This window comes from Spinacia oleracea, chromosome 4 (genome assembly GCF_020520425.1).
Source record: "Spinacia oleracea cultivar Varoflay chromosome 4, BTI_SOV_V1, whole genome shotgun sequence".
NCBI lineage: Eukaryota > Viridiplantae > Streptophyta > Magnoliopsida > Caryophyllales > Amaranthaceae > Spinacia > Spinacia oleracea.
Window position 1 is genome coordinate 17,009,256 of NC_079490.1, and position 70,704 is coordinate 17,079,959.

Here is a 70,704-nt window from a genome sequence, read left to right on the forward strand (position 1 = left end):
GGCCTGGCTTCGTGCTGGGCCTTCGTTTAGCGAGCCTCGTCCGATGCTAATTCGTACGATACGCTTTCGATTAAATTCCCGATTCCGGAATTTATTTCCGATACGAACAATATTTAATATTTCCGATTCCGGAATTAATTTCCGTTTCGAACAAATATTTAATATTTCCGTTTCCGGAATTATTTTCCGATTCCGATAATATTTCCGTTTCTGACAATATTTCCGTTTCCGGCAATATTTCCGATTCCGGCAATATTTCCATTTCCGATAATATTTTCCGATACGTACCATGTTTCCGTTTCCGGCAACATCTACGACTTGGATAATATTTATATTTCCGATACGATCCATATTTCCGTTTCCGGCAATATCATCGTTTCCGGAGTATTCATTTCTTGCCTGTGACGATCTCAGCTCCCACTGAAACCAAGATCCGTCGATTCCGAATATCCATAGATGGAGTATTTAATGCCATTAAATACTTGATCCGTTTACGTACTATTTGTGTGACCCTACGGGTTCAGTCATGAGTAAGCCGTGGATTAATATCATTAATTCCACTTGAACTGAAGCGGCCTCTAGCTAGGCATTCAGCTCACTTGATCTCACTGAATTATTAACTTGTTAATTAATACTGAACCGCATTTATTAGACTTAACATTGAATGCATACTTGGACCAAGGGCATTATTTCCTTCAGGTTGTTAGAGGAGTAAATGTGATTTTGTGGATTGTCTTAAGGTTTGTGTTATTTTTATATTTCTTTAATGAAATTTGAGCGGGTTTAGTTTAGGGTCTGGGTAGGGTATGGATCTTAAGGTCTATGGGTAAGGTCTGGGTAGGGTCTGGGTAGGGTAAGGGTCTGAAAAAGTTGTTCCATTACCCTACTCTATTCGATACATCATATATACCCTACCCTTACCCTATAGAGTCTAGAAAATTAAGACCATACCCTAATTTTAGGGTAGGGTCTGACAGGGTCAGGGTAGGGTCCTGGACCCGTTGCCATCTCTATGCCTCATCTTTGGTTCTTAAAAGATACACTTTGTTATATCTAGAATGGTCATCTACAAAAGTGATATACTACCGTTTGCTACCTCTACTTTCGGTATTCTTAAAGTCAACTAAGTATGAGTGAATTAACTCAAGAAATTCAGCTTGTCTAGAAGTAACTGCTCTAAAGTGGGTTCTAGAATGCTTAGCCTCAACACAAATTTCACATTTACTTTGACCATTATTATTCATATTAGGAATTAAGGACATAGTTTGCAAACATTTCAATGAGCCATAATTGACATGTCCTAATCTACCATGCCAAAGATCAACAGACTCAAGCAAGTAAGCAGAAGCAGAAGTCTTATTCATAAAATCAGCAACAGATACAATTTCTAAGATAAATAAACCACCAGACAAATACCCCTTCCCCACAAATTTCCCATTACGAGATAAAACAAGCTTATCACCCTCAAAACAAGTTTCCCACCATCTTTGTTAAGGAGGGTGCCAGAAATTAAGTTCGTGCGAAAAGAAGGGACATACAATACATTTTGCAATGATAAAGACTTTCTAGAATTTAGCATGGGAAGAATTTTTTTTCCTTTGCCAAGGACCTCTGAACTATTAGAGTTTCCCATAAAGACTTGTTCACCTCTTGTAGCTTCTTTGAATTCTTCAAACAGTTCCTTATCCAAACAGAAGTGCTTAGTTTCACCTATATCAACAATCCATTCAGTTTTATTATCAACTAAATTAATTTCAGAAATTATAACAGTAATAATTTCATTAGAGTCTTCAGCAATATGAGTCTGATTCTTGGTTTGATCCGATTTCTGGCCATTGCTTAGAACATTTTTCCGGTTGTAGCATTGCCAAGCCTTATGGCTCAACCTACCACAAACATAGCAACCACCAGATCCTTTCTCAGACTTCCCATTTTTCTTGAAGTCTCCAACTTTCTTTCCTTGAACACCAAATTGTTTGGTATTCTGGTCCTTCTTCTTGAAATTTCCAGCATTTTTGTTTTGTTTATTAAACCTGTCAGATATTAGGAAAGAAGATTACACTATGTTAGCTTTAACAGAAAGTTCATAAGGAGAAGAATCCTTATCCTTCAATCTGTTGGCTTCTTCGATCTTCATGTGGCTGACCAATTCTTCAAGTGACATATCCTTTTTCTTGTGCTTCAAATGATTGCGGCAATTGGACCATGAATCAGGGGAAGCTTCTTGATCAAGACATTGACTTGCAGCACCTCACACATCTTCATACCTTCTTCTAGGATATCAGCAACCAGATTTCCGTGCTCATGGACTTGATCCATGATTGGCTTGTCATCAACGATCTTGAACTGTAGCCACTTTCCCGTAGCATACTTTTTCTTGCCAGCATCATCCGTACCCTATTTCTTTTCCAAGGTCTCCCAAACAGATTTAGCAGATTTGTTATTGATGAAGATATCAAAAAGAGAGTTACCCATGTGACTGAGAATATGACCTCCAACGAACTTGTTGTGCTTCGCATACTTGGCAATCTATTCGGTGAGGTTTGGTGTGGCATCAGCATCATTGGATGTCTCGGAGATTGGACGTTGAGGACAATCTTGAACAAGAACGTATCAACCTCTGATTTCTCAAAAAAGATTAACAATTTCTGAACCCATTGCTTGTAATTGGTACCATCGAGCGGTTCCAATTTGGAGAGATAAGGAAGTGTTTTGATAAGAGATGAATCCATAATCATATTTCACAGTTGAAATTTTGCTTCTAAATTATTGTAGGAATTAGGACTGTAAAATCCGAAAATGATTAGAATATGTGGGCTGAATATTTGATGTATGTAAAGATGCGACGTGTTATAAAACACTATCTTAGAAGCAAAATTCGCCCCGACTATGGTGCAATCGGAAATGGCGATGCCCCCCAAGATTTAACACAACATTCCTCCGAAATGTGCACTCAGCTAAGGAAGAATTTTGAATTCATAGTAATGCTCAAAATGTAGGTGAAGAGAAGAGAGGAGAGAGTTATACTTTTGGTGTGTGAGAATCTGAACTCCCAAAACATATTATAAAGCAAAAATGATTTTGTAACCAAAAATCAGATTAGAATGAGGCAATAAAAGCGTTTGTAACCGAAAATCATAATTCAATTGGGCAATAAAAAATGGAGAGGAAAAATAAAGAACTGTTTTTGTAAATCATGCGATAGTTACAAAATTTATTAGGAACGTGGAATGAGCTTCGTAACTGAACGGTCTCATAATAACTAGATCGTCGGTTTACGACTCGGCCCAAAAAGGAGGCCCCACTCCACCGTGCACGTGTCACGAACATGAATTCAAGATTTAGGGCATAATTATCTTACTTTATTCAAAAAAAATTAGAAAAATATTAATAATTTTCTGAAAATTTTAATTTAATTATGAGGCTGCTCTATTGAATTTTATTAACAAATAAAATCAGAACTTTTAATTCTTATCCTTAAATTTTATTATTAATCAAATTAAACATAAAAATTAACCAAATTCAATATTTAATATACAAAAACCCAGAATTAGTGAAAAAGTCACCAAAAAAATTGGCTATTGAATAGAAATTAGGGGATGATCAGTAGATTTATTTAAAAAACTAAAAAATAAATCTTTAATGTTAACAATTTATTATAATGATTAATCTAATTAACCAATAAATAATTTAAAATCTAGCGAATTTAATTGTAAAAAATCCAATTTTTTTGTGAAATTAAATGTTAATTTCAGCCTTATATTAAAAAATTCGGAATTTTGTAAATTTATTTTGAGCATAAATGAAATAAATTACGATTTTATAATTTTCAATTAATTAATATCATATATCAATTATGCAAATTCAAGACATAAATAAAATGGTCCATTAATTGAATCAAATTAATAAGGTTGCATATAATAATGATCATAAAATATTATGCAAGAGGCTAAAACTGATACCATTGTAGGATAATATAGATGCATAAAGCGGAATTTCAGAAAATAATTTCCTAATATCTATCATATGATCACATGCATAATAATAATATGAATCATTAATAACCTTTGTAGAGGGCCTCGAGGCTTGCAACATTTATCACCATTGCGTGCTCCGTGCTCGTATCAACAGAGAAAAAAGGGATTGGGTCTGACTTCGGAGGGCTTTGGACTATAGGAGTGAGTAGGGGTTTGGGGTTTGGACATTTGGTGCATTGTGTGTGTCTTTTGTGTACACATACAAATAAAAATAAATGGATAATGTGTTTTTCTGGAGTCATGTGATATCCACTAAGAGCATCAATTGTGGCTTACTCTTAGCCCACTTTTAAAGAGAGAGTTACCTCTTAAAAAATAAGAGCTAACTCTTAACTACCTCTTATTTAGAGGTTGATTGTGACTTCCTCTAAATAAGAGGTAACTCTTAAAAATAAGAGTGGGGTGGGGTGGAAGAATTTGATGTATTTTGGTTGCTTTTTATATTAAAAATAAAAATAAAAATATTAAAAAACAATATAAGAGGTAGTGTTTAAGAGATAGTCTATTTTTTGGTGTTTTTGGTAGCTAACTCTTGTTAAGAGGGGGTGATGATGTGTATAAGGAGAGAGACTAAGAGGGGGCAAATTAAGAGTGAGCCTACAATTGATGCTCTAATGTCCCACAGTTCAGAGTCCCATAAATCTATTGTTTGGGGGAATACCTAATTGGTAGGCAGTTAGGCACAATGCCACAATCACAAACTCCAACACCCCAATACATGCAAACCGCCTTTTCTTGGATTCACATGCATCTTCTTTTGCAAAAACATGTGAAATACCTATTCTTAACAATTGCCAATCTCTCATTCAAGATTATACTTTCACCTTAGACTTTGCTGATTGCCAAGAGTTTAAATAGTTTGACAATTTAAATTCAAGATTATACTTTCACCTTAGACTTTGCTAATTGCCAAGAGTTTAAATAATTTGACAATTTACCTTTTATATTCAAGGAGTATAGACGGATCGGATAGCATCATATTTCCTCCTTTCTAAAATTGTTTGACTAAAAACACAGATTTTAAGAAAAATAGAAAATAATACTTCCTCCGTTCCAGATATATCGCACCATGGTTGACTTTTACTCATTTAACCATTATTTTGACTCTTAATATATCAAATTGTATGCAAGTAAAAAATATAAAAAACTATTATTTAGAAAATATATATCGATGCGAATCTAACAAGACTCCACATGACTAAAATTTCCTTACGTACGAGTCACAAAAAATTGCCAAAGTCGTAGTGTGAATAGTTTAAAAAATAAATGGTGCGATATTTCCGGAACGGAGGAAGTATATAGAAAATTGATTGTGTACTACTCCGTATATTATAACCGACAAATGTGTGGGAAAAGGAAAACATAGTACATGGAGATATTTTCAATGCTTTTTTTATGGTCCGAAACGAGGTTAATATAAAAAGTATTTTATATTCAAATAAGAAAACATGACTATAATTATAGGACGCACGATTTGAAATACAAGACTATAATTTTGAGACGGAAAGAGCAACACATTTGTTTCGCGCTTTTTACACGGCTTATTTTCACTACACTTTAATCATTTTGGATACTCCGACCTAGCGACCAGCAATTAACTAACTATTGACTCCAAACTCTACCATAGAGTCAAAATAATACAAAATATAACTAATGTTGATTGCTACATCTCTTTAACCAATAAAACAAGGTTTTGAATCTTCTAAATCTAAAGTTCTAAAACAATATGCTCCTTTAATAATCCAACTAACAAATGTTGTTGCTTTCACAGATATATTCTAAGGCTAAGCTTGATTAAATACTAGCAATCATTGATACTCCACACCATGAATTACATAAAGGAATTAAACTACATTTATCAACATTATATATGCACAAAAAGGTTACAATTAAGTTTAGCATTTAAAAGCCACAAATAATTAGCACCTTTTGTCACTATCATTTTGCCTAAACATTCTTCACTAAATCCCCTCCCACATCAAACAAAACCCAACAACCAACAAACATAGTAATAATTCCTATATAACTAAGTCATTTTGATCGTGTAATTTGATCATTTGACAATTAATTAAGCAAAACAAGAACCACAAGACAAAGACATGAGCAATACAGCAGCTTGCTCCACCTCCCCCAAACTTCTCTTACTATTGATGGTGATACTACTCTCTTCACTGCTACTTCTCTGTTTCTTCAACTGTGAAGACGAAGACGAAGAAGACGACAAAGATGATCGTTGAGCAAATATCCTGTTTCCCATATTACTATAACCCCTTTTCAAGACCTGATCATTCACTCGATTTTCATCATAATCACCACTTCTGCTGCTTGATTGTTTCTCTCTCCTGGTTTCTGAACTGGGTTGTCTTTGTTGTTGGTGTTGGTGTTGTTCGTCATCAGCCATCTTCTTCTTCCTGTATTTGATTCCACAAGCATTACAGAGTGACTGCACACACAAAAAAAAAATGAAATTTACCCAGAAATTCAATTCAATTAGAATAACTAATTCAAATTTGTTTAAATTAAAGGTAATCAAAGAAAAGATCTGGTTCTGATTTAATACCCTAGGACCATGAGGACCACTTCTCCACAGTGGAGTTCTTGTGGTTTTGCAATCAGCACAGATTTTCTTGAACTCATTCATTTTATTTCAGTTTCCACTTTAATTCTTCAATTATGATCAAAATTAGGTGGGTTTTTCAATGAGGAATTGATGAACCCTAAATCTTGCCTAAATATTTTTAGGGGGAATTTTGAATAAAGGGTTGAAGAGGTGGGATTAAATGAGGATTATAAGGTGGAATTTGGAGGGAGAGATGAAAACCGACCTAAGCGGCTCGGTGATGGTGAAGCTTAAAGGCGCGAAGTTCTAGACATTTCAGGATATTGGACCCACATTATTTCTAAACATTTAATTTTTGTGGATGAAAATTTTGGGGATGAGGTAAAAAAGTGCAGAACCATAAAAACAGAAATTTTGGACACCCGCCAAAATCAGGGTGGAGGGAAAGTGAAGGCGGGAGATTACGTGGCGATATTTGAGGACTGTGGTTTTCTCTTGTATCTTTAAAGGGGTTTCTCACTACTATCTCTATGTCACTTTTTTACTCCTTCGCATCACTTTTTTTACTTAATAATTTTTTTTACAAGTATTTGGTATATTAAGTATTATAATAGGGATATTTTATGAATTTCTGAAAATCAAGGGGCATTTATTGAATTTCGCAAAAATTCAAGGGTATTTCATGAAAAATCCGTAAAAACTATCATTATGTTTATAAATATTGTCATTGCTTTTATAAATAATGTTAATGGTATTTGGAAGTTACTTTTGTTGACTTGGCAACAAAAACACGCAAAATAACTAAATTGCCCTGAATATGAGGTTAAAAACCTGCTGATTACCGGCGGTGTATCAGGCCTCTTATCTTTTCTACATTTCTATTAAAATATACGGATCAATTTAACGCTTTTGCATTCTTATGGAGGGAATATTATTGTTTGATCCATTTTCTTAAGCCCATAAGAGTTGGACTCACATAAAATCCAAGCCTATGACAATAGCACGGTAAGTTAAGATGTTGATTTTCTCAAATTTGGTACTTTGTCCCCTGGCCCATTGTGCTACTTGGCTACCTAAACAAATTAAATCATTGATAAAAAGTCATACGACATCTACATAGAGATTTAAATCTAACAAATACATAACAATCGAATAAAAACTTCCTTTCACCATAGCTACGATCGTAGTATATCAAACATTATGTATACACACTTTTATATCGCTGTGATTTACAGCCTTCAACGACGAAGGGGTCTATAGATATGTTGTAGCCGTGACAAATATGATTTTCGTCTGATTCTTCTGATTGTAGTCGAAAGATTGACATCCTCTTCGATCCCGCATAAATCTTTACCAAAGAAACAACCTGAACTAAACTAAACACACAAAACTTAACTAGAAACAAACCAATCATAGGGGTACTTACTATACTGAAACAATCAAACCCACCATAGGGGTACTTACTACGCTGAAACTATGTAGTTTTATTGAGATCTAACGCAAAAAAACACCATAATTGAAAGAGAAGGGGAGGAAATAACCAAATTTCCGAAGAAAATTGGCTATTTCCGCTCTAGAAAACCCTAATTTTTGTAAACCCTAAAAAGAGAGAGAAAAGAGTGGCTACCTCTAGACTAAAGTCCTGAGTGCTTGTAGAATAATTTATTTTCCCTAATGAGCTATTAAGTAATTATTATTATTATTATTATTATGGAAAACACCAAAACGTTACAAGCTTAACAAGCTATAATAATAATAATAATAATAAAAATAATAATAATAATAATAATAATTATAATAATAATAATAATAATAATTATAATAATTATAATTATAATAATAATAATAATTATTATTATTACTATTATTATTAATGAAATGCTAACAAAGTCAAACATTTTACAAATAATTAGTGCGCAGCCGAGATACAATAATAATAATAATTATTATTATTATTATTATTATTATTACAATTATTATTATTATTATTATTATTATTATTATTATTAGATTTTATCACATTTCGATGCACGTATTTTATTGTTAAGTTAAAATAAAACTCTTATATATACCAACTGCTATATTTATTTATTTATTTTTGCGGGGCCAACTGATAAATTTTATATATTAGATTAAATTAGTTTTTTTTTTTTGGATTGAATTTCAATTTAGCTTTGTTTTTTAATGATTAGAATGTTTGATTTTGGATGAATTTGTATATGCGTAATAATAGTAATTAATCAATTAATAAAAATATCGACATGACACCTAATTATTTATCTACCAACTACTATATATATTAGATTAGATTATAATAGCTTTATTTTAGACTGAATTTCATTTTAGATTTATTTTTTAATTATTAGAGTATTTGATATTGGACGAAGTTGTATATGCGTAATAGTATAGTAATTAATTAATAAAAACATCTACGTGGCACTTGACTTTTTTAATTCAAAAATAATTTTTAAATCTTATTTTTCATTGGCCGAAACCACAAGATTTCCTACGTTGCGCTCTAATATTGGATTGGTAGTTTATTTTGGATTGAATTGAATTTTATTTTAGATTAGTGTTTGATTTTGGATGAATTTTATATTAGATTTATTTTTTAATTATTAGAGTTTTTGATTTTGGATGGACTTGTGTAAATTAGTAATTGATTAAGTAATTAAAATATCAACGTGGCACATAATTAATTATCTAGGCAGCACTCATTTTTTTAATTCAAACATAAATTAGATATCTTGTTTTTCATTGGCCGAAACCATTAGATTTCCTACGTGGCGCTCTAATAATTCAACAAATATGTCTCTTTTATATTATTGAACCAACACCTATCATAGGTCAACTAGCTTAGCTACACAGGTATTCCCTGGAGCTAGGGGTGTCAATTCGGAAACGGATCGGGTTGAAAATTTAACGGATCGGTTCGGGTTGGTTGGCAGGGGTTCATATCGGGTCGGTTTCATGTCGGTTCGTGTTAATACCGGGTCGGGTTCATATCGGGTCGGGGTATAGTCGGGTCGGGTCATATCCGGTCGGTTTGTAAACGAGTTTAGTCGGATGCTTATCGGGTTGGGTCAGATCGGTTCGGGTTGGAGCACGTCGGCTTGTAACAGATCATATCATATCAGGCCAGGTTCATATCGGGTCGGGTTCATGTCTGTCAATTCGGATACGAATTATAAACAATATGGGTTATTACTAAAATCACAATTTTCAATACGTTTATATTATAATAGGGATGTCTTAATTAAAAGACAAGGGCAGTAACTAAATTTTAAAAGTGTTAAAAATTTTAATACCAGTAGAGTTAGTGAGTATATAGTATATGACTTAGTTTTATCATAGATATCGATAAACTAATGACTAATACGTAGTAGAATTTATCACTTCATATTCTTGAAACATACATTTATTGATAAATTAATAACTAACAAAGTAGTAAGTAATAATCGATAATGATGAACTAATACGTAATGATTTGTAAAGTTTGTAAATACAAGTTTGCATATATTCATATTGGTTTAAAGAGCAACGAGACTAACATGTTGAACAATGAAACGAGACAAACAAGTTCCATTGTTAATGAATTAAGTCGATTCAGTTAAAACAACATAGTTTTTCGATTAGAACTTCTTTGGTTATAACTATGAGATTATAATGTATTGAATTAGATCAATTTTGTTCAGTAATCGATTAGTCAGTTGAATATGAGTCAATAAAAGAGTGCAAGACTAATAAATAATATAAATTCACAAGTTTTATAACATTGTCAAATATAACATTCTACATTTGATTACTCTAATAAGCTAATAACTGATGAATTGATGATCATAACTAGTTTAAACTAGAACCTTACAAAATTATAACAATACTAGATTAGATCTCGTGCATGCACGGATTATGATCATTTTTTTGACAAAATATTTACCTAAATATCCCAAAAATACTGCATAATTCTATTTTTTTTAACATACTCATTTAGATTTATTCATCTAATATGCATATTATATATGTGTAATATGCTAATTTTACCGTCATATCGAGTGACCATATTTTTCATTATTAACGTACCGATTTGACTAAAACATTATCAAAAAGTATTTAGCAAAATTATTATTACGTGGTATCTATTATTGCCATAACTTATAAACTACTCCATAATATTTTTTTTCCATACATAGATAGTTATAAAAAAGGGCAGAGAATAATAATAAAAAAAAGATACATATTTTAGGAAAAATGTTTTAGGCGGGAAAATTTTATATCAGGAAGTGACATGCATATGTGTCATTCCTGGTGTCTGTTTTAATATAAAGTAATAGATAAGAATATAATGATCGAGTCAGCCGATTATAATTACGAGGAATATATTGAGGAATACCATAGTTTTTGGTGATCATCAATGGCCTTTGGTTACTCACTTTCAAGTGTAAACCTTGTGGTAAATTCGGGGATTATCCGGTTAAGAGATGTTTGAAACAAATTGATAGAGCTTATAATTTGGGGATAATCAAGTATTGCAAATGTATGGGTATTCTCATAAATCCTTAGCTAGTAGGAAGATTGTTAAAACCTTTTGACCGTGTCAGTTATTAATCTTACTATAGATATACAGAATATTTTTTGACATCAATTTATTATCTTTCTTATATTGACATTAATTTATAAAAACGATATAGTCCATAGTACAACTTTTAATTTGAATCAAATAAAACGTGTTACAATTGTCTTGTAGTTCGGGGGGAGACCGGTTACAAAAGGTTTGGAACAAACAGGTTGTAAACGGGTTACGGGTTGTAAACGATTCGGGTTGAAACAATAGTAATCAACAGTCCGGGTTGAAATAGTTCGGGTTGTAAACGGTTCAGATTGAAACGGTACGGGTTGAAACAGTTCGGGTTGTGAACGGGTTTTCCCGGGTTGAAACGGTTCGGATTGAAACAAATCGGGTCATTAACGGTTTACGGGTCCATTCGAGTCGGATAGAAACGATTCAGGTTACCGCATGGCGGTTTGTTATAGGGTATCAGATATTAATATTTTCTAGACGGTTCAGGTTCGGGTTGAACATTAATGGATCGGATCAGATCATGTTTCGAGTTTCACTCACGGGTTATTAACGGTTCGGGTTGTTAGCAATCAGATTAACCCGACGGGTTCAATAATTCGGGTTGAAAATTGACAGCTCTACCTAGAGTCATTCTCAAACATTTTTTTTTTTTGACATAGGCTAAACGAACTAAAACTAAAGACGAGTGCTGAATGATATTCCATCCTTCCTACATGAGTTTGCTATTTGGTGAGCCCTCTGAACGGCTGTTCTATCTGCTTTGACGATGGTGCATATGTTGAACTCCTTAGCGATCCTCTTTATCTCTTCAGAACAGGCTTTACAGTTGATAGGGCTCAACCTTATTCATAAGCAATGATTATTTGACACGGAGTGGTCTTTTTACATAGCAAAAACAAAGTTACATTTTATAGAGATTCGCGCACTCATGTGGAGAAGTATAAAACAACAATTTAATTGACGAATCAATTTCTTTAATCGGAATTGTTTACTCATTTGTGTTTCTGATCTTGGATAATTTTATTTATGTGCGTAGTTTAAAGAGGAAAGTCCTCCTAATTGTCTTATGTAGAGTTGGGCACGTGATACACGTATGGGCTGGCCGGCTGACGTATCAAGCTTGCGTGTCTACTGTCTAGTACTCTAATGGGCCGTGTCTTAAAAGTCTTGTGCATTTCTTTCAAAATTAAGATTCAAGCACAAACCGGGTCATATTAGTATCAACATCCTCCTTTATTAGTGAGAAATTAGCTTTTGAGTCCGTTTAAAGAATAGGCGATTGTATAATAGTTATATTTTTTAAAAGGAAAATTAATTTATTAATAAAGAGCCATACGACATCTACAAGAAAAATATAGATCTAACAAATACATGACAAATTGATTCAAATAAATGGTTCCTTCGTCAAAACTACGGTCGTTGAATAGATTTTGCATTGTAGAACGTATCTCGTATATAACGCTGGAACATGCAACCTTTTCAGATAGAGGGTCTAACGATTTGTTGTAGCCGCAAAGATGATTTCCACGTGATTCATCTGAATGTACTCGAAAAATCTATACTACTATTTAATAAGGGGTTTTGGAAAGCCACGTATCTCTATTTTAAAACATTTTGCTTTTTCGGTCATGTTTGTGTATCTATATTTTGTTTTCCTGTTAATTTTCGGATTTAATCCTCATTGATTGGTTTGTTTTGTCTTTAGAAATTGGTTTATAGTAAAGGGAATATATTTTCAAATTTTGATTTACTTGATTAATTCTTTCTAATTCTCAATCAGTTTCATTGTAGACTGATAACTTTGAAATTTGATGGGAGAGATGCTATTTGTATTTCTTTCCCATACAATTCTTATACAATTAATTAACCTATAAATTGTTAAACACGAGATGTAAATTTACTTAGAAATGTTTATTGTTATGTTACAGGAGACTTGAAGGTGTATATACTATTGTTGCATGTACGTAATATTTTTCTATTCACTGTTAGCTTTTGTCACAATAATGAAGTAAAATCGATGATTAACAATAACCAAATAGCACCAAATATTCGTGCATCGCACAGGGTTAAAACTAGTTACACTACAAGAAATTGTACTATTAAAGACGGGAAATCACGTCGCGAAAGACCAATAATCGTTGATTAACGACGGAATTTCCTGTCGCGAACCCGTCATAAAAGAGGGTCGTCGTTAATAGAAAATCCCGTCGTTAAAGACATTTGCGACGGTTATTCCCGTCTTTGTTTGGTTGTTAGCCCCGCCACAAAAGACTTTTACGACAGGATTTTTGACCCGTCGTAAGTCGTAATTAGGTTGTCGTTAAAGATACACATTCTTGTAGTGTTAATATTTATTGCGATCCCGCATAAAACTTTACCAACGGATCAATTCTACGTAAATTAATCCACTACGAGTGAACGACGAACCAACAAACTAAAACTAACTCCACCTTACAGAGACTAACCAACAAGGATGAACTCCGCCCATATGCTGTAAAATCAATTGAATTTAAGACAATAGGTGCATTAATTGAAGACAAAGGGTCGGAAATAGTCTAATTTTCGAAGAAATTAGACTATTTTCGGCCTACGACGGCCAAGAAAATAAACCCTAGAAGAGAGAGAGAAAGCATCGAGATATTATTCAATTGTTCACTATATAGTGGTTATTTAGTCTATCTTTTTAAGTTCTAATTTTATCGAGCACATGATTTATGAGAGAGTATATGATTTAAATAGAGGTAAATTTTGAAGGTCGAAAGAATACATAAAGTAAACAACATATTAATATTGAGTGTTAATAGGGAAGATGGAGTGGAATATGTTGAATGAATAGATTGGTGAATTGATGTTGTATGAGGAAGCTGGAGTGAAAAGAGGCGGTTGAAGTTGTATAATATATCAAACAACAAAGAAAACATAAAATAAAATAACCAAATTGATGGAGGAAATAATGAATGACATGTGTCATTTAATCAAATCAAATGTGGTGACACGTGTCATCTCATCAAATGTAGTCCCGTGTCATCTAATCAAACTAGCTTTTGAGCCCGTTCATAGAACGGACGGTCGTATAGTGGTTGTTCAGATGTCTTTTGAAGTTTTAATTAGTGAGTACTTGCGATTTTTGGTAATATATGAATTAAATAGAGGTGTAATTTGAAGGTTGGAAAAATATAAAAATTATATGTTAAATAAATATTGGATGTTAAAGGGATGGAGTGGAAGAGACTAATGAGTATATTAGGCTATTATAACTTGATGTTGAATAAGGAAAATGAAGTGGAAGAGGTATTAGAAGTTGTAAATCATAGAAACAATAAAGAAAAATTGAAAAAAACAAAAAAAAATGATGGATGAAATGAGAGATGCCACATGGCTTCTAATAATCTATGACGTTCCTAGGTATAGACTAGGTATAGATGTGGTTCCGCTTTTAAAATATTAGGTATAGATATATTGGTTCAATTGGTTATAAATAAGTATACCAACGCCCGACACGACGTCCCCTGTCGTGCTCGTGCCAAATCTTTTAAATGAAATCTATGCACAACACATGTCTATCAATGTGTCTTTCATGTCGTTTCGTTCATACAACGGGCTAGTATTGAGTCGGATCATAAGATTCTTGCGCTTAGGAGGCCGGACTTGTTTTTTTTTGGTGCAAATGAGCCACAAGGGCGGGGATGAGAATCGATCTCATGATTACCTAAAACCGAGATGGAAGCTCTAACCAACCGAGCTATTCATCACTCTCAGGAGTTTGGATTTGTCATTGTGCACTTACACTATGAGTATTTGTAAGAATAAGACACTACCAGGCTAAAAGCCGGAAACCTAGCCTGTATTAACTATCAAGTAACAATCCAAGTTAGCGGGTAAGACCCGTTTGAAGAGGGGAAAGGGTGAGAGAACCCCACTCCAAAGTTATATTAGTAAGGTTTGATATCACACCTTTGAAATAATGAGGTACAAGGAAGTATTTTCGGATATCAGATATGTGCTTGCAAATGCATATCATAGTAAAAGATAAAATAGGAAAAAGGACAAAAAAGAAATTGAATGATATTTTTTTAAACAAAAATTGCATTTTTTTTTACAGAATGATACTTTTTTTTACATGAATGATACTTCATTTTTTGTCTTTTAGCTATTTGTCTTTAACTGTATCATATATCTGATATCCGAAAAAACGACCTCAATAAGGTACAAACTTTACCACAGACTAACTTGATGATCAACACGATAATACTTGATAATTATTTTTTGTATGTCTTTTATCAACAATTTGGTATACACTTGTACAAGTAACTTGTTTATAATACCAAATTCGTATTATTATCTTTGTCATCAAACATAAACTCATACTTAATCTTAGGATTTGCCACGTTCAACTTAGTTAGAGTACTTAGGTAAAGTTAAACATTACTATCCTTAAGCTAGATTAAATCTTAACTTCTATTTTATTCCTCTATTACGCAATCACGTTTGAGAATAAATTTTCGGTCAGAGGATATGTGCCCTTATTTCATGGAATATTCCCTCTATTGCTTTTTTTTTTTTATAATAATTATTCTTATAAACTTTTTTTTATACTCCGTATATATTATTGGTTATTGCTTGGTTTTGAAGTTTATTGAGCGTTGACTTGACTTGTAAATTACTACTGTGCTTCAAAAGTAAATCCACTAAAAAAATTCAAATGCATGTGAAAATTAAATTATTTCCGTGGATATGATCAATGTACGTAGCATCATTAAAAACATTATCCATGATCAATCACAATTTTATCTGTTATATCATTATACTTACCGATTAATGAATACGTATGAAGTGTTTACTAAACCAAGTACAATACAGATAGCTATAGATTTACATCAAATCTCGTACAAGTATCAAGTAGACTTACAAGAAAAGTCATATTGCCTTATTTATTGGATTTTTTTTATTGTTGCAAGATCGATGATTTTGGTATTCACAAATTATTTCTATGTAGTTAGGTTATCTTAGAGAACTATAAAAGGGGAATGTGGAGTGTCGTTTGGTGTAGTTGAATGCTAACTAGCTAATGCAAATCATTATTACATGAAGTGCCATAAAAAATACGTTGTTTTTTGGAGATAAATTAGGCAGAAAAATATTACTCCCTCCGTCCCTTAATACTCGCACCGGTTTGACCGGTGCGGAGTTTAGAACATTTGAATTGACTTATTAATTTAATACTTCCTCCGTATTTTTTTAAGAGATACACTTGGTCGGGCATGGGTATTAAGAAGAATAATTGAATGAAATAAAATAATAAAGCAAGTGGGGTTGGATAGATATTTTAATAATTAAATATGTGGGGACCATGTCATTTTGGTGGGTGGAGGGTGGGGTGGGTTTATGAAAATATTTGTTTAATAGGATGGTGGGTGATAGGGTATATTAAATGTATTATTTAATTAGATGGTGGGGTTAATAAGTTACTAAAAATGGCAAGTGTATCTCTTAAATAAATACGGCCGGAAAAGGCAAGTGTATCTCTTAAAAAAATACGGAGGGAGTAGGTGTTTGTTGATAGTGTGGTATTTTTTTTAATATAGTTAGTGGGAAATGTGTAAGGGGTGGTGAGTGGTGAGTGAGGGGTGTTGATTTTTAAATGATTTTTTATAGGGAATAGGGGTGTAGGTGGGGTAGTAGGTAAGTGTGAGAAATAATATAATATTGGTAAAGATTTCCATTTATAGAAGCGGTGTAAGTATTAAAAGACGGTCCAAAAAGAAAAGCGGTGCAAGTATTAAGGGACGGAGGGAGTATTACAAATATATGTTACATAAATGACATATTTGAGAACGAAATTGATTTGAACAGGTTCAAAACTACCCCAAATAGGCAAATATCCCACCACACCATCATTACGAGAGCTAATTTTATGGGATTGTGTAATTGCGCAGGCAAAAGTCCGTAAAACTATAGAAGGAATAGAAAAAAGAAATGAAAATGAATTGAAAAATCAGAAGTAAACCCGTAAAAAACGGAGCTAGATCTTGATCCGAGTTTGAAGGAGTGGGTGGGTTAATCCGGTCTCACAGCAATCATCCATTTTTCCAATGCTTGCGTCTCTCTTTCTCTCTCCTCGCACATGTGTTACGGTTGCTAATGCTTTTCTTGCCCCGCTTAACTGCCTTTTCTCTCCTCCTATAAAATTCGATTAACCCAAATTAAGAAAAACTACTTCCCTGGACGTTTCAACAAATGCAGTTCCTCCTCATTGGCAGTTGATTTCAAGGTTCGTCTTTTCTCTTACTCTTTCAACTGGGTTATTCAATGCATTTTTGTTGTATCAATTGTTTTGATTGATCAGGTTACATGATGTGCTTCAAGTTTCTAGCTTTGTGAAATGATGCTTAGATTTGATGAACTTAGACCCAGATTGCTATTTTGGTTAGTTTGGATTAAAATTGAAATCCCAATTCATTGAATTTTCTGGGTATTTGAGTGTTTGCTTGTTTGGACTTTTTATCTTTGTCATTTTCAAAATTTCAATTCTGTTTGCTTTCAATTGATGATTGAATTAATGAGTATTGTCTTATTGGAAATCTGCCAAGCCAGTGAATCATAGATTGGTATTTATGGTGATGATCTTTTTCCAATTACCTTTAGCAAGTCAAATGGTTAAAGAGCAGGGAAAATTGGATAATAGTTGGTTAATTTTATTTACTGCAACAGTGATCGGTTTGAATTAGGTTAGCAAGTAGCAATTTTGCATAATGTTGTCTTTTCCAGTGCTGTTGAAAAGTGATTTCTGTATGTGTTTGTGTGTCTGCATTGTGTTATATACTTATATGCGATTCACAGTCATGTCAGCCAATTATTGAATCCGGTTTTAATGTTCGTCTGGTTATGGATCCAAGTATGAGACAACTTGATTTGGTGCCTGCATTGTGTTGGAGTATATGCACCTCATATTCTCATAGATTGACCATTGCCTCTTTCGAATCCCATAGCTGGTATACTAGGGATTTTTGTTGGTTTTTATCCAGAATATTGCTGGTTTCTTATTCAGATGTCGCCATGCCATTGCATGATAACTACATCCATCATCGGGATATCAACAAATGCTTGCAACAGTTCTTTGAAATGGACATGTTTCACATAGGGGTATTATTTGTTGGTGTCCAGTAGGTTGTTCCTGAATAAATGACCTGTTCATGGTACACAGCTTATGTGACATTTTAGGAGTATTTTGTTGTTAACATTATCAATCTTATATTCCACGAATAACATCCAGCAGAGAGATATTTGTGCTTTATTAAACAAAAGAGATGAGAGAGGGTCTTTTATTGGCCTAGATGATAAATTGCAGCTGCAGATTTATTAGTGGATTAAAATGGTTGTGGTTTTCCGACTTTGTATATTTTACTGTTGTCAATTTTGTTATTCTAATTGTCAGCATCTTGATCCTTGGTTCGCAATTGTTTGCCAAGCACAAATAGACTTAGCAAACTATTGCTCTTTTATCCATTTCCATCCATTATTCTGTTACATATGACAAGAAACTTCTTGTTTTTAATTTTAGTCTATTATTTAGGTTAAATGTTCTGTATCTATCTATAGGGTTGATATTAGAGGCATTTCAGGTAAACACAAAAGTGGGAAAGGATCTGTTTGTTTTTACCCTTGTTCTTATTTAAAATCTGTGCTTAGTTTGCGGAAGGAAACTTTTAGCTGGAACTAATTTTTATTTTTTTGCTAACCTAAGATGGTGATCTTTTGTGCTAGTTGCATACTCTATAAGGTTGTACTCAGCGACTCACATTTTACATCCCTTGCAACTGCTATCATCAGGTCTGAACTATCTGTTTCTGATGCAAAATCCCTTGCTTTTCTGGTTTTGCCGGTGTTCGAACACTTTAAGTTCAGATGAGAACAGCCCCAATGTGTTACTCGATCTTGCGAGTCCCTAGATTCAGAGTTTGCTCTTTGGTTAATGCATGGTGGGAAGGCTCTGACTCTGTACGTCCAACATGTAGAAATGTATCCAATTTTAGGGTACTAAATTCCAGTGTTGGTGGTCGTGAAAGAAATGGAAGTTGGAGTCGGAGACCCTTAACAACTGCAGGTGAAGGAATTAGCAAAAACTCCTTGAGCAGTGCAGCCAATGTCAGGCTTGACTTATCAAATAAAGCAATTGTGAATACAACCACAGACTTGAAAAAAAGCGTAACTGATGGTAGCAATGCAGATATTCGACAACTGATAGCTGAGAATAAGGATTTGGCTAGCCTTGCAACTTTTATTGTCTTTGATCTTGAGACAACTGGCCTTGACAGAAAATCTGAAAGAATTATCGAGATCGCGCTTATGGACCTCGGTGGTGATGAACACAACACTTTCAGCACTCTAGTTAATCCTGATCGTAATGTCCTAAATTCAGACATCCATAATATTAAAACCGAGATGGTCAGAAATCGTGATGTTCCAAGGTATTTCAACTAGTATCTTCTACAAACTTGATTTTCACAAGTACATTTTGTTATTTGTGGTGTACCACTGTACAAAAGATTTGGCCTGCGCTTTGTTAACTAGTTACTGCTTTTTTAATATCTTCATACCATCTTAGAATAGATAGGAAATGTGTGATTGGCAGTTAATTCTCCCCCTGCCCCTGTAACTGAAGTTTGTCATGATAGTCACAAACTTAATTATGTAAGAGAATCTTACACCATGCGTAAATTTTCTACATTCAGTGTCATTCCTCACTCTTTCAGTCTCTTTCTGTTCCCTCTTTCCTTGAAATTTCCTCTTTCAAACACGCTATTAGTCTGATTTGTTTATTTTTCTTGTTGTTTATCTCATTATAAAGCTTGAGTAGGATAATTTGAACTAATCCTCATGAATTTTAGATGACTATACCGGTAGAGTGATTTTGACGTGTTTGGTTTGGATCTGATGTAGGATGGACCAACTTATTCCAATACTGCTTCAGTATGTGAAAAGCCGTCAGAAGCCAGGGGGATATGTGGTGTTAGTCGCACATAACGCTAGAAGTTTTGACGTTCCGTTCCTGGTTAATGCATTTAAACGACATGGTTTTGAAATCCCTTCAAACTGGTTTTTTTTGGATACTCTTCCTTTAGGGCGTCAAGTACTGAAAGCCGCAGGTGTTGACTCTTTCTTTTCTTTATCTCCCTCCCCCCTCTTTTTTGGCTGAGTTATTGTCATCTTAAGTTGTCCTTTTGGTTGTCATCAGGAGTAACAACTGGGTGCCGGTTGCAAGGACTTCGTGAGCATTATGAAATCCAATTAGAAGGTCCAGAGCACAGAGCCATGTCAGACGTGCTTGTTTTATCACTGGTGTTTCAGAGAATTACCTTTGATCTCAAGCTTCCAATCCACGAGCTTGTGCAGAAGGCTTTTACTGCTGATGAATTAACAAGTAGCAGCGCGAAGAATAGAAGTGCAAAGAATAGAAGTCCGAAGAAGAAAAAGGACTCAAGCTAGCTAGTTCTGTTCTTCCTTGTTGTCATTACTACTGTATCATCCATTGTTGTTAATTTATGTGATTTAATTCTTCTAATTTTAGGTGAATCACTCATTGTAATCCCATTCTCTTGGGCATTTATAGAAATGAAAGCAAAATTTTAGATCTTTTGTGTCCTCGGTTTCTCTCTTCTCTGTTTGTTGACCAATGGAAACATATAGTTCCAGACTTCCAGTGGACAGTGGTTGAACTGAGTGGTTTAATGGCAAAAATATAATGAACGAACAAAATCCGGTTTCATCTTCATTTGGCCGAGCAGTTGAATGTTGTACATCAGGATTCAGGAGGGGGAAGGTAATGGTGCAAACTAAACTATGAATTGAAGTAGACTACTGAGATTCTGGTCTTTTGAATTCGGAAAAAATGGAATGAGAAGTTCAGTGAGCCAAAAAATTACTTAGTTTAGCATCATAAAAATGCTCTCGTTGAGAGTCGAACTCAAGACCTCCCGCTTACTAAACGGGTGCTCTAACCAACTGAGCTACGAGAGCTTCTTGTACAACGGACAAACTTTTATTATTTGATTTGACGTAAGAAATAATACAAAACCCGTCATTTTAACAACTTATAACAATATACTCCAAATTCGAATGAACTCCCTACGAAAAATCTATATATTATACTAAAACACACTTATATTTTCCCTCATAAAAACTGCATACTCTGTATTTAAAAATAAATAAATTATAAGTTGTGTTGAAATACAACCTCTAATAAATTCTTCTTGAAAATAATAATGATTTTAAATATTATTGTACAAAATGATCATATATTTTTTATTTGTATTGCATCTAAAAGCAATTCATTTTTTCAATTGTTGGTTGAAAATCAAAAGAAACAATCTAAATGCTCAAAAACATTAATGAAGTCGTACAACAAGTCGTGTTTTGCACGGGAGCTCTAATATTTAAAAATGGTCTAGTTCTTTCGGCTGTTCATTGTGAAGCTTAAGCAGAGTGTAAACAAAGCGAGTAATATGTTCCATAAGAAAACCGTGTTAGTTTTGTTGCTTACATTTTTACAGATAAACTATGTCTGAATCTTCAAACAGTCATCTGCGGAAGAATATCTAAAGAATCATCGCTTGCTTGACTGAGTAATCTTTCCAAGAGACAAAAAAGAAGAGAGTTAAAATGTACAAAATTACAGCTGCCCTTGGGGCACAAAATCATTTCCAAAATACTATGAGAACTTCAAAAAAAATACTTATAAAAAAAGACCGTATGGAACTATAGTATGCAGCATATCCAGGTGAAGCAGCCAAGAACCTGATGCTTTTACTCTCTGGCTGACAGCGGATGCAACAAATTTGATAATAGACGGTAAAAACCAATTCGTATCATTTTCCCTTTTTACAGTATAATTTCCTTCAAAATCAGGAGAACTATCATGACGAAGCACATTATGATGAGAATGGTTGCACATTTCACTATACCCCCATGCTTCTGTGTTCTTTCTGCCTGCACGTCCACAATCCCAAACAGTAACAAGGATTGTATGAGAAAAAGAACTACCCAGAAAAAGAGCTGAATAACAATTTTGGATCTATTATTACAAGAAAGAAAGATGACCTTCTGCAGCTGTTTTAGTCCCTCATTGACAGTTATTGCTACATTCTGAATGTTATAGTCTATCCTATCAACGATTGTACCCTGCACGCAAGCATGATAGGATTAATTAATCTGTATCATGTGTATGCTCAATTTACCTACCGTGAAATGTGTATAGCTGCATGCTAACCTGGTCTATCACCAAAACAGAGAGATCCTTCATGATTTGAGCAAGCTCATTCACTGATTCGACAACCTATTGTACAAATGAAAGAAAAAACTGGTAAGCTATCACAAGTAACAACTAACTATGCACATAAAATTATGTTTATGACTGTAAGAGAAAAAGATCAGCAACTCAGGAAAAGGATATATCCTACAACACATGGAAGTGTACTAGTTTTAAATTAAAAGGGTATAAAAGAAATTTGGCTTGAGCTATAACTCTATAAGTCTATAACTGCGTCCGTTACCTGCTGGATTTCTCTCTCCCTTTCTACTGTGAAGATTTCACTTTTCTTTATCCTGGCTAGTTGGTGCTCACTAATCTCCTGCAGAATTTTCAAAACTAACACTGTCAAAGTTGAATCACAGTTTGTAAAGGTAAATAGATCCAATGGTTAGACCCATTACAGCCATTAGTAATATCCTAATAGCTATTAATATACAAAATTACACCTATAGAAGTAATTACAACTAAAAAGGAAAAGTGATATTGGTCGAAAACTGTTTCCCTTCAAGTTATGAGCTTCCCCTCAGGATAATATTACATTCACACAGAACTCGTAACAAACTACTGAAACGGTTTGAGCAGAAAAGTTGCAAAGCTACTAAAATAAAGATCAATTGGCCAAACAAATAATATAGTTATGTCTTCGCAGGATGATTGTCACAGTTTGCAACAAAGATTCATTTTTATGGGATAAACATCTAATTAAGCTTGAAACACAACAGAGAACCAGGTCTTATTACCTGGTCATCAAAGTCATCGTCTCCTACTTGAGATCTGCTTTCTTTCATATTTATTTCCAAGTCTCCATCTGACCCCTAGATCAAGAAACAAACTACCTTAAATGTTTGAACTTTAACAGGACAACGATAGCAATCGTATCAAACTAACAAAAAAGAGTCAAAATATAGGATCAAACACTTACCTCCTTTTGCTTTTGAAGGCGCTTTAAATATGCAGATTGCTTCTTCCGAAGCTCCATTGATAAGTTTTGAAGATCAGTTGCAAATGAACGCTGCATTTTGAACGTCCAAATTTAACTGTAAAACTTGACTGACCTTAACCAAAAAGTCCAACACTGAGAAGTCAGATTTATTCATTTATACCTGCACATTTTTCCTAACATTTATGTCTTCCGTAGGTCTACCAGCTGAAAGTCTATGCAATCTCTTCTCTGACCTCCTTATTAAATCTGTTATTTCATGAGTAAGATTCTCAATTCGCCGTTGATCTTCTTTACCATCTCCGAATGATGGCATCAATGCTTTTGCGTGGGCCTTTGTCAACTCAGACATTTTTGAACGTGCACGCTGCACGTTTGATGCCACATCTTCAGATACATCTACCCAAGCTGGTGGAAGACCAACCTCTACTGAACCCTTTCTGTATCAAAAAAACTTGATCAGTTTCGTTGAGAGGACAACACTACAATAATAACACGAACACATTGCAATTTGCTAAGACGATGTTCCAAGTTCTAACATTACAGGGAAACAACATTTTGTATCTTCAAAAACACAGCTTAAGGTTTACAAAGAGCCTTTTAACTTTGGAGAGAGTACTGCTACATCAAGGAGTACACAGAAATAAGATAAGTAACCTAGGTAAGACAACGTCCTTAAATTACTGAAATTCTCACCAAGAGTTCAAATCTTAAGTTAATATAAGGCTTGTTACAGGGATAACACAAACTGTATAAGTACACAGTAAATAGAGCAGAGATGATACTCTCGTGGGATCACAATACTACCAAACCATGCTTAGCTGCAGAATTCAGTAAAACAGCTACACTTTTTTCAATAGGTCGCATGTCACACTTTTGTGTTCCTAAATTGGACTTCCCCAGAATATTATCACTTTCTAAAATTAGCAAGTCAAACTTTCATTTCTATTTTGTATCTCATTATAGCTTTATTGTAGTTAAGAACTCCGTGAAAACCACCTTGTGCCATATGTAAATGAGTAAAACCAAAACAAAAAACTTACAAGGTGAAGGATATTTATAACATTTGAAGTCGATTATGTAATATAAACATTGATCAAATCTGCATTGTTGTTTATTGCTTTGTTACTTAGTCCAACAATCCCCCAAAAACTGAAAAAGGCAATTAATGAATAAAAGTGATACATTTCGGCCCATTACAAAACTAGGAAGCAAACTGTGTTCCTGTACTCCATCTTGTACAAGCCAATCAAGTACCAATAGTGTATTGTTTAGGGAATGAGGGAGTATTGCCATATAGACAAACATTTAAGATGTTAACTTCTTAGTTCTTACAAACTACTCTTAAACATAAGTGCATCACCAATTCTCCCAAGTATATCCATAAATTCAAATGTTGCTGAATCCTAATCTCTACTTAGACATCTTGGACAAATATTAACCACTAACTTTGACAATAGCCAACACTAAATTCAACTATTTTTCCACAAGTGCTTTTGTATCTTATGTTCTCAACACCTCTTCCAATTTAGTATCATGTTTTGTTGTTTTTTTCTTCAATGCATCTCGAAAACGAACCATAATAAAACTCCAACAATATGGATAGCACCTCAACATTGTCGACTTAACATTGGGGTATCCTTCTATAGTACAGCCTCCTAGACTCCTATGTTCAACTCCTACTAACACTAAGGGCTTGTTTGACAATTGGCTGGTGACTGTTTCACTTGGCTTGTTTGACGGTTGTTTGAATATAGATTTTGTAAATATGTGCTTGTTAAAGTTGGTTGTTGGCTACTAGCTGTTTCATACAAAATGTAATTACCAAAACGAAAAACCAACCACCAATATAAAAAACTACTCTTACTAGCTTTTAAGTTTTGGTGGGAAAGACGGCTTTTTAGCAAGGAAAAACCCATTTATCACACATGTATTATTGGTTGTTTGACCATGTAGAAAAAGCCAAAAGCCATCAAAAAGCCATTTACCAAACATGCCCTAAGGTGTGGGTTTTCGAGGTAGACGGTTCAACATCCCATTAGCTACTTTCGAATTAGGCTAGAGTCGGGTCAACTTTTGACCGCCCGGATTTCAAAATCACATCCTTTGCAAATTAGTGCTCATTCACACCAAAATGTACTACTCCGTAGTAATCTCAATCAAAATACCACAATCAACTAAACAAATTCTTGGCATTTTCCCAAATAATCTGTTCATAAACAACAATGTATATCCAAAAACGGATAAGCAACAAAAACAATAACCAAAACAATTGAAAGTTGACAAAATTGAACAAACCTAGAAGTTCCAGGATCCTCAGAACTAAGAGGAGTATAAGAACGAGCACCACGGTGAAGCAAAGAGGTAGAAGCCAATTCGATACTCTGCTGAGACGACGTCGTTTTCGTCGACGACGAGAACCCGTCAATCGGGGTACGTACGCTCTTCAACGCATCTCTGTGCTTCCTAAACAAAATCGTCCGATTCCTCGACGTCATTGAAATCTCATACCATCAACTTATCATCAAAATTTAGAGGAAAATTGTTAAATTGAAGATTTTGAAGACAATGCCGAGGGATTTAAGATCTGAAAATCCCTAATTTCGGTACATTTCATATATATCCCACCTCTCTTGCTTTGTTTAGAGAGGGATGAACTGGAGAATCTGGAAATGTGGTGATTCAATTGAGAGGGTCAGGGAGAGGGATTTGGAGGTGACAGAAATTGTTGAAATTTTGGCGGCAACGTGACTACGTGAGAGAGAACGATGAGGGGCTGATGCGAGCTGCGCTTCAATGGCGGGGGAATGGGAAGAGAAAGAGAAAGCTCGGTAATGGCAAATTCCTACCATCCAACGACTGTTGACTTTTGCCAAAAAGAATACCATTGACTTTTGCCAAAAAAAAATTTACTTCATTACGGAGTACTATTTTGACTAATCCGTTGATAAAACGTTAGTTTAGCCAATTACTAGTCTAATTTCATATATAAAAAAAAAAATATAATTCCTAAATATAGCACCCAAATAGTTTAGTGATACCATAAGAAATCTAACAAAAGTATGTGTACCATTCATAAAAGTACGGAGTAAATAGTTGGATGATGTCATTGATCTTTTTTAACTTATAAATTACAATAAGTGGTGAGAGAAGGAGTGTGTCAAAATGTAAGGAAGAAGTACTTCTTTGAAAAAAGAAACTATTTGAACTTTTTACTTTAACAAAATAATGTAGATTAAAATTAAAGTATATATTGCATAGTGTACTCGGATTACAATATAAAAAATGAGAAAACCAATATAAGTTGGTGGGAATTCACCTTGTAATTCGAAGGTCACATACATGGAGGAGCCCCCTTCAAATGCGAATTGCTTGGGAGTGGCTGAAGCATAGACCACTAGCCCTGCGTAACTTAACTATTGAAACCTTTTGAGTCAAGTTTTGAAAATTTTGACCATAAATTCTCATTAGCCTATAAGAAATAATACAATCATGTGGAGTCTTGTGAGATCTGTTTTATTGTATATTTTTGAAATTTCAATTTTTAATTCTCCTTGAAATTTAGAAATATTTACGTTTTAAGTCGTGTAAAGTCAAATGAGATAATCTTTAGGGATGTAAAGAGCAGTTGAATAAGGTTCCATCGAGAGCTCTAAACATACAATCATCCCCCACATTTCCAAAATGTAAAGTGTTAATAAATCTAATCTACACTTTAATCAATCAAACATCGCACATTTGCAACAAACTTAAACTATTCCAAAAGAAGAGCATGTTTTTGCCAATTGGAGAAAGATGAGCTATTAGAAAGCTGTATCCAACAACAAAACTACAAAATTTGAGTGGACAAAACTACAAACAACAAATTAACATCAAATTGCAAAAACAAAAAATTAAATATAAAATATTTTTAGCAGAAAACAAAAATTAAAAAAGGAAAAATTTGGACGAAGAACTGACAAAATGAAGTGAACAGAGAGCAAGGTGTTATTTTCATCTCATCATCTCTTCAACCTCCTTTTCCCTCACTCTCTTCAACACCACCCGCACTTTCTCTCTCCTCCATTTCATCATTTCTGAGCTCGCACTCACTCGTTTTTTCTTCTATTGCTCAGAAAAATCCCCTAATTTCATCTTCGTTAATCGAAAATAGTATTCAGTAGTGTTGGACTTTCTAGAGCAGCTCCAATCGAAACCCTAATAATTCGATTTGTTAATTTTAATTTATCGATTTTTATTATGGATAGTGATTCTTGGGCTGCTCGTTTGTCGTCTGTTTCTAAGCGTTATCAATCTGCTTTTCAAACTCGATCAGGTAGAAAATCGAAAGGGGGGAAAAATGCTTCAAAATTTTCCATTTTTGGGTGCCTTTTAATTTTGGGTATTATTTTTAATGTTTGTATTTTGGGAAATTGCAGATGTATTTATGGGGTTTGAGGATATTATTGAAGGGGATGATGATATAAGGGAAGAGTTTCCATGCCCGTTTTGTGCAGAGTATTTTGATATTGTTGGACTGTGCTGCCACATTGACGACGAGCATCCAATTGAAGCAAAAAATGGGGTATTTATTCTTCTTACGTTTTCAGTTTTTATTGAGAAAGCTAGAAACTTTAATGTTTGAAGGCTTTAAATTTTTCGCATTTTGTTCTTGATGAAGCTCGAACTTCGTGGTTTATTTGTGCATTAGCTACCCTGTGCTTTTCTCTATGTTTACTGAACTTGGGTGTTTAGAAACGGAAAGATGATGCCTTTTTCTGGACGGGGTGGGGTTGGGGGTTCGCTTATATAGAATTACACACTTGAGTGAAAGTAAGATCTTATGATTCGTGAAGCAAGATGTCGATGAAGAGGGTGTCGGGAATAGTCTGAGTATACCGTTTTTAAAATGGTTTGCGAAATGTGATAATCATTTAGTTAACCAAGATATGAAGTTAGCACATACCATGGAATATTAAGAAACGGTAATACAATGAGGAGGATGAATTAGTTTTAGTAGGGGGGGATATGATTATGCAAGCTACTTATATCTTGGTGACCTACAAAGTGCCATGTTAAAATGTGGTCTACATTAGTGCAGGAAGGTCAATGGTATTTTGTTGTCAAGGCTCAAATATAGATTGACTTGTTCAAGTATAAAGACTTGATGTGGCTTTGGTTGCTGGACAAGCTTTCTTCCTCGAATTTGAACCTTTCACCATAGTGAATATTTCAGGCCTTTTCTTCCTCTCTACATAATATTTGGGGTTGGGATGGATGAATGGGGAGAGGGTCTAAGTAAACACTTTAATAATGGTTAGTATTGGATTTTTGGAGTCTAGAAATGTTCTAGAATAAGATTGTAGACCAATACATAACTATAAGCAGCTTTAGTGTAGTTCTAGAGGTCAGGTAAGTGAAAAGGAGTCATGAATTCATATGTGAAACATGTGTTATGCTAAGTGATGAAGAAGCTAGTTCGGTTGCCTGTGGATTACAGGTTGAAACACTGTTTTAAAGCTTTGATCCTGGTATCCTGCTCTTGAATCAGTTTGATGATGATTACACTAAAACAAATGAAGTAAGTAGCTTGTCGAGGATCAATGGGGAAAATTTTACACAATCTTACCTCTAGCTGGAAGGACAATCAGGGAGGAATCTGATATTGGCAGTAATTGAGGGATAATATTTACTTAGTCTTAGTCTGGCTAATTGAGACTTTAATGAGGTTATTTCTTAAAGGTTCACATAGTAAACCTATTCCCGAAAAAGTATCAGTAGAAAGGAAAGTATTAAAATAAATAGATTATTCGTGAGCATAAAAGTAACGTAAAAGGAGATTTGGGGGGGGGGGGGGGAGGGGGGTTAGAAATGTATAGAATTTTTTTAGATATTGTAACCAGGTACAGAGTTTGCACACATAGAGGAAATGGGAAGAGGGAGGGGATACATATCTCTTGTAAACCAGGATCTAAAAAATTAAAGAGGATACATACTTGATCGGCTGCACAAATCGGACCCCATAATCCTTTTAGGTTACAATCCTGGTGAATACTGGATAGGCCAAATCTCTTATGTTCTCATCGCGCTAAATTCTTCTTTGATCTACTTTTTTTCTTGTTTTTCTTTACCTTGATCTTCTCATATATCTAGATTCTAGAGCATTGGGGCATCTCGCTTTGATATGTCAAATGCCTTACTATCTTGTCTTTGATGGAACCATGGAGTCGTTATTGACATTATATCCTATTATTAAGTCCCGATTTCTTCTTTAGTCATGATCGTGTCCATCCTATCTCATCTTCACTACCATTTTGTATGAACTGGACCTTATTTGGTGGGTACTGTTTCTCAAAAACAGAGGCTGTCTAATCACCACATAGTACTCCGTAACATTTTCCTTGAGTTTAAGCAGTATATGCTTCTATCTTGTTGTCCATACTCCATAGTATAAATAAGGCACTCTTCTATATCAATTACTTGGTTTGTATATACAATACAAAGCTGTGATCATAATGACTGACTCAAGATATTACTATCCTTTTGTGTAACATCTGTCTTGTTTCTGGTACTATTGCAGATTAGTTACCATCTTTTTAACCAAACATTATCAATAGGAATTGGGTTTCAGTCCACATTCAACCCAAAGAATGTCATTTCTTAGTTCCTTCCCCTTCTTTATTCTTTTAACATTTCAACAGGAATTGGGTTTCATTCCATACTTCAACCAAAATATTTCTCTTCTTAATTCCTTCCCCTTTCCCCCCTTTGTTCAATTCCTTATTTTCGGTTAACCAAACAACCCTTAGAAGAGAATATTTGTAATTTGAGTTGGTTTTCCAACTTATTGTCATATGTATAAGTACTCTTATTAGAATCCAATTTGAAGGGGCTTTTGTGGCAGTTAGTTTATGTTTTTATGTTCAAGAGTAACCTTTCATTCTTGAGTATGGAAGCCGTTTTAAGCAATCATGGAGGCCTCATCTTCATGATCTTCCCTGCTCCTCCCACGCTCTTCCGGCCTGAAAAGCTGTCAATTGTGATAGATGCTTGTTAGTGCATAGCTGGTACTTTTTCTTTTCATTCTCTCTCTAGAAAACAATGGATAAGTAGAGAAAAAAAATTCAGGCATGAACACTTCGACATCTAATCTTAGTGTGTACTTTTGGGGTGTAGGCTGGCGATTAACTGGGTTTTTGCATGAGTGATCAATTTCCTTTTTAGCTCAAGCCTTGAGGAGGCATTGGTACCTATTGCCACATAATATCTTCTTAAGCGTTAATAGTTGAACTTGTGAGTTGTCAATGCTTTTGATTATATTGTTCCATGTAAGGTTAATTTTTAGTTGGACATTTTTACTTGTGAACGAATGTTTAGTGGTTAGTGAGACCTGGTTATTAGGAGGGTCAGGGTGGGTTGGTGCGGGTCAATAGCGGGTCACTTAAATGTGTTAATGGATTGGGTCAGGGTCAGAGCCAAGAGGGTTAGGGTCGAGTCAGGGTCAAAACCAAAATTAAGAAGGGTCATTAACGGCCTTTTTTCTTTGAGAATTATGTTAAATTCGAAGCTAAGAATCCTGGGTTTGCATGATCTTCTTGCAGTGGTAGTAAATCAATAAACTTACAATTCAAAATCCCCTGTTTTTCAGAAGAAGAAAAACAGAGATTAATTATGAACTTAAGTACAGAAAAAACAAAGGGTTGATTAGACAGAGAAAAAGTATTAAGAAAGTTAGTAGAGTAACTAGTACCCAATTAAGTAAAGACAAACACGTGGGTATAATTCTGCAACTCAACAACTGAAAACCCATTTCCAAGATTCTCTCTCTAGCTTTGTGTTTCTCTCTCTGAATCGTTGTCTCTAAGTTCTTGTGTCTGTGAATCTAAAATGTTGGGAGATCTAGAATCTAGATTTTTTTATTGTATCTAGAATCTAGATGACGAGGCTTTAAAATGATCAACGGAAGGTATCACCCCAAATTTACTCATCAAATTAAAGCACCAATAGCCTTCTTCAAAGAGATCAGCATGGTTTAAGCAGTCAAAATCACAGTAAATGTTACCAAATTTGGGGAAAACCACGCAATCCTTCTACAGACAAGAGGAGAGAGAAAATCACACAATCCTTCTACAAATAGCCATTGTTGATGAATTTTAGTGTTTTAAGTTAAGAGAGAGAAAGTAGCTATTGTTTATGTTTGAAGATGAATGCACCAAAGTTTGGAGAGATGAAGGAGAGAAGCAATGTCTGATACAATGGTACTGGTATTGACCCTTGTTCTTTATTATAAAATTATTTAGATTTAACAAAGACATAAGAGCCCTGTCCATTAAAAATTAAAGGGTTAAAACCCTTTTAAAATTGGCCCGGCCTGCTGCGTGTTGGACTACCCTGTCCAATAACCAGGCCTAGTTGTTACCTTTAATTAGGTACCCTGGTGTTGTATTTTCAATCTAAAGGTCCTTTAATTAGGTGCCCTGGTGTTGTATTTTCAATATAAAGGTGCTAATTCTTGAAAGTTTAATCATACTTCGTATAATTTTTTTATGTACTGATTGAAATTGGCAAATTGATATGCCATTCTTTACTGAAAGTTATTTCTGGACGAACAACTTAGTGTGCATGCCATTTCTTAGTATTTTCCTGCTGGTAGAGAATCGTCTTTCTTGTCATTATCATATAGTATATACTTTGATCTTTGGGTACACTGGTTTAAAATGTGTTTTTCTTTTTGTTTTTTGAGGACTTGGGTCTATTTTGTATGGTGGTTTCCCTCTTGATGTATTCTCTTTTCTCACTGTGATTGTTCTTGATCTTCAGGTATGTCCCGTTTGTGCTATAAGGGTAGGGGTTGACATGGTTGCACACATCACATTGCAGCACGGAAACATTTTTAAGATATCCTTTTCATATTAAGTGTTTACTTAGTTGCTTACTTGATTCAGCTTCTTGTTTTCTATCCGCTGTATGATGTCTTTTATAACGACAACCAAGCATAGATCCACCCAAGGTACTTGTAGGGTATAGGGAGGTCCATATAAATTATAATGTATAAAAAGCGCGCACTGAGGTGATAGGGATCCTGCTACGCCTCATTGAAGTAACTGCTTCAGGCCGCCTCTTTGAAGTGATTCACCCCAATCTGCCTTGGCGCGTCTTTTTATACACTGCTATGAACAGAGGTTTGCTGTTAATAGTGAAATTAAATGGAGAGCCTATTTCCTAGCATCCCCCCTCCCAATGTAAGTCATACCACGAGGTTCGTTGGACTGCCTTGAATTTCTTGAAACGAGGAAGAAGCTGGGTTGGTCTAATGTCCGCGTGCGCCTTTGTTACATTTACACTTTGTTTCGATAAGAGGAAATGAAGAGAAAGGGAAGGGAGGGGAACAAACTCCCTTGTTTGGATAAAAGGTTGGGGGGAGGGATCCATTTTCCGTCCAAAATTGGAGAGATCTGGAAGGAAAATGGAGCTCACCTTCCCCCTCCCCTTCCTCCTCTTTCTCTCCCCTTCCTTTCCCTTCTATATTGCTATCCAAACACACCGTTAGTGCAACGATAAAGAACTCTGTTAGAAGTTTAGAAAAGCTCTTGATCTCTTACGCAAATGTATATATTAGATTTTCGAATACTCATAAATATTTTGTGAAGTTGGTGATTCTCGTAAGTTTCCTTTTCCATGTCACAAGCACTTTTCTGACATAGTTTCTAACACTCAACCCCCCCCCCCCTTCCCCAAAAAAAAAACATCGTCATCTCTAAATATATTTTTCAAAACATGTTTTCATGAAACACAGGAAAAAATTTGTCGTTGATGTAAGCATTGAGGAGCTTTTGTTGATGTTGATTCTCATGAAAAATGAGTTCCTTAACTATATACCACGTACAGCGCAAGAGGAAATCACGTAAAAATGGGTCACATTCAACACTTTCGTTGTTGAGAAAAGAACTGCAGGAAGGGAACTTACAGTCCCTATTCGGGGGCCCTTCCTGTTTACTGTCATCATCCCATGCTGCACCTGATCCTTTGTTGTCATCTTTTATATTGCCTATGGGTGATGATATTATGATTTCTCAGTCTCAGTCATCAGCTGATACATGCTCAGCAAAGAAAGGCAAAGATGAGAATGTACGAGAAAGGTTGGTATATCTTGCTTGTTTCCCTTTTTGCATATATGTTAGCTTTTGCACTTGTCAATTTATTTAATAAGGGTTGGTTATCAACTTCTTAATGTACAACGAGAAAAAAGCTTTATTCATAGTTGATCATTTGCATTCAGTTCAATCACCATATTTAATGAATGCAATAGCTTAATATTACTATTGCATTCAAAGTGGATGCAATAGCTTTAGGATTATAAAAGGACCTTTTGAATCACCATATATATTGAAAGCTAACGTGCTAAGAGCGTGAATCTGGAAGCTAAGAGTGTGGTTTGTCCAGCTTAATGTTGCTTAAGTCAGAAGTTTTCCATTCATCATTATCATTACCCGGTGCCTTCAAAGAGGCTCTCGCAACAAGAGGAGGAAGAAGTTTTCCATTCGGTTCAAATAATCTTCATAGTTGCACCATATTCCTAAAATGGAAATGCCAAAATAGTTGCACCATTTCCTTATTTGGTAACTCTATTATGGCAAGAAGATCATAGTACCCTCCTTATTTCATTTCAATATCTCACTCCCATCTTTGCTTCCCCTCTCTCCTCACCCTTTCCATCTCCCTCTGACCCTAACCACCGACTCCACCGTGACCAATTGAGCACCACCAGCCCCCCTCTTTACCCACAGTGTAACATCGCCGCCACCACCACCACCACCACCACCATGGTTATCATCAATCAAAATTCCTTAGGCTTCTTCCTTTGTTTTCCGCCATTTGTAATTGGGATAAATTTGAGCCCTTGGTTGTCGGAATTGACCGGAGGTCTCAGATCTACAACCTCAACTGTCAAATTCAACCACAGGGCTCAAATTCGGTGGTTTCAGTTCGGGGCAAAGTGCTTGGATTTTCAATCAGAGTCTAGGGAGACGAGGATTGCTCCCCTCGTTCATAATCAATGCATCTCACCTATTTCAAAATTAATTTCCTTCTTTTTTATGATATTGCTAGCAAATAAGGTTGGATCTTGCTGTAGAAAATATGAAAAAAAACTTCATATCAATTTGTTGGATTGCTGGCATTGTGCGATATGTGTAAGCGATTATGTTAATATGTGTGTTTTTTGTATGCATTCGTTGCTAGAGTAACTAAGTTTGAGTAAGATGTGAAGTAATTAGGAGCATCAAGAGAGCTTTAACAACCCCAACATTTTGGTGGTGGGTGAACTTTTGTACAAACGTGGTGGTGGTGGTAAGGTGGTGTACTAATGGCGGTTGTTGGGTGGAGGTTAGGCTGGTGGAGTTGACAGGGGTATATGTGTGTATATGTGTTAGATGGTCAAGGGTAAAGTTGTTAATGTAATATCTTTTTACTCTTTCTTAAACAATGTGCCATTTAGAAATGGTGAAGCTATGTGGAATGGAGGAAGTATTATTTTCTCAAAAAATTAGGATTCAAAACAGACAAAACTATTGAGATGGAAGGAGTGTGTAGCTGTCTATAACTTTATACTCCATGAGTCCTATAAGATTGGGATTGTGGAGAGATTGGCATTGACGGGCATGTTTGGTGAAGAGCTTATTGGAGAGCTTATAACTTGTTTGAGGATTTGCTGTTTCGACCCCAAAAGCTCTTCTAAGTGTTTGTCAAAGAGTTCATTGGAATTTTCTCAAAAAAAAAAAAAAGGAGTTCATTGGAATCTCTTTCTAAGTGTTTGGTAAAGAGTTGATTGAAAGCTCTTTTGCAATAAGCTCATAAAGGACTAATCTGCTTAACATTTTACCAAATTATGTGGCATGCTATATGTAAAAACAACTCTTCAAAATAGCACAATTGTGACCTATGAGCTAATTTTTCCTAGCAGCTAGTAAGCTAATGCAATTATCTAGTCAAACTAGTTTATACAATATGCTGACTAAATAAAGACTAGCTTCAGCTAGCAGCTCTTTGCCAAATATGCGGGTTATACTCTTCCATGAGCAGTATGAAATTGGAGCATTTGTTGGTTTACAGTAGTTCGTAATTAGTAGATACTAGATACTTATAAATAATGTCAAGCACTACTCATTTTCACTCAAATAATAGGTGTTAGATGTCATACGGATTACTTGTGAGCTTATTGTTGTGCTGTAGTCTTTATTTACACCAGCTCCTCAAGTGGTTAGCTGTTGCTTGTTGATTGAGTGTATTTCAGAAATAAAACAGGACGAGAGTGGGTTATCAACTTACCATTATATGTAATTTTAGAAGTGGTGGTATGACTTTTAGCTACAGCCTTGTCATGAAATGTAAGTATGTAACAGCTTCTAGCCTTCAACTAGAACAGAGTCTTACGTTAACCATCATCCCAAGAACCTGCAGAGTAACTGAAACATTGAGAAACAGAAGATACAAGTCTATCTCTTGCCTGAGGACTGTTCTATGGCATTTTCCAACTTTAGTTCGTTGTGTTGTTCTCTGAAAGTAGAATTTACTGTACAGGATTAGTAAAGGGGTTATCCTTACTAATAATTCTTGGCGTGAATGAGTTCAAATTGCGGGTCTGCGTTTTACTGGTCATGTTGCAGTTTTATTGTCAATTTAGGTCATAAATATTATTTGACCTGGCTGCCATTAGACTGCAGTATTTCCTTCATGAATCAAAAAGTAAAAATTGACTGCATTTGACATGCTACTCCCTTAACTTTGGGATAAATTTGGTGGTTGAAACTAACTTTTTAGTGGTGACAGGTATGTGAAATCAGCTCCCTTGTCAATCAAAGATCAAGAGGAGAGGGCAAGAAGATCTGAATTTGTCCATGGGTTGTTGATGTCTACCATTTTCGAGGACACAATATGAACATGTTGTGGGTTGTCGATTTGAGAAGAGGGCAACTGGGTAATCAGTTTGTATCGAATATGCAAAATGTATCCACGAGTGGAATAATATGTAGGAATAAATGTAATTTATGATGGGTGTGTAATTTAATTTAGCTCTAGGTTCTAAACGTAATCAATCTTATGTTGAATTCTTACAATCTTCGTTAATTTGAGTACGAGGAATGAAGATAAAGAAACTTGTATTTTTTCTTTTGCCCGTCCTAACTAGAAGAAAATGCGAACAGGAAAAGAAAAACTGAATGGCAGTACACTATATGCTGCTAGATCAGAGCAAGATCTTACGACAGAAAGTGTATTCTGTACTCAGATTTGGCAAAACTGACCCAAATCCAGTTATGCTATTCAATTGATCCGATCAATATACGGTTTTGGCTTAAACTGACAACTGAAGTTAACCCAAAAGCCAAAAATGATCTGGACCGAAACAGAAATTGACTTGACCCGATATGATATGAGACCCGGGTTAACCCGAACCAAGTAACCGAACTGAATCGAGCTGAACCAAATAACCGAATCAAATTGACCCGAATCGCCTGACCTAATTGAACACAAAAAAACAATCTAACCCGAAAAAACCGATGCTATGTAAACTGATCCGATATAACTTGAGCCGAAATTGACCCAATCTAAACTCGGTCTGGCCATGTATAAACTTAATTATATCCGACACCCGAAATAGGAGTGACCAAATTGACCAAACTGAATTGATACGATCCGAAACCGATCTAAACAACCCCTTTGTCAGGTCCAAACTGTACCTAACCAGTTACAGTTAACTTTGAAGTCATCATATCAACCAAAACTTCAGTCAGGCTAACAAACTTTCCTTTGAAAAGAGTGGGTTTTAAGATTTGTACTAAAAAAAGCCACAAATTTGAGGATCTTAGGTTTCCTATTAATTGCTACGTGGTGGAGGGGCACACAAGTTAAGAATGGCACACGGCATAAAGGGACATTGGACAGTACAGAGAATACATGATGTTATGAAACTTCCAAATTAGGGAAAATTCTGGCAGATGAAAATTCTGTTCAGTACCTTAAATGGCTAATGGATTCTCTGGTTCTCCCTGTCTATAATCTGACTTCTGGGGTTAATCATTAACAAAACTCGAAATATGGATCCGTAACTTCTGGGTTCAACCAACATTCATACATTGTCATAAGATTCATAACAAAACTCGAAGATACCGTAACATTTGGATTTTTCATGTGCTTTTTTTTTTTATGTATAAGGAAATTCTTGATGTAATTAGTCACAATTGTTCCTACATTGTCAATAAAATAAGCATCCTATCCCTATGCTAAAAAGAGAAACATCGGTTGAGGGTAAGAAAATGATGTTAAAAAATGTTGCCATGTATCTAAGAATCAATGTCTAAAACCAAACCAGTGAGGTTGTAGTACTGTATCCATGATCATCTTCACAACATCTTTCACAAAGCCCTCTAAACAAGCTATGCAACAAACATTAATAGGACTAGGACTGGTTTCTACATTGATCAACCTACTCTCCAGATGGAGACAAATTGGCGGCTGTGCTTCATACGTGTCATGTCTTCGAGGTTCTAGCCCACATGCCGCCATAACGGTGTGCACAGATCTCCTTGAAATTTCTACATAATCGTTATTACCTGCAAGCAAAGGTAGTCTCTCTAAAAATTTAGAAATAAGCAATAAAATGTCCTTCAAAAGGGAGAAGAATTGCTGAAATTATGTTGAAGAACTTTCAATCTTACAATTTTGGACAAGTTCTTGCTGAAATTATGTTGAAGAACTTTCAGACATAAGTTCCTCAACATAATTCAGCAATAAAATGTACTGAGACACAGCCTGATAGCTATGTGTATGATTTCTGTATACTTCAAACAGTGATTCCAAGAAGTCAACGATGGACAAAATTTTCCAACACTAAGACATGTATGTACTTCTAGTGTGAGTCCATTCAATCCAACTTCGCAGTTGGGAAAAATTAATGCATGTTTCAAGAGAACAAACATGATTGATCATCTAATTCGTATAAATCACTATGATGTGCTTAGTCAAAAGTACGTGAATGCATGTTTCAAGAGACAACCATATGTACATTCATTCATATATGCTAGAATATGGTGAAAATGCAAAGACCAAAAATGAACTCACCTAAGTTTATTTCTTGGGAAAAGATCCTCAGTTGGTTCCTCACCATTGATTGCACTTCTTGTTTCACAAAACCTGCATGTTCCGCATACCTGTTATGTGAGTGAGGAACACCAATTTCAGGCACTATGCTTGATCTACCAGTGCAAGGGCGAAGTTGTTCACCCGCAAATATCTGACTCTGACCTTCACCCAAATTCAACCTGTCTAGCCCACTCCAATTTACTTGGCTATGGTCTGTTCCATTTGCAGAAGTTGAGGGATGACCTATCTGTCTCATCATGTGGCCCAATCTTCCAGGAAAAGAATCCCTATTTTGTACACTACTAGAATGTCTTTCCTGCAATCTATCTACATACGAAGAATTAAACGAGGGCCCTACATCTATTGTTGTTCTACTCTGTTGCTGTGTTAAATTAACCCCATGACCAATTAGATTTCCCAAACCGCTTATACCAGGCCCAGGGGATATTTGACTCAATCTGGTAGTAAGAATATTTCGGATTTGACGATGTATCAATCGTCTTCCTGAAACAGTTGATACCCCCATCCCAGAAACAGGTGAAGGTGCCTGAAAACTTCCACCGGTAAATCTCGGAGAAGAAAGGAACCCATTTCCTTGACTAACTTGTGTTTCTGGAATTGACACGTTAAGGTCTATTTCTGCCATGTTCTCGTATGTAGATGTTCCATCAGAAACACCGGTACTTGTTCTTTGATCAGGAGTGAGATCCTGAGTTTGAGAATGTGAAGACAAAAGAGCAGCTGGTCTGCAACCATCACAATACCAATTGCCATCAGGTACTTCCCGTCCAAGACCAACGCAGTATGTGTGTGCCGGTGAATCACATAGATCGCATAGTAGCATGAGGGCATCATCCCCACCTTGATGGCACTCCGTGCAAATGACATTTTCATAGGGATTTAGAAAGTCACGTAGTTCCTCTTCAGAAGGTTGATAGACCTGCATGCAATAATATCGCCTGAGCAAAATCAATCAAGCATGAATAACAAAACACGAAATAAAGCAGTTGTTAGGTACAGCTTTGTGGCAAGGTGGAGAAAGAAGAAAGATTAAGGCTTCGTTTGGTAGTGTAGAAAACGTTTTCATGGAAAACGATTTTCTTCTTTCCAATCATTTTACGTTGTTTGGTTTGGCATAGGATGAAAACAATTTTCCATAACTCCCTCAAAGGTGGAAAAATCTTTTCCATCTGAAAGGAAGGGAAACCACTTTTCCACCTTTCCTCGTTACCCCCCTCTCCCTTCTTCCCCTCAATCTTCACCATCTTCTCCCATTTTCTTTTTAAGGAACCAAACAAAGGAAACCTAGTTTAGAATTGTGTTTTCACTTGGAAAATCATTTTGCTCTGAAAACATTTTACACCAAACCAAACGGAGCCTAAGAGAGATTCAAGAGTCATTGTTTGGAAACAGTACCTGATCACGCTCTGGAACTGGCATCACCGTATCCCTTAGATCAAACCCTTTACCACATCTTCCAGGCTTACTGATTGAAACAAACCTCTGCTTGCACAATGGACAACGAGTTTCCACTTTTGACCATTCGAAAATGCAAGCAAAACAGAAATAGTGGCTACAACAGTTTAGTGTCCCGCGGACAATATTCTTTCCTTCTTCTGTCAAACAAATACCGCAAACAGGAATGCTGACATCATTCTTTTTCTCCTCTGCCTTGACTTTGCCTTTGCCTTTCCTGGCAGGAGGTTTTTTCGGCTCATAAAAAGCTTCATCTTTATGGATTCTCCTTGAACTCCTCAAGTTCGGAGCCAGGCTTCCACAAAACTTATTAGCTTCTCTGATTTGTTCTCGTTCTTCCTCAGATATAGTGAACTCATAGTCGGATAATTCAGCACAAAAATCGGAATCTGACCCAGTTGTCGCCCTTTTCTTTCCACGCACAGGTTTCCTCATGCTGCTCCTACCTCTCGATGTCGGACCCTTATCACTAAAGTCCTCATCACCATCCGACTTCACCCTCCTCCTCGTCCTCAAGCTGCTTGTCTTTGTACGTTTCTTTGAACGAGGTTTCCTCACAACCTTTGTACTTCCTTTTTTCCGGCTTTTTACAGAAGCTCTCGTTTTCGATGTGGACCTCCCTCTTTTCCTGGTGTTTGTCTTCAACATCAAGAACTCCTCTTCCTCCTCCTCCTCATCTTCATCCTCATCCTCCTCCTCCTCCTCTAAATATTCTTCCTCTGGTGTAAACTCCTCATCGTTATCATCATCAGATTCTTCTTCATCGTCAGACCTAACAACTCTCTTTCTCTTCTTTGGCCTTTTTATGACATTTCCTCTATTCCTTGTAGATCTCTTCTTAACCTTTGGCTTAATCACTCTTCTCCATCCTCCCTCATTTTCCTCTTCCTCTTCCTCAGGCGCCTCAAAGAAACTCCCTTCCTCTGAACCATCTCCAACCAAGGAGTCCAATTCATCAGATTGATCATCTATTTCATCTACTTCAGCCACATAGTCCTCATCTGAATCCTCAGATTCCATATTTTTAACACGGACATGTCGGTTACCAGTACCACTGCACGTTGAGCCAGTTCTCACTCCCCTCCTCATCTGTTGATTATTTGAGATGAGGAAAGACACCGAATTTCAATGAAGGAAAATACTCAATGTACTTTTTGAAGAGAAATGCTTAAGATGCAATCAGTATATATCAAAGAAATTATAAGCCTGAATACACCAAATCTCTCTCAATCTCGGTATAATCGAAATTCTGGAGGATCACATGGGAATTCCTACCAAGAAAAGATCATGCAGATAATTTCTTAGTATTGGCAGAAAATATACCTTACACGAAGTGATTATGGCTATTAAGACATTATATTACTCATTAAGTTAGCTAAGTAAATAAAAAATCATAATACTACAAACAAATTTGGTAGATACAAGACTAATCCCTCATTTCCAACCTATACAGATCTATTATTAATTCTCAACCCAATTAATAAAATGATCAGCTGATCCGGGAAAAAATCACTCTCCTGGTTAATTCCCATTAAGCTTGAAAGATTGATCTCGAGAAGCGAAACCAGATGTTCTAAATCTGAATTTATGCAGGTAAATAACAACAAAACCCTAGATCACCAGGGATTGAATCAATAGCTTCATTCACAAGGTTATTCCATCACATCCCAATTCATCCAATTTTATTAACAAAAAAATATATAATTAATTCCCAGGTTATATCATCCCCAATTCTTCATCAATCTAAATTAAGCTAAAAAATCATATCAAAATCAATAATTCAATTGATCCACAGAACAAGCAATAAATTATTAAGAACATAACAAATCTGCTTCCATCCTATATCAATCCCAAATTGCAAACAACCAATCAAAAATTATTACCAATTCCACTTGCCTAAAATGAGAGATTCAACCAATTCCCCAGAAAAAAAATCACCAACCCAGGCAAAAAAAAAACTTACAACACCAGAATAGCATTTATACAAGAAACAGGTGTACAGTACAAATTGAGGTACCAAAAAAATTATAAAAAAATCCCCGATTTAAATTTCCTTTTGAAGAGGGAAAAAATGGGTAAAAAAAAGGGCATGATATTTGAAATTGAGGAGAGAGAAGAGAGAGAAATTGAGTACCTGCTGAGAGGAGATAGAAAGCAACGAACCAAAAGCTAAGAAAGACCCCCCAAATGGAAATTTTCATTTTTTATTTTTGTAAAATTATGGGAAAAATGCTCGGCGTTAGATTTATACGGCAGTTTTTGCTTTGCTTGTTTTGTTTTGTTTTGTTTTGTTTGGTTCGGTCGGTAAACATGTAAAAGTGAGTTCTAAATTTCTAATGCATGCAACTATGCATGTTGAGGTAAATCAAACGGTAGATTTCATGGCCAACTTTGGTTATCTGTCTCAAACATTGTACTGGTAGTTTTGTGATACTTTTAGTTGTAGCAATGTAGTCTCTAGTCTCTACTAATCTTTAACAACATTCTAAAAGATAGGTATTCTCTTCGTATATTTTATTTTAAGAGTTAAACGTGTTGGGTAGAGTTATATTGGTGACATGTCAATATAAACAAGTTACAAGTGAGAGAACTTCAACTCTAATCGGACATGTTTTTGTTTATACCAATTGTCTGTCGGTTCAGTGGTGAATAAGGCTAAACTTGGTAGAGAAGACCACGTGTTTGATCCTCCGCAACAACAATTGGGAGGAGACTCGAACCTATCTACCAAGAACTCGCGAATCCGGATTAGCCCTAAGGGTGAATTGGGTGGTGAAAAAAACAAATGTGTCTGTTTATAATACTCTGTATGGTTCATACTTATATTGTTGTTGACTCTCTTAATAAAACAGCTAAAACCCTTGACTCCAATCCGGTTTTTTTATATGGTTGTGGTTGGTGTCGTATCGTCTTATCGTGCTTAATAAAGTTGGTCTCGTTTAAAAGGTTTATTATCAACTATGAAGTATATTACATTATTGGCTTTTTCCGGATTGAGTTGTGTCAGTTTCCTACTAGAAATCTAAACATTATATCTATTTTATTTAATTTATCGAGTCGTGTCGTCTAAATCTGTTTATTTAGACGGGGTTTACCCTTGACATGCATTAACCCACTTATTTCATGTCATCTTCGTTTCGCTTGCATTTAGGGTGTTTAAAAACCGACCTGGGCCAGAAAAATGAACTTGACTGGACCGGACCGAAGACAATCGCTCCGGTCTCCGAGTTGAAAAATATAATTTTGTCTCTGTAAATAACGGTTTTGGACCATATTGATTTTTTCTTAAAAAAAATAATTATCTACCACCAAAAACTTGATTTGTTCTTTTAATACTTTGGGAAATTGTGATATATTTAAATTTTTAAAAAAGTGTTGTATTAGTTTCCTATGTTTTTTTCCTTTTTATTTTAGCATAATTTGTATGATTATTTTTAAAAATATAGAAATAAGTCTAAAATCTGTTCAACTGTTCTGGTTCGGTCCGGATTTAGACCGGTTTTTCCAGCCTATCTTGAATATTTGAATTTTCCAGTTTGGATTTAGACCGGTGAACATTGAACACTTGCTTGCATTAGGGAGTACCGGAGTAGCCTAATTTTAATTTCATTGTTCTTTTAAAAAAATAATCTTAAATTCTTACGTCTTTTAAGTCATGTCATCATGAGAATCGTCATTCTCTAATTTAGGTTCTTGTATAAAGACAAAATTGTCCTTCAGAAATACCCCATTTACAGTTTTTGTTGCCAATTGTGGTTCAGCTGTAATATTGACTTTTGTTGAATTAAAAAAACAGAATAACTGTAATCTGGTTCTATAAGGCCCACTGGTCTGATGTGGCCCATAGTATAGTGAATCTCAGGCCTATTTATTGTCCAACTATTTCACCTTTTAACCAATAATACAATACAAGTGCTGTATTATGCACAAATGTTAGTGGGCACAAATTTATTTTTTCCTTTTATGGGTGCTAATTGCAAAAGTGGCACAAATGCAGAATCCAATCAATCCTTTTTAAACAAACAAAATGGTGAGATTCTAGGGTTCTTGCCCATTGTAAAAATATACTAGCATGCCAAGAATTAATCACGTGATCACTTTTATGTTGTGACTAGTGAAATGATGGGTTAATGGTTTACTTTATAAATTAGGTGCACTTTAAAAATCTCTAACGCTTAATTCTCACGGTTATTTAGTCGGCTTTTACAGGTTTAATGTTTGAGAGTGAGAAGAAGGTAAGTTAACCCCGACCCCACCTTCAAAGACTCAAACACTCATTAGTTGATAAAATTCGAACCACATGTTTATAGAATCTAAGATAAGACTCTTGCCAAGTGAGTCAACTCTTGCTTGTAAAATACGAAGTATAAGTTATCAATATAAGGCTAGACACTTTGAGAGTGGGGGGAATGATAAGGGGAACCCTCCCTCAAAGTGCCCCTAGTGGGGATTGAACCCACAACCTTTTGGTTGAAAGGTGAAATCATTTCCACTAGCCCAAGACACTTTTGGTTTACATATGGCCAATACTGTAATATACTTTTTAGTTCATAATACCAGTAGTTGTCAGCTAAGGAAGAGGAACTAACGAATTAAACTTTATTAAACAAACAAAGTTAATATTGACTAACTCAAAAAATTATTTGGCCTACCCATCGTTTCACTTTTGCTTAAAAAATTGTAAAACTGTAAATATAAAGTAGTGTTACAAGTCTTTAAACTTTCCATCACAAGACAATGTTAAGTTTTGCAGACAAAAAACATGTTAAAGTTCAGTTTAAAAAAAAAAAGCCTCTTATATATGATATGAATCAGAAGAATTAATTGAATTTTTAATGCTTCATATATTTACTTGATACAGGCATAGATCGACCTATAACGTGTACGAGTATTTGTTTCACAAACATTTATTGTTGCAATGAAGGTAATGAAGATGTACATATAGACCTCTAATAATAATAGGTACTTAAATTCTTGTAAAAGACGTTATCATAGCAAAAGCAAACAAGAATGACGAACTGATAAGTTAATTGGTTTAACCGAATAACCAAATAAGGTTATGATATTCCTCTCTTATAATAACACTATTTTGACCATTAAAGTGTATAAGTCTACACCTACTAGCTAACTACTGGAAATAATAGTTGCTAACCACTTCAAAAAAAACAACAATTAACAAGTAAACATAACATTTTATCACTATGAAGATAACTAAACATAAGTACAAAAGAAACCACTATTTAACTCTTCAAGATCTTTTTTTATCAAGTGAATTTTTGTTTTGAGGGGGAATCAAGTGAAATTCATAAAATAAAATTGAGCGCTTTCATTTTGTTCCTCTTTTAGAGTTGGCCATCATGGCCTCACCTTCATAACATTTGTTATTTGATGTACATAATCTTTCGATGATAACATACCATCAAATACTAATTGAGTAATGTTTTGGTCTAATGATAATGACTCAACCTTTCAACCAGTTGGGGGTTCTATATTTCTATTTCCATTAAAGACACTTTGAGGGAGGAGTTCCTCTTACTATTTTCCCCACGCTCAAAGTGTCTAGCTCGCTAATTCAAACTGAGCCGACCTAGAGGGGTTTCGTTCCAGTAGGATATTTTATCTTACTGGTACACTAGCTTTTTAGGCTTATGCAATACCTCTAAACTTTTATGTTCTCCGTATATTTGAGTATTTTTTTTAATAGGTAAGAAAAATAATCTTACTGAACCAGCACCTAGCACAAATTAACCAGCACCTAGCACAAATTAACCAGCATAACTACACAAGTTTTCGCTTGAGCCACTCTCAAGCAATTCGCAGCTGATAGGACTTAACCCTGTGATTTCCAAGTCATAAGATAGCTCTCCACCAACTCCACCAACTTACGTTCTAGCTACAGGTAACCGCCTTTTGCGTTTGAGTTTGCATTAGTCGTTCATATGATCATATCCATAGTACGGAGTACTGGATTAGAAAGATACAAGCAACCCAAAGAAATCCCTACAGAGGCCCTCCGGGAAACACGTGGCGACAAAGTTGCGGCTCTAATTCGATTTGGTGCAATTGTGGACTTTGTGGTGCATTTTGTGTTGTGTGCCACACAACATTACCCAAATGCTGCCAAATAGACGTTATCTCTCAAATTCTTCCACAAATTTGAGGAGTAATTTGATTCTTCAAGGGAAAATATAGGCTGAAATTCGCTTGTTCACTCATCTTCTTCCTCTTTGGATGGGCTAAAATTTCTTCTTGCTCTTCCATTGAGAAAGAGAGTAAGTTTCAAAACCCAGAAATTTATTCTCTAAATTTCTGTCATTTCTCTCTCCTCTACAATGGATTTGGCCACTAAACTTCACCGAATTGACCTTCGTTCATCTTTCATTACTGGTTCATCTTCAACCCTATTAGATACTCGCAAATCCTCAATTTTACCACTTTCTTCATCATTTTCAACAATTAAAGCTTCCAACTTTAGTAACAATTCTCTCAAACCTTCGAAAACCACTTCACAATCGAACCCTAGGCTTCGAATTTCATCCAAATTGTCTGCAACAGCTGTTGAAACGTCGGGCACAAATACCCAGAGCAGGGATGAGATTGAAGCTCTTTTTTCTAAGGATTCTACTGATCATTTTGATAGGAAAAGGGGGAATAATAGAAATTCAAAATCTGGGGCTTCAAGTGTTTCGTCTGGGGTTAGGTTAGAGAATATTAGTAAGATTTATAAGGGGGTCACTGTGCTGAAAAATGTGAGTTGGGAAGTGAAGAAGGGGGAAAAAGTAGGGTTAGTTGGAGTAAATGGGGCAGGAAAAACTACGCAATTGAGGATAATTGCTGGGTTGGAGGAACCTGATTCTGGGAATGTGATCAAGGTTAAGAACAATATGAAAATCTCGTTTTTGAGCCAAGAATTTGAGGTTTCGATGAGTAAGACAGTGAGAGAGGAGTTCATGAGCGCGTTTAAGGAAGAGATGGAGGTTGCAGAGAAGATTGAGAAGGTGCAAAAGGCTATTGAGGGGTCTGTTGATGATTTGGACTTAATGGGAAGGTTGTTGGATGAGCTGGATTTGTTGCAGAATAGGGCACAGGCTGTAGACTTGGTTCAGGTGGATGCTAAGATCAGTAAGTTGATGCCTGAACTCGGGTTTTTGCCTGAGGATTCGGATAGGTTAGTTGCATCTTTTAGTGGTGGATGGCAGATGAGAATGTCACTTGGGAAGATTTTGCTTCAGGTTTGTTATTTGTTAAATTATTGATGTAAATTCAAGTTGTTGCTGAAATTATGTTGAGAACTTTCAATCTTACAATTGCTGGATGCATAGCTAAATAGACTTTCTTGTTTAATTGTTTATAATTCTTTTTTGTTGCTTTAAGATTAATGCATTATTGTTTCTCCTAATTGTTGTTGGTGGGGAACACTGGAATATGTCTAGGATCTTTAGGAAGGAATAAATACAGGAATTAGTGCATGAAAAGTATAGACATTAGCCCATATTATGTTTATTCTTGAAGCATATAGAAATTTTGAGTAATATTTTGTATCATACTGTAGTAACAGTTGGTAGTTATCTTGATATTCCAAATAGAAATATCTGCTAGCTTCACATATTCCTGTCTTCTCATATTTGGTGTGGTGGAGTTCCAATAGCTTTATGTTCGCATCATTGCAGGATCCAGATTTGTTGCTCTTGGATGAGCCTACTAATCACCTTGATCTTGACACGATTGAGTGGTTTGAGAGATATCTTAACCAGTTGGACGTGCCGATGGTCATTATATCTCATGACAGAGCTTTCCTTGACCAGCTTTGTACCAAAATTGTGGAAACAGAAATGGGTGTATCTAGGACATTTGTAGGAAACTATTCTGACTATGTTATTTCAAAAGCTGCTTGGATTGAAGCTCAATTTGCTGCATGGGAGAAGCAACAGAAGGAAATTGATCAAACAAAGGACATAATTAACCGAGTTGGTACTGGAGTAAGTGCCGCCCGAGGATCTACTGCAGAGAAGGTACATTGTAAATATTTAATAATTCTTTCTCAAGATTTGTGTGAATTTTGAAAATTTAGTGTTCAAGTGATTCAAATCAGAGAATGTGAGAACTGGTGTTACCATTGTTTAATATGGTTGGCAAATGGATCATGCTTCAGTTTTGATGTTAATAATGGAAAATACTGCAGTTTTGAGGCTTTGAACAGATCCCTATTTCTTAGAATCTTATATCTAGTGAAGAGGAATGCAAATTCCTTCTTTGTCTGATCACTTATTTGACTGTAATAACGTGAAGGTTGCTGACATGTAAGGGTGCTTGTTCAATTTTGATTTTAAATTTTAAACGTCATGCTGAATATGGCGGAATTCTTAAGCCAAATCCCACTTGCTGAGTAACTTGATCCATGTTTATGCATCTTATAACGCTGCAGCATAAGGTTCATATCTTTTTTTCTTACTTGCTCCGTCTGAAGGTTGATCCTGAAATTGATAAGTGTATCCGCTTTCACTTTTTGTGGGAATAATCTGAATTGAAAGTGGGTCTCCTTATCTTCTGTGATAAAGACAATCCAAAGCTTTCGCTCTCGTGGCATTGTTTATGTGTTGTTACAAGTCTTTGGCTGTATGCTTAGCTTTTTACAAATACTGTTCAAGTAGTTACACTTATGGACGCTGCAATTTTCAGTCCAACATGCTAAATTCATGAGGTATCTGCAAAATTCTCTTGTGACAGAAATTAGAAAAGCTTCAAGATGAGGAGCAAGTTGAGAAGCCTTTCATAAGGAAGCAAATGAAGATTGTATTCCCTGAACCTGAGCGGAGGAGCGGGAAGTTGGTCTTGACAGTAAATAACCTCCAATTTGGCTATGGCGATAATGTAAGAAAACTGCCTTCCCTTATGCCTATTTTGAGCCCAAAAAGGGTTTACATTTATTTATTTATTTATTTATTTTTGGGGTGGGGGAGAGGGAAAAAGTGTTCATACCTTGTGATTTTATCTGATTCCTAATACATGTACATGCCAGGTACTATTTCGCAATGCAAATCTTACAATTCAGAAGGGGGAGAAAATTGCTATTATTGGTCCCAACGGGTGCGGGAAAAGCAGTTTTTTAAAACTAATTATGGGTTTGGAGAAACCTACAGCTGGTGAAATTATATTAGGGGAGCACAATGTGATCCCAAATTATTTTGAGCAAAATCAGGTATTTCATATTTTCACCATTGCCTCAGGTCCTTGTTTAAGAATTCCTCTCTTGTGGTTTTAGGTTTTGGTCCTTTTAGCTAGCATCATGAAAGGTTTGTTTTATGACGAATAAATGATGCTGAGCTTGACTGAACTTGTTCCCAGGCTGAAGCGCTGGATTTGGATAAAACGGTGATCCAAACAGTGGATGAAGTTGCGGAGGAAAAGGAACTGGATGAAATAAAAGGTCTTTTAGGGCGTCTAAATTTTAAGTCTGATATGCTTGATAGGAAGGTCTCCCGTTTGAGCGGCGGAGAGAAGGTAAAATGGTCAAAATAATGAATTTGTTTTGTCTTCAGCTCTGCCTCAGTGTTTTGTATAACAATTAACATCTATTCCGAATTAATTCATTGGAAGGCTTACCACATTATTTTTTCTGGTTGTTCAGGCGCGCTTGGCCTTCTGCAAGTTCATGGTGAAAAAGTCGACTTTACTGGTTCTCGATGAACCTACGAATCATTTGGATATACCTACAAAGGAGATGCTTGAGGTTGGTGATCTCTTTCATCTTAAAACCTTTATAATAGTAGTAGTCACTGTATGAAGAGTTCTTATTTCCAAGTTTTATTGCTTTCCAGGAAGCTATACAAGAATATGAAGGTACCGTCATCACAGTTTCCCATGATCGGTATTTTGTCCGTCAAATAGTTAACAGAGTGATTGAGGTTAAGGATGGATATTTACAAGACTATGTTGGGGACTACAATGTAAGTTTTGCTTCGCTCCATATGGTTTTTTTTGGCTTCTGTTTTGGTTTCTTTGTGTCATTTTGCTCTTTTGTTACGGTAAATATTCCTAAGCTCATTTTAGCATAAGAAGAGCTTTTCACCATCTTCACATTCATTTTGCATTTCTGTCAAATTATAACTGACAATGCGACATACAAGAAAAGCATATAGCAGTTTGGATCACTTGCTCAAAATGAATTTTCAGGATTCCTCGTCATATTTTAATAATTTTTGTCTTCTCTTTTCTGGTTTCCTTTACTTATCTGTTCTGTTAACACGAGTATTTAAAGAAATGTGCAATTCAGTTGACCAAATAGTTTATTGACTTTGAGCATGTTTACCTAATTACCTGACCTTCTTGTATCCGTGATGTTCGCTAATAAAGATTGGAGGCCTGCCTAGTCCCTTAGACCCTTACTACTCCTTCGGCTGGAGGCCGGGATGCATATATGTATGCACGCACCTATAGGATCTAGTAGGACCTCTGAATTATCTGTGGAAGTTGCTTTCCTTTCTTTAGATTGTATACTGGATATTATTTTTACTTGAGATACCAATTACTCAATTTGAAGTGTTTTTTTTTAATATTTTGGTGCATAGCATTTGCACTGCCTTTCCTAACCCCACCCCCCTCCTCCTCCCCCTCCAACGTGGGTCTTATGTTAGGGTTTCAAACTTTCAATGTACTTGGTGCCAATATCTGCCGTGTTAAGTACTTAGATGTATGCGGAAAAATAAATTAGTTAAATGTATGATTTTACTGGCAATCGGTTGTTTAGACTTATTGCTTAAACACTCTGAGATAGCTTCCCCACTTCGCATCATCACCCATGCAACCTTACCCTTGACCCAAACATGACATTATTTTCTCTCGCCCTTGTCAATTGAATGGGTCTATGATTTAGCTTTTGCCAACGGGACTAGTGCTATCAACTAACCTTTGACAGTATTATGAAATGAGTAATGATCTCTTTTTAAGCCCCAGCGGCCACCACCCCACTCTTTGATAGAGCTGTGTGCGAAACTTGGATCGTAATGATTTCTATGGCACCATGACCTTTTAAGCTAATGACTGTCCTAATGTCCTTCAATGCTCTCCTTGTCGAATCTGTAGCCTGAACCAGTACAATAATCTGAACCTATACACCAGCTTTTAAGCTCCGAACTGCTCACTGGTTTACATCTATTGCTTGCATGCATGTGGAAAAGTTTAAACCCATTTCGCTCTTAAAAGGGACGAGAGAGGAGGGAATGACACCCTGTTGCAGGGTGTTGGGTACTATCTTGTACACAGTAGTACAAAGTACATAGATTTTTTGAAGGGTTCTAAGAAAAGGTTTGATGCTATATGCAGTATTATCTAGAGAAGAATCTTGATGCAAGACAGAGAGAATTGGACCGTGAGGCAGAGCTTGAAGAGAAGAATTCCAAAGTAAAAGCAAAATCGAAGATGACAAAGGTAGTTTATTCATGCTGGTGATTAATAGACGTACTCCGTACGTCTTAAAATTACTCTGTTAATAATTTATACCAGGGACTGATGTAATTTTTAATTTTTTAACAGGCGGAGAAGGAGGCTCGGAAGAAACAGAAAATGTTGGCTTTTCAGCAAGCGAAAGCAAAATCAAAGGGGTTAAAGAACTCCAAGAGATGGAACTAATTAAGGGTATCTTTCTGTATTTTTTTAAATAAAGATACTCTCCTCTTCGTAAACAATCTCTCTTGATCTTGTGCATAGCAACTACAATAGGGTCCTAGAGGTCTTCGTTTTTTGATTCTGAAGGAACGAAGTCGTGAAGCTGTAACAGGAAGCTTAATGTCAGTTTGATGCATACTTAGCTTAGAACTCGAGCAAACAATTTATAGACTTTTGTAAATAGCAATTTGGTATGTCCTTAATAATATGGTTCTTCTTTTTAGCTTTGTTCTGAATTTCAATCAAACAATCTCGGATAATAGGATGATATGACGCTAGCCACTATGCCACACCTCATTTTGTTGTTATACGTTTAAAATTATATAAGTCAATATAATTAGAAAAATTATATGAATCATTTCTTAACAGTCTTACATCACTAATTAGTCATTACTTTTATGAGTTACTAATCTTTACATGATAAAGTATACTCAATCAAGATATATGGTAATGTAACACTTAAATTTTTTAATATCCGGGGCATCGTTCGTGACACTAATTAGTTTACTCAAAACACACTAGTTTAACCAACTTACTCAAAAAATTATACTTCCTCCGTTCCGGAAATATCGCACCATTTGTTTTTTACATTATTCACAATACGACTTTGGCCATATTTTGTGATTCGTACGTAAGGAAATTTAGTCATGTGGGGTTATGTTAGATTCGTATCGACATATGTTTTTCAAATATTATTTTTTTACAATTATTACTTGCACACGATTTGAGATATTAAGAGTCAAATTAATGGTTAGAGGAATAAATGTCAACTATGATGCAATATTTCCGAAACGGAAGAAGTAGGGGTGAAAGTTCGGTCCTCGGTTTGGATTAAGGCCCAAACCGAATCCAAACCGAACTAATTCGGTTTTCATTTTTTGAAACCGAATCCAAACCAAATAACATTTTAATCCAAACCAAACCAAACCGGATTTTTAATTTTCAATCCAATCTAAACCATAAAACCGAATGTTCATGGACCTTTCACTTGGGCCTGTTTTTGGGCCTATATTATACCTACTTTTAGCCAATTTTCTGGCCCTTTTTATACTTTTTAGCCAAGTTCGATTTATTCGGTTTTAGTTCGATTTATTCGGTTTCGGACTTTTCAGTCCAATCCAAACGATAAAAACAATTTTTTTTAAAATCTCAGTCCAAACCGAACCGAATAGAACAAAAAAACAAACCGAATTTCTTATTCGGTTTGGTTCGGTTCAGTTCGGTTTTCGATTTTTTTCTACCAAACTTTCACGCCTAGGAAGAAGTAGAATAAACGTATTGGGTGCCTGGATGGGTTTACATCAACGGGTCGGACTTAATTCACTTAAAATTTTATACTCCCCCAAAATTGTTGTTCAAGCCCGTTAATTAAACAGGCCGGATAAACTGAGCTAAGCATATGATCCGGCCCATTGAATTACATACCTTAGAAGGAAAAGGAGGGGGAGGCGGCAGCCCTAACTCTAACCTTTTCCAGATTCAATTTATTTAAACCTAATCAAAATTCAGTCAGTCTATGCACACCCAGCAACCATCACCATGGATGGTAAACGGTAATCTTCTTCATTTTTCTCCTTTTTTAGCAATTCCTTATCCTCATCTTCAATCGATGTGCCTTGTTCCTTCTGTTATTGATTTCGATCTGCTTTTTACAGCTATAGTTTAAGATCGAACTCCACTCCTTCTTTTCTCCACTGTTATCTCTCTTCCCAGGGCCGGTCCTGACATTTTGAGGGCCCTAGGCGAAATAAGGGATTTGGGCCCCTTCCAAAATAATACGCCTTTAATTGAAATAATATTTTTATTTTTTTTATTTTTTATGAGATCCACTATATTGTTGAATTCAAATCAATAAAAACTTACTATATTTCCTTTGTATGATCCTAGAATTTCAAAATCCGGCTCTAGTCGATTTCTTGAAATATTTCAATAAAAAAAATACTCATTTAATTACAAGATAATTAATATGCGTAAAAAGATATTTTTTGAAAATAAAGGTTCATTTTAAGCATATAAAAGTATCAGTTAATCTTATCTTCATTAAAATGCTTATCTATTTTAAAATTTATAAACCCATAGTCCATCAAATAAGCATTTTTATGCTCACATATAGTTTATATCAATTAGAACTGAGTACTAAAAGTCAAATACTACATACATAAAAGAAAAGTAAAACACAAAAATAAAAATATTGACAAAGTTTAAAAAGAAAAGAGTTAGTAAGGGGAGTCGAACCCTAGACCTCTAAGTAGATATCAAAACTTTAAAAGTTCCTTTATACCAATGAGCCAAGGAAATAACATGCATATTTAATGCGTTGTTTATTACTAGTACTAAATTACTGGATAGACAATTATTTGGGTCCCTTTCCGCCTTGTGCCCTAGGCGGTCGCACCCCTCGCCTACCCCCTAGGGCCGGCCCTGCTTCCTAGGCAGGCAGTTGCCATTGTTAGATCTCCGTTCTGATCTTTATTCCTTTAAAATGATGTCCAATTGCTACTGCCGCCTGGGCAATGTTGATATCGGGATCAACCCGATATTGTCACTTTCAATACCAATAGCCTATCAATACCCTACTCAATGGTCTTAAGCCTTTTGTTTGTTGGATAAAATTGTCAAGCTCCGCATCACTGCGAGTGGTTTGACATGTTTTGTAAAGATGTTCGACTTCGTTTAGAAGTCGGTGAGCGGTAGTGGAACACACCAACACGTTCTACCTGTGTCATTATTCATCTCATACAAGAGGTGGTCATATGCTAAGCTACCCTAAGGCCCTATTTGGTTCATTATTAGTAAAGGAAAGGAAGAGAAAAGAAATGAAGGGAAAAGAAAGGAAAAGAAGGGAAATAGATTTTATTTTCCTGCGTTAAGGGAAGAGAAATGAAATATAACTGACAGCTTTTAATTTTCTCTTTCCTTCCAAATTCCTCCAATTTTGGGAGGAAAGGAAAGTGAAAATTTTATAAAGGAGCTTTCCTTCCAATTCCCTTTATTTCCTTCCACTTCCCATTTAATTATTTGTACCAAATACAAGAAACCTTATTTTACCTTTCTTTTCTTTTCCTTCTAATTCCTCCCAACCAAATAAAGCCTAACTGTGGCCCGAAACAGCTCGCAAGTTGCTCAAAGATCTCAAGAAGCCCACCAACACGCGGCTACTCCTGTTAGAGGCAACAACTCGACCTACAAGTGCAAGAAGAACTCGGCTTTAGAAATGTATTTTTGCATTTTAGCTCTTAGGAAATAATTCGAAGAGCTTCAGAAGTGTATTGTTGCATTCTAACTTTTACAAAATTGAATAATTTTGTCGTGTAGGCTTTTATTTTTTTCTATTCTAAGCTATGTCATTGAATTTGATTGAGTTAGTGCGAGCTGTTTATTTCCTCCCATTTTTATATTTAGGGTGTGTTCTGTTTAACTTATTTGACTTGAACTTATCTGATCTTATATGAACTTATCTAATCTTATCTGAATTTATCTTAACTGAACTTATCTGAACTTATTGAAAATTATCTGAACTTATTGAAATTTATTGGAACTCATGGTAATTTCTTGAAACTTATAGTAAATAGTTAATAGTAAATACTCCCGTCTCAAAATTATCTTCCTGCTTTCCTAAACGAGCGTCTCAAAATTATCTTCCTGTTTCTAATTTTGGCTACTAAGGTACTACTTTCTCATGTACTATATTAATTAAAATTGAATTAAAAACCCCACACATGTGCTATATTCCACTTTTTCCATGTACTATATTCTCTTTCACATGTACTTTATTCCACTTTTCCATACAACTCAATCATCATTTGTACTTTTTCATGTACTATATTCCACTTTTTTTTAAATCCGTATTTTTGGTCAAACAGGAAGATAATTATGGGACGGAGGGAATAGTTAATAGTTAATAGTAAATAATTAATAGTAAATAGTAAATAATTAATAATTAATACTCTGTAATGAATAATTAATAATTAATAATTAATAATTAATAATTAATAAATAATAATTAATAATTAATAATTAATAATAATATTATTATTAATATTGGAACTTATTGAAACTTATCTGAACTTATTGGAATTTATTGGAACTTATCTGAACTTATTGGAGCTTATCTGAACTTATTGAAACTTATCTGAACTTGTTGGACCTGAAACTTATTTTTTTAAGGTGAACAGAATGCACCCTTACTCATTTACTTGAATTTTGTAGCCTTGTAGGTCTGAACGAGGGTCTGAACGAGACTTCTCTTTGAGACGAGGACGCCTTAAATTATGTACATAATTGTTTTATACAAAGTTCAAATTATGCTGTAATTTTATTTTATATTTGTGTTAAATGAGTTTGAAGTTTTAGTCCATGTCTGTATCGGACAAAACTTAATGTAATTATCCATTTTGAGATTGCTTTTTTTTTTTTTTTTACGACTACATGATACGTCTCATAGTTGAAGTTGAAGCACTAAATATTTGAAAAAAGGGTGCTCTAGACGATAGAAAAGCAGCTAAGGGCTGTGGAATGATGACATAAATTGTTAGTGTATCTTTGCGAAAACTGGAAAAGCCAAGTGGTCTGCTTGTAATCAAAACCAATTTGGGGGTTTGATTCGCATGGTGGTATGGAGTTTGAATCATTAATGATGTCAAAAATGGTACATGTTTGAAACTTGATTATTACTTTCTTTTAAACATTTACGTACCTCATACTTAGAATCGGGAACCAAACACCCCTTAGTATTGTTTGACAGAAATAAGAGAAACAATGTTCGATATTTCAGATGGCGAAATTAAAAGGCTGACAGATCGGATGAAGTCCACTCGTACACTTGTGCAGATGTTACAAAATAAAAAATTGTGTGTCGTCAAAGCTTGCCTTAAACATGTTGAAATGTTGAACACAATCATAGGAGTATATGTCCTAATGGTTTATTACCTAATATTAACATTATTGGTTTTCAATGTTTCGGTTTGTATTCCAACCCATTGATTGTAGATTACCTTGACCAATTCAAGGACTTTCTATAATGTAAAAACAAATTTATTAAAAATTATTCTTAAGAAAGTTTGTTTGTCACGTCTCTGATCCGAAATCAACATTCGGATCGGATACCCGTATCCGAAAATTTAGATATTTGATATCCGTATCCGATCCGGAAATTTCGGATATCCGATATTCGAATTTCCGACTTTTTCGAATCGGATAATTCGGATATCAAATATCCGAAACGCTCCTATTGATTTTTTTTTCCTGCTGACATTTTAATAAACCAGCTCCTGCTCACATTTTAAGTTATTAAATTTCTACAAACAATTTAATAAACCAGCTCCTGTTATTTTCTACAAACAATATAATAAACAAGGAAGGATCATTTCATCCAAATATTTGAACAACACAAGTGCCATCATCCATACATTTTAAGCATACAGGCATTGCTACTAGCATCCAGCAACTCAACAATCTAGCAAACCCAAAAAAATAAACCAAACCATTAAACTAAAGGTAAGAAACTATGCATAAAATGATAAAAGCTAGCAGATGCAGTTAGCCATACATCCATACAAGGCAATGCTGCCACCAAGTCAGCAACTTGAAATTACAAGTGTTCATCAACGAATTAACATTACAAGTCTTCAACTACATTACATATCTAAAACAAGTGAAATTTGATAATTAGAAATAATCATCAACGACTGAAACTGATGGCTGCTCCACCAACGAGGACAAATCTACAAAAAAAAGAACATATGTTATTAGTTTACTATTAAAAATACACACAAGGAGCACAAACTTATAATATAACTAAAGAGTAACATAAGAAATAATATATTACCCTCCTCAATCTTTTCCATTTCAGCAATACTTTCTTCAATAATAAGTGGGCGATTTGCAACACGCAACCAATCTTGTCCGCATATTAAAGCTTCTGCCATAAGTGATGAAAGAGAACTACGAAATTGATCAAGTATCCGTCCCCCGGTGCTAAATGCAGATTCCGATGCGACCGTGGAAACTGGAATAGCTAATACATCCCTAGCCATAAGAGCAACTATCGGATACCTCTCCTCAGCTTTTTTTCCACCATCCTAAAGGATCAAAACTCTTTCCGATGATATTAGGCTCTCTATCATCCATTAAATACTTATCCAAATCAGTTTTTTTTCCAAAACAAATTGTGCACCAACATGCTTCTCAAACTCATAGTCTGCCACATCACGCTCATTGTATATTTCTGTATCCATAGAAGTCAAATCTACTACTTCTGAAGGAACGGATACATTTTGAGTTTGAAAAGAAGCATAATGTTCATACAAAGAAATCAAAGCATCCAAGACCATGCCATACAACTTCGAAGCCTTGTCTAAATCATATTGATCATCTATAGCCCACTTGACATAGAACATTTTACGACAACAGCAATATATAACATCATGTTGATGTTATCCACATTATCCCAATACTTATCATGCTTTTTCTTCATTTTGTAAGCCATTAACCTCTCTCCACTATTGCTACTCTCACACTTTCTTTTTATCATCTTGCTTATTGCCACAAGCTCTAGCAAATATTCATTAGAAGTAGAATACAAAGATCCAGAGAGCCTCAAAGTAGCATCATAAAAAATCTTAAGAAAAGGGAGAAAAGAAGAAGCATGATCCCAATCATAATCAATGGGTACACCAGCTTGCTTGGTTAACTCAGCAATATATTTACCACCATCAGAAGTTTCAAGCAAATCAAAGGCTTTTCGGAAAACCATAGCATAATCCAACATCAAATAAGTGGAGTTCCACCTAGTTTCAACATCTAAACAAAGTTGACGTTTTGACTCAATTTGCTCTTGATTTACACAAATTTTAAACTTTTGCAATCTTGCAGGAGAAGATCTTTTGCAACCAGTATAACATACATAGATATTTCTTATAGTACCTAAATAACTATTACTACAAAATATGGACTACTCTAATTGAATAACTTTGAGGACTAATATAATGTTTACAAGTTCATCACTAAGACAATAAATTTACCTATCTGCATTCTGCAGACACACGAAACAATCATAAACTTTATTAGTGGTCTACTGATGGGAAGATGAAGATGAAGACAAGAAACTTACTTAACTACATTTGTTTCTTATAGTTCTCCCTTTTTACTCCATATTTAATATACAATTATACATGCTAGCTGAATAACATCACTATAATCAAAATTTAATAATTATTTAACTAACATTTTCTGTTGATACATCATACATTAACAAAATCCAAAACACACTTTGATGAAAAAGACAAAAATCATCAAAATTACTACAACTACATATTGTACGGAAGTTCGGCAAATCATCAAACTAAATACTAACCCACCTCTGTATTTTTAAAGGAATTGCTAGATGAATGGAGATATTTCTAAGATTAATAGATTATGTTGTTCTTCATCGCTATAAGCCTAAAACCGCAAGTTACATTAATTGTGAATGATTTGTATGATTTTGCTCCGACTCAATTGAAATATAAGTTAAAGCTTAAGATGAATAGATCTACACATCAGATAAATTTTATACAATAAAATTATACTATAAAATTATTTGAACGATTGAGATAAATTAAATTACCCGATAAACTGATAAGAAACAAGATGCTGCTTTCTGATGTTGTGAGGGATAAGTGGTCGGCCGCCGGTGAGAAGTTAGTGTCGCCGGCGAGATATGAGATTAACCGATTTAGAGATCGAAGAAGAAGAGATCCCAGAAAGGAGACAAGAAGAGAGAGAAAAAAAAGGGAAGCAGTAATGCAGTATAGCGGCGTGACATATCTTTGAGTTTTAGGGCAAATCTTTTATTTAATTTAACCAAAAAAAAAAATAAGAATTAAAAATTTAGTAAATATTTTGGATCTCGGATCCGATATCTGCTTATTTTTCGGATATCGGATATCCGATTTTAAAAAAATCAATATTTGTATATGATCCGATATCCGATTATTTCGGATCGGATATCCAAAAAAATCGGATCGGATGCGGATCGGGTATTCGGATTTTCGGATTTTCAGATATTTTCAGATACTTTTTAAAATCCGTATTTTTGGTCAAACAGGAAGATAATTATGGGACGGAGGGAATAGTTAATAGTTAATAGTAAATAATTAATAGTAAATAGTAAATAATTAATAATTAATAATTAATAGTAAATAGTAAATAATTAATAATTAATAATTAATAATTAATAATTAATAATTAATAATTAATAATTAATAATTAATAATTAATAATTAATAATTAATAATTAATAATTAATAATTAATAATTAATAAATAATAATTAATAATTAATAATTAATAATTAATAATTAATAATTAATAATTAATAATTAATAATTAATATTATTATTAATATTGGAACTTATTGAAACTTATCTGAACTTATTGGAATTTATTGGAACTTATCTGAACTTATTGGAGCTTATCTGAACTTATTGAAACTTATCTGAACTTGTTGGACCTGAAACTTATTTTTTTAAGGTGAACAGAATGCACCCTTACTCATTTACTTGGATTTTGTAGCCTTGTAGGTCTGAACGAGGGTCTGAACGAGACTTCTCTTTGAGACGAGGATGCCTTAAATTATGTACATAATTGTTTTATACAAAGTTCAAATTATGCTGTAATTTTATTTTATTTGTGTTAAATGAGTTTGAAGTTTTAGTCCATGTCTGTATCGGACAAAACTTAATGTAATTATCCATGTTGAGATTGTTTTTTTTTTTTTTTTTACGACTACATGATACGTCTCATAGTTGAAGTTGAAGCACTAAATATTTGAAAAAAGGGTGCTCTAGACGATAGAAAAGCAGCTAAGGGCTGTGGAATGATGACATAAATTGTTAGTGTATCTTTGCGAAAACTGGAAAAGCCAAGTGGTCTGTTTGTAATCAAAACCATTTTGGGGGTTTGATTCGCATGGTGGTATGGAGTTTGAATCATTAATGATGTCAAAAATGGTACATGTTTGAAACTTGATTATTACTTTCTTTTAAACATTTACGTACCTCATACTTAGAATCGGGAACCAAACACCCCTTAGTATTGTTTGACAGAAATAAGAAAAACAATGTTCGATATTTCAGATGGCGAAATTGAAAGGCTGACAGATCGGATGAAGTCCACTCGTACACTTGTGCAGATGTTACAAAATAAAAAATTGTGTGTCGTCAAAGCTTGCCTTAAACATGTTGAAATGTTGAACACAATCATAGGAGTATATGTCCTAATGGTTTATTACCTAATATTAACATTATTGGTTTTCAATGTTTCGGTTTGTATTCCAACCCATTGATTGTAGATTACCTTGACCAATTCAAGGACTTTCTATAATGTAAAAACAAATTTATTAAAAATTATTCTTAAAAAAGTTTGTTTGTCACGTCATGCTCTCGGTTGCAACTAGTTCTTTAGCCTGTTCTTTAGTGTTTGTTTAAGCATCTCTCTACTTTTTGAGGATTTGTGATTTTAGTGGCAATGTATAATTTAAATATAGGTGAAATTTGAAGGTTGGAAAAATATATATAAATTAAATTGTGAATTAATATTTAGAATTAAAATGGAGATATAGTAGAAGAGGTTGAATGAATATATGAATTAAATGGTGAATTGATGTTGAATAAAGAAGATGAAATGAAAAAAGCGTCAGAGTTGTAACATATACTTCGTATATAGAAAATAACCGAATGAACAATTGAAGAAACAAACAAATTGATGGGTGAAAGGAAGAAATTGATGACACATGTCATCCAATCATCTATAGTTTGTTTTTTAAATATTAGGTATAGATTAAATAGTTATAATTTTATTTTATTTTGACAAATGATTCATATAAATTTTATTTTATTTTGACAAATGATTCATATAACGAAAAACGATTACAACCTAAAAACTAAAGAAAACTACATTACATCACACTACAAACTAAACAAGCAAAACAGGACATTGAAAAAGGGGAACACTAGCATACACACAGAAGACACAAAACATAGAAGGTTGATGAGCGTGCTTGAGGAAAATCCTTGACTTAAAATAGTAGCTCGGAGCTGGAAAACCACGTGGGGCTGAACCTAGCCAGAGCTAGAACTTGAACCCACACCACCTACATTACAAGGGAAGTGTAAGTTTGACGATGGTTGGAGAATGACACCGACAAAGAAGACACTATATTGAAGAGACGAAGAAGATCTTTGGTGATGGAAGATGATGAGAAGTGAAGAAAACCCCTAAAAGAGAATGCGGCCTATTGAGCAACACACACGGACATAGAATACCACTCCACCCCCAGAGGTCGAACGACAAAACGGCCGCCTAGAAGTCTCAAACCACTACCTGGAGAGACACTTCCTTGGTGACTCTACCGTGAGAAACCTTATATTTAAATGCATGCCCTCTTCTGGCACCACCTTCAATAAAAGTAGAAAGAAACTGGAGGACATTGACATTGCTCGCCCCAAACAGAGTTGGGGAGCCTCGTTCAATACATCGATTAACAGCGATGACTGACGAAATCATCACCAACAAACTAACAACGAACACAACAAGAATAACAACCCCGTACACAGACGAAAATCCCCTCCTCCTAACAAAGCCAAAACAAACTCTTCCATCAAATAAGCTCCTAAGGGATACCTAAATCTAACATACTTAGGAACGAAACTACACTGAATTTCATCCCCCACGTAGGAGATTCCCCATGCGAACCCCAAGTAACCAACACAACCCCTTGGCTCAACCGAATCCATAAGCCAATAATCCCCCAAGATGACAAAGTAATCCATATCAAACCAGGACAACAAAACACAATACATAAACTACTAGCTAGGAAAATTGAACTGAAGCGACCCCAAATCACCAACCAACCCATACATCCACCAAAACCCTCAAAAGTAGATATTAAAATTGGATCATGCATCATAGACTCCCCACTAATACAAACACCCATCCATATAAACACACCCTCAAAAATATCACACACCGATTGAAACAACCAAATTAGGAACAAGACCACAAGGACAAAACAACAAAAAAAACAATATTGTGACCCTCTTCCAAGCCAACCAGAAGCCCAAATAAACCAAATGACAAAACAAAAAAAATAAAAACATCATGAAACTAATAAACAAGAACTTACCCCTTTTATTAAAACTGGCAGGAAGCATCGTTGTCAGGATCGGGATCCTACTTTGGATCAATGAAGGGGGTAGGATCGGATCGGTAGAATATGATCGTAGGATCGTAAGATCCTATTAAATAGTATAAATAATGGTTATATTATTAAAATGAAGTGTACAATCATGTATTCATGTAATCTTAATACTTAAATATTATTTTTTGCTCACATAAGATTAATACTTGTGTAGATTCAAGAGCAATTAATAAGATATGCGCAAGGTTGCTGTAGTTATATGGATTTCTGTACTATTAAGTGAATAAGATATTTGTTTTATAACTAATTTATTGATAGAAAAATATGATATTTCTAATGATATGTGATTTTGAACTGTTTAGTAATAAAAAGTTGTTTTCTTGAAATATTTTATGTTGGATCGGATCGTTGGATCGGATCGTAGAATCGTAGGATCCTATTAAAATCCCACCACTCAAAATTTTTATCGAGATAGGATCGTAAGATCCTACACACATTAAGTGTAATACCTCGTATTTTTCTATAATTATAAATATATTTTATTATATTTATAAAATATTTCGTGTATTTTTATAAATTAATTTCATTTAATGAGAATTAAATGCGCTTTTATTTTTAATTAATTAAATATTAATTATTTCGAAAACCGAATTTTATTAAATAAATTCAAGGAATTTATTTACTCGGAAATTGTTGGGTCGTATTTCAAAAACGAATTTAATAAACTTAAAGCCCGGTCGTTTTGTTTTAATTAAACCCAACAAAGCTTGCAAGGGATTTAATGAATTGAGCCCGGTAATAAGCACAACTCAAATTACCATAACCTAGCCCACATGGGAGAGAAAAACTATAAATAGACCCTCTCATTAAACCCTCACAAGAATTTTCAGCACTCCCTCTCTCTCCTCACTTCCTCTCTCCTTGCGGCACACCCACACACCCCCTTCGACCGTCCCCTTTCTTGCAACCCAAGGCACGAGTGTGCCGTGTGTGTGGTGCCCAGCCCTCGCGTCGTGCCGTGCGCGCCCAGCCTCGCAGCCGCAGCGTAGCACACCAAGTGCGTGCGTGCTCGCGCCCTCGCCCTCTCCTTGCCTCATCCCTCAGCGCAGCCCACGCTGCTGTGTGTGTCGCGCGTTGTGTGCCTCGCCCGCCCCGCAGCCTCGCCCTCTCGTCGCCTTGCGCGCGCTGTGTTGCGGTGCGGTGCTGTTGTGTGTCCTTGTTGTTGCGTTGATTGCTCGACGCACACACACAACACAATTAATTGTTGTGTGTGTGTGTGTTGTTGAATTGGGATAATAAAAATTATGTTTTCAAAAATATTAATTTTCAGTTTTAAATTGATTTAATTATTGTGATTAAGTTTAATTATTGGATTGTTTAGATTAATTAAAACGGTTATGAACACCGTATTGGGTTAGTAGTATGTTTTAATTAAAGAAATTGGTTTTGATGATTGATTTTGTAATTTTCAGATTTTATATGTTCATAAAGTATTGATTTTTGAAGTCAAAACAAGTTTTCGGATTAAACCATTGTTAGGGTTTTGGTTTCAAATTGATTGAGCGATTGATTTACATAATTTAATGACAATTTAAATTATGGGAATCAATCTAAATTATCATAATGTTTATAAGCTTTAAAAGGTTGGTTTTAAGGGTTTTAAAGCGAAAAAGTCAATGTTTTTATGCTAGGACTTGAGTTGACTATTTGAGACTATTAAATTACCAATTAATGAATGATTTTAATTAAACTAAGGGTTTTAGTTTCTTAAATAGTTGCTGGAAATTTAGTAAACATGGATAATAATTTAGTTCTCTTGTTTTATTTATAGGAGTTGATTTCTAGTGAGTCATGATTCGCACAGTGGTCCCCGTACTTAGGTATTCCAGGTACGTACAAGACTAGGGTGACCACCCATCCCTTGAGGACTTTATGAAGTGTATTGAATGCGAATCATGTGAACTTATATGTTGGATATTCATGTTTGATGATTGGGAATGAATATGTTATTATGAATTCATGTTTAATGTTGAGAACAAGCATGTTATTATTATTGTTGAATCTATGTGAACGAGCATGTTATGAATTGAATTATGCTTTATAGATTCTATTGAACTATCATGTTATGGACTTTTATCGTGGAATTATGTCAAGCATGTTGTTCAAGTTGGTTTGCATGTATGAGTAGTGCGCATGCAAGTTGTTATTATTATTATTATGCTATAGTACAGGATGTCTAGCATAATTATTGAGCCAGTCGAATATTGCCAGTGAGCAATATATATTCTACCAAAGGGGTAGAATATGTTAGAGAGTCTATGTGAATTGAATTAAGGACAATTCGTGCTAAGGCTCACCCCGCTTGTTAATAGGCAATGTCGGGTTATCTCAAACAGTGTTTTTGAGAAGGAACAATGGGAGTAATTTCACTTGAGTCTTGTTTGATCACAAGTCCTAAAGAAGTAAAATATTAAAGAGTCATTGTTGAATTGTTTAATTGTTGAATTATTTTTATGTTGTGTCTTGAGTCGCCTTGAACATAATATACTAATTAACGTAAAGTGTAACCCAAAGAGATTCAAAACTCTTGGAACGTATATACCTTGAGTATGAACAATGGGGGGAGTCTTGCCGGAAAACTTGTACTCCTAGAATGATACAAGACGTTGTTTCATTCTCTTTTATGTCGTTGTGCATTGGAATTCCTGTCGGAATGGCCCGACTGTCGGTAGTAGCCCGACTTATCTTGGTGTATGGTTGGCTCCCATCACCCTTTTCTTTCCTTTTGAGGATACTTTACCTTACCCATTCGAAGCTACTTTCTATTAAACTGTGAGTCAAAAGTCGTGTCTCGTGTCGAGTCTTGTCTCCATGTTTACTTGTTTATTATATGGCTTTTGCATGTGGATTATTTAATTGTCGAGTGAAGCATGTTAGGATAGAATGTTATTCTAGCTTGTTCGTACTCAGCTTTTGCTGACTTCGTGCTTCATGTCTTCTGGTCATGGCCTTCTGAAGGAAATAATGTCCTTGGTCCAAGTATGCATTCTATGTTAAGTCTAATAAATGCGGTTCAGTATTAATTAACAAGTTAATAATTCAGTGAGATCAAGTGAGCTGAATGCCTAGCTAGAGGCCGCTTCAGTTCAAGTGGAATTAATGATATTAATCCACAGCTTACTCTTGACTGAACCCGTAGGGTCACACAAATAGTACGTAAACGGATCAAGTATTTAATGGCATTAAATACTCCATCTATGAATATTCGGAACCGACGGATCTTGGTTTCAGTGGGAGCTAAGATCGTCACAGGCAAGAAATGAATACTCCGGAAACGATGATATTGCCGGAAACGGAAATATGGATCGTATCGGAAATATGAATATTATCCAAGTCGTAGATGTTGCCGGAAACGGAAACATGGTACGTATCGGAAAATATTATTGGAAATGGAAATATTACCAGAATCGGAAATATTGCCGGAAACGGAAATATTGTCAGAATCGGAAATATTACCGGAATCGGAAAATAATTCCGGAAACGGAAATATTAAATATTTGTTCGAAACGGAAATTAATTCCGGAATCGGAAATATTAAATATTGTTCGTATCGGAAATAAATTCCGGAACTGGAAATTTAATCGGAAGCGTATCGTACGAATTAGCATCGGACGAGGCTTGCCGGACGAAGGCCCAGCACGAAGCCGGGGCCATCGCCCAGCAAGCATGCGCGCCACAAGCCCAGCCAAGGCAGCGCCCAGGCCTACCGCAAGGCAGGCCCAGCGCGCGCCAAGGGCCACGGATGCGTGGGCCGCGCTGCGTGGGCTGCTGCTCGCACGCGCATGGGCAGCCCTTGTGGCTGCCGTGTGTGTGTGAGTTTGTGCTCATGCGTGATTCCTGAATCTACAAGAGTCAGTGTATGATTAAATTTCTATTCCTAATTGGATAAATTAATTAAATAGAATTCATGTAGGATTCTAATTTCAATTAATTCGTATCCTACTAGGATTACGATTCCTTTTCCATAACTCTATAAATAAAGGCCTAGGGGTCATAATTTATACACAAGTTTCAAAGTATTCAAAAGTGAGTTTTTTTTTGAGAGAAAATTAAAACACACACCTTGCTCATAAAGTGCCGAAATTTTCTAGTACCTTAAGGGCGATTCTAGTTGGTCAATCTTAAGGCGGATCCGGACGTGCTGTGGACTATCTACGGAGGGACGACACTTGGAGTCCTAAAGACTTGTTCTTGTTCGGTTCGGGCGCAGCTAGGGAGGGCACGCAACAAAGAGTATGCATCTAAATTATGCTATATGATTATGTGTAAATAATATGTTGTCCTGGGTTAATGGTTGTTTCCGCATGATCTATGTAATGTCATATGTATCATAACCTAACAGTGGTATCACGAGCCCCTTATTATTTTCATAATCTAAATTGCATGAACATGGTTAAATATTACAAATTTGCAAGAATTAAAAGGGGTGATTAATTTTCGTAATTGTTAATTAATTGCAAATTGCGTTTATTTAATTATACGTACGCAGTTTTTCGGCAGTTTCTTCGTTACTCATCCGAATTGAGTGATTTTTGTGTCAATTCCGCATGTAAAAGACATTCTAAAATTTTGACAAAAATAATATTTTTCTGCCGAACCCAGAATTCTCAAATTCGAAGCCTAACTATGACTTTTCGAAGGTTTTAGTTTTTCGAATGCAAAATTTCGTAAATTTAAGATGTTAAATTAAATATTTGCGATTCTTGTTGATAAATCTTGAATTTTTGATTGACCTACTGCATATGTTTAACAAGTTTGAATGCCTAGTCTTGTTAATTATGCAATCTAATTTGTAATTATGATTAATTTGTTGAAAATTAGAATAATTTAGAATTAATTTGATTTTCATAATTAATTGTAATTTAATTAGAAACCTATGATTAAAAACCACCATAAAAATTGTAAATTTACGATAAATTTTAAATTTTTATGACCTAGACTTGAATCCATAACAATCGGAAATCAATTGGATAATAAATTTTCGATTTTTTCGCCCTAAAATTATGAAATTAATAATATTTATTAATTTGTCATTAATTTTAAATATAAATTTTAAATTTTTATGCGATTCGTTCATATAACTTGCACGCACGAAGCAATGGACGCTTCGTGTTACCCTTAAGGGGTGTTGTATAATGCGGGCATGCGACGACGAGCAAGGGAGCTCGTCGCCCGTGCGGCACGAATGCAATGAGCAAGGGCGTAGTGCACGAGCACAAGGCAGCAGCCCTGCCTTGTGTCGTGTGCCACGAGCAATGAACGAATGGGCATGGGCGAAGGGCGAGCCAAGGCAGTCGCGTGTGGGCAGCAAGCGAGCTGCGCCACAGCGCGCGCTGCCTCGCACAAGAGCGCGCAGCCTCGCGCGCAGCGAGCGCAAGCTCGCGTGCCACGAGCGCTGCGCCCAGCATTAATCGCGCGCACAGCGCGCGATGTCGCGCCCCAGCGAGCGATGGCTCACGCCAGCGAGCGATGGCTCGCGCGCGCAGCGAGCGATGTCGCGCGCCCAGCGAGCGATGTCGCGCGCCCAGCGAGCGATGGCTCGCGCGCACAGCGCGCGATGTCGCGCGCCCAGCGAGCGATGTTGCGCGCGCGCACTGCGAGCGATAGCTCGCGTGCGATGAGCGCTGGCGCGCGCAGCGAGCACCAATGCGTGCGGAGGCTTGCGATAGGGAAGCAGCAGCTATGCGACGAGCGCATGGGCTGCACGCACATGGCCAGCAATGGCTGTGTGCGTACGGCCCATGGGCGTGCAACGCGTAGGGTGTTTGCGTTACGATTAGATCGTTTTGAATGTTTAATTTGAAAATTTCAGTTCACGTAATTTTAATTAATTTTAAAATTAATAATTTAAATTATTTTCTTGGATTTTAATTTTGAATATTATAATTATAATAAATGTTATTTATTCTAATTATTTTACTGAAATTAAAATCATGAATTAATTTAAATGCGACTGAAATTAAATTAAACTTTTTGGATTCAATTATAAATTGATATGAGCTTTAAATTTTAATTAAATTTGTATGTTTCCGGTTAGACTAGAAATACATTTTTATGTTTAAAATTGGTAAAGCATATGAATTTATTGGTTTAAGTGGGAGCGCTTTTTAGTCATAAACTCTTGATTAGGTCTACAAATCCTTAAGGTTAAAACAACTTGATTAGAATTAATAAGGACTGAATAATTGGTAGATTATTGGTGCCCTTGATTAATTGCTGCAAATGTTTACGTGATGCATAATGTGTTTTACTAACCAGCTATGTGGGCCATTCATGATAATGAATGGGTGAATGGTATATATTGTATATGTACTGTTTTGCAGGTTATGAAGTGACTAGTATGGCCCAAATAGGATAGAAAATATGGTCTGCGTACCATTAATTTGAATGTAATTGGTCTAAAGTACCAAAGTTATTTTTCAATTCAAATATGGTCTGCGAACCATCAAATAGTTGTAATTAGTTATAGCTTATCCTATTTGAAGAAAATGGTGCCTCCCACGGAGATTTTCAAGACGGACTTTGAAGTCAAAGCTTCAAGATGAAGTCGGGCCATACTAGATCACAAATATCTTATGCATGTTTTAAGTTATTTATTGCTTTTAAATATGTCTTAAAATGCATGAGATCAAAAGCTTGATTATGTTGCATGATTAAGGATTTTGTTCACTTAAAATCTAACCAACATAGTAAGAGCCTTAAGTTCCAAACTTAAAAATTGAGTTAAAAGGTGCCATGCCAAAATATACACTTGCTTGGATATCCTTTACATCAATCTAGTAATAGTTTTCGCTCAGCGAGGTGTTACTTATTGGTCCTAAAGGGGCAAGGTACACAAATAATTGTGAGTACATGTTAGTTTTGGTGAAACTCAACGATATAAGTAAGGAGTCCTTTTATGTCGTGGCAAATTCGATAGGTTTACCTAATAAGTTCTTAGACGTACCTATCAACCAAGAATAGTTTCTAGACTATTAGCAAAAGGCTTTTGCTTACCTAAGATGTTCTAGGATTAAGTCGACAAACTGTGCTTAGTTCTTCAATGATTTTAGGATCTTGGAATCATTTTATTCACACCTGCCGGAACACATAATTCGAATAAAATGCTAATGACTTGTTTAAATTGCATGATTGCTTTTATTTTCAAGTTATTATTCATGATAAATGTTTAGACTTTGCATGCTTCAATGTATGTTTTAATTATTGTTTATAATTAAATATCTTGCACTGCAATAAATCCTTTTAGAAAGGTAACAGTAAATTTCCTCGATTGGTAGTGAATCCAAGAACGATTCACGGAAAAGAGAGAAAGTGAGCAATTTAAAATGTACGTTTCTTATAGCGACTTTTATGGTTGTTTTCGAATATCAAAATCGAATGGCAAACCAATTGGTGCTTGTGAATTCAAAATACACTGTAGTTTTGAGATCATGAAGCATTGAGTTTAACACGCTCAGCTTTACCAATGGTTAACAACCTAATATCTTTTTCCATTTAATTCTCGAATGAGTCTAGTCCCTAGACATTCGAATAGATCGATGCTTAGAGAACTTTAGAAGCTTCTGGTAAGATCATCTAGTTGAAACAAAATATTCAACATAAATGGTAAAGAACCTTGTTGGGGTGACATTGGACATGTCTAACAAAGTATAAAAGTCAACACTAAAGAATTCAATTCTTAAGACTATAAGAAAGGGTACAAGAAATAGGAAAACAAAGGAACAAATGAAAGGAATTTACGATTCCGGTTCTACCTATAAGTTTAAAGAGAAGTGACCTAGCAAT

General features: G+C 35.2%; 6 protein-coding genes, 1 long non-coding RNA gene and 1 other non-coding gene across 12 annotated transcripts; 3 read left to right on the forward strand and 5 right to left on the reverse strand.

The window, feature by feature from the left end:
- Positions 1–5,868: 5,868 nt before the first annotated feature.
- Positions 5,869–6,966, reverse strand: LOC110775120 (GATA transcription factor 16). The gene is made up of 2 exons (XM_021979726.2): positions 6,598–6,966; positions 5,869–6,480 (listed from the first exon to the last, which is right to left on the reverse strand). The coding sequence occupies exons 1-2, from the start codon at positions 6,676–6,678 to the stop codon at positions 6,106–6,108; spliced, it is 456 nt and encodes a 151-aa protein (XP_021835418.1). The 5' UTR covers positions 6,679–6,966; the 3' UTR covers positions 5,869–6,105.
- Positions 6,967–17,188: 10,222 nt separating this feature from the next.
- Positions 17,189–20,807, forward strand: LOC110775124 (exonuclease DPD1, chloroplastic/mitochondrial). 3 transcript variants are annotated; one of them, XM_056827680.1, is made up of 4 exons: positions 17,189–17,447; positions 18,941–19,644; positions 20,117–20,322; positions 20,412–20,807. In XM_056827680.1, the coding sequence occupies exons 2-4, from the start codon at positions 19,082–19,084 to the stop codon at positions 20,660–20,662; spliced, it is 1,020 nt and encodes a 339-aa protein (XP_056683658.1). In that variant the 5' UTR covers positions 17,189–17,447; positions 18,941–19,081; the 3' UTR covers positions 20,663–20,807. The 3 variants fall into 3 exon arrangements, with proteins under 3 accessions (XP_056683658.1, XP_021835423.2, XP_056683657.1); XM_021979731.2 differs by having other exon boundaries at positions 19,007–19,644; XM_056827679.1 differs by having other exon boundaries at positions 17,190–17,447; positions 19,082–19,644.
- Positions 20,808–21,119: 312 nt separating this feature from the next.
- TRNAT-AGU (transfer RNA threonine (anticodon AGU)) lies at positions 21,120–21,193 on the reverse strand. The gene has a single exon. It is a non-coding gene; the product is annotated as a tRNA-Thr (tRNA).
- Positions 21,194–21,650: 457 nt separating this feature from the next.
- Positions 21,651–26,330, reverse strand: LOC110775126 (tlg2p-like protein a). The gene is made up of 8 exons (XM_021979733.2): positions 25,723–26,330; positions 23,588–23,864; positions 23,407–23,496; positions 23,225–23,299; positions 22,726–22,803; positions 22,443–22,508; positions 22,274–22,354; positions 21,651–22,162 (listed from the first exon to the last, which is right to left on the reverse strand). Exons 1-8 carry the CDS (start codon positions 25,920–25,922, stop codon positions 22,055–22,057), a joined length of 975 nt encoding a protein of 324 aa, XP_021835425.1. The 5' UTR covers positions 25,923–26,330; the 3' UTR covers positions 21,651–22,054.
- A 1,068-nt stretch (positions 26,331–27,398) lies between these two features.
- LOC110775125 (protein DEHYDRATION-INDUCED 19 homolog 3) lies at positions 27,399–36,565 on the forward strand. Its single transcript, XM_021979732.2, has 5 exons — positions 27,399–27,739; positions 27,843–27,988; positions 32,224–32,301; positions 33,286–33,542; positions 36,232–36,565. Exons 1-5 carry the CDS (start codon positions 27,664–27,666, stop codon positions 36,338–36,340), a joined length of 666 nt encoding a protein of 221 aa, XP_021835424.2. The 5' UTR covers positions 27,399–27,663; the 3' UTR covers positions 36,341–36,565.
- Positions 36,566–37,566: 1,001 nt separating this feature from the next.
- LOC110775113 (uncharacterized) lies at positions 37,567–42,303 on the reverse strand. 2 transcript variants are annotated; one of them, XM_021979722.2, is made up of 4 exons: positions 42,152–42,303; positions 39,958–41,288; positions 38,521–39,481; positions 37,567–38,012 (listed from the first exon to the last, which is right to left on the reverse strand). In XM_021979722.2, the coding sequence occupies exons 2-4, from the start codon at positions 41,104–41,106 to the stop codon at positions 37,750–37,752; spliced, it is 2,373 nt and encodes a 790-aa protein (XP_021835414.2). In that variant the 5' UTR covers positions 41,107–41,288; positions 42,152–42,303; the 3' UTR covers positions 37,567–37,749. The 2 variants fall into 2 exon arrangements, with proteins under 2 accessions (XP_021835414.2, XP_056699072.1); XM_056843094.1 differs by having other exon boundaries at positions 39,958–41,106; positions 42,152–42,298.
- Positions 42,304–45,990: 3,687 nt separating this feature from the next.
- Positions 45,991–51,904, forward strand: LOC110779824 (ABC transporter F family member 5). The gene is made up of 9 exons (XM_021984299.2): positions 45,991–47,249; positions 47,688–48,029; positions 48,745–48,888; positions 49,037–49,216; positions 49,363–49,518; positions 49,646–49,747; positions 49,836–49,964; positions 51,340–51,444; positions 51,550–51,904. Exons 1-9 carry the CDS (start codon positions 46,350–46,352, stop codon positions 51,643–51,645), a joined length of 2,154 nt encoding a protein of 717 aa, XP_021839991.2. The 5' UTR covers positions 45,991–46,349; the 3' UTR covers positions 51,646–51,904.
- Positions 51,905–57,026: 5,122 nt separating this feature from the next.
- On the reverse strand, positions 57,027–59,491 carry LOC110775118 (uncharacterized). Of its 2 annotated transcripts, none has more exons than XR_008919130.1 (3): positions 59,288–59,491; positions 57,509–57,799; positions 57,027–57,404 (listed from the first exon to the last, which is right to left on the reverse strand). It is a non-coding gene; the product is annotated as an uncharacterized lncRNA (long non-coding RNA). The 2 variants fall into 2 exon arrangements; XR_008919131.1 differs by having other exon boundaries at positions 57,509–57,761; positions 59,288–59,490.
- Positions 59,492–70,704: the final 11,213 nt, after the last annotated feature.

What these genes read in the sequence shown, in the direction of transcription:
- LOC110775120 (XM_021979726.2), bottom strand. Translation starts at nt 6,678, where the DNA reads ATGAATGAGTTCAAGAAAATCTGTGCTGATTGCAAAACCACAAGAACT. An exon ending in GTGGTCCTCATGGTCCTAGG is followed by an intron (nt 6,481 to 6,597) that starts GTATTAAATCAG and finishes TTGTGTGTGCAG; the next exon opens with TCACTCTGTAATGCTTGTGG.
- LOC110775124 (XM_056827680.1), top strand. Translation starts at nt 19,082, where the DNA reads ATGAGAACAGCCCCAATGTGTTACTCGATCTTGCGAGTCCCTAGATTC. An exon ending in AGAAATCGTGATGTTCCAAG is followed by an intron (nt 19,645 to 20,116) that starts GTATTTCAACTA and finishes GATCTGATGTAG; the next exon opens with GATGGACCAACTTATTCCAA. An exon ending in TCAAGTACTGAAAGCCGCAG is followed by an intron (nt 20,323 to 20,411) that starts GTGTTGACTCTT and finishes GGTTGTCATCAG; the next exon opens with GAGTAACAACTGGGTGCCGG.
- LOC110775126 (XM_021979733.2), bottom strand. Translation starts at nt 25,922, where the DNA reads ATGACGTCGAGGAATCGGACGATTTTGTTTAGGAAGCACAGAGATGCG. An exon ending in ATGTTAGGAAAAATGTGCAG is followed by an intron (nt 23,497 to 23,587) that starts GTATAAATGAAT and finishes TTCAAAATGCAG; the next exon opens with CGTTCATTTGCAACTGATCT. An exon ending in GGGAGAGAGAAATCCAGCAG is followed by an intron (nt 22,509 to 22,725) that starts GTAACGGACGCA and finishes TTTGTACAATAG; the next exon opens with GTTGTCGAATCAGTGAATGA.
- LOC110775125 (XM_021979732.2), top strand. Translation starts at nt 27,664, where the DNA reads ATGGATAGTGATTCTTGGGCTGCTCGTTTGTCGTCTGTTTCTAAGCGT. An exon ending in CAATTGAAGCAAAAAATGGG is followed by an intron (nt 27,989 to 32,223) that starts GTATTTATTCTT and finishes CTTGATCTTCAG; the next exon opens with GTATGTCCCGTTTGTGCTAT. An exon ending in GATGAGAATGTACGAGAAAG is followed by an intron (nt 33,543 to 36,231) that starts GTTGGTATATCT and finishes TAGTGGTGACAG; the next exon opens with GTATGTGAAATCAGCTCCCT.
- LOC110775113 (XM_021979722.2), bottom strand. Translation starts at nt 41,106, where the DNA reads ATGAGGAGGGGAGTGAGAACTGGCTCAACGTGCAGTGGTACTGGTAAC. An exon ending in CAGTTCCAGAGCGTGATCAG is followed by an intron (nt 39,482 to 39,957) that starts GTACTGTTTCCA and finishes TATTGCATGCAG; the next exon opens with GTCTATCAACCTTCTGAAGA. An exon ending in TTCCCAAGAAATAAACTTAG is followed by an intron (nt 38,013 to 38,520) that starts GTGAGTTCATTT and finishes CTTTGCTTGCAG; the next exon opens with GTAATAACGATTATGTAGAA.
- LOC110779824 (XM_021984299.2), top strand. Translation starts at nt 46,350, where the DNA reads ATGGATTTGGCCACTAAACTTCACCGAATTGACCTTCGTTCATCTTTC. An exon ending in AATTTGGCTATGGCGATAAT is followed by an intron (nt 48,889 to 49,036) that starts GTAAGAAAACTG and finishes TGTACATGCCAG; the next exon opens with GTACTATTTCGCAATGCAAA. An exon ending in CTACAAAGGAGATGCTTGAG is followed by an intron (nt 49,748 to 49,835) that starts GTTGGTGATCTC and finishes ATTGCTTTCCAG; the next exon opens with GAAGCTATACAAGAATATGA.